This window comes from Diadema antillarum, unplaced genomic scaffold, assembly GCF_040938485.1.
Source record: "Diadema antillarum isolate AM-2024a unplaced genomic scaffold, OU_Dant_1.0 seq00000855_RagTag, whole genome shotgun sequence".
In the NCBI taxonomy this organism is placed as follows: Eukaryota; Metazoa; Echinodermata; class Echinoidea; order Diadematoida; family Diadematidae; genus Diadema; species Diadema antillarum.
In genome coordinates this window covers 12,868-84,956 of record NW_027271726.1, presented here as the reverse complement: position 1 = coordinate 84,956, position 72,089 = coordinate 12,868, and the positions used below count along the sequence as shown (strand labels likewise).

At 38.1% G+C, this 72,089-nt stretch overlaps 4 protein-coding genes across 4 annotated transcripts in view; 2 read left to right on the top strand and 2 right to left on the bottom strand.

Annotated features, from left to right (window-relative positions):
- Positions 1 to 3,799: 3,799 nt before the first annotated feature.
- On the top strand, positions 3,800 to 8,058 carry LOC139740486 (uncharacterized). The gene is made up of 3 exons (XM_071651080.1): positions 3,800 to 3,969; positions 5,696 to 5,987; positions 6,315 to 8,058. The coding sequence occupies exons 2-3, from the start codon at positions 5,732 to 5,734 to the stop codon at positions 7,322 to 7,324; spliced, it is 1,266 nt and encodes a 421-aa protein (XP_071507181.1). The 5' UTR covers positions 3,800 to 3,969; positions 5,696 to 5,731; the 3' UTR covers positions 7,325 to 8,058.
- Positions 8,059 to 25,866: 17,808 nt separating this feature from the next.
- LOC139740474 (uncharacterized) lies at positions 25,867 to 45,760 on the bottom strand. Its single transcript, XM_071651068.1, has 20 exons — positions 45,642 to 45,760; positions 44,045 to 44,238; positions 43,096 to 43,237; positions 42,230 to 42,435; positions 41,329 to 41,547; positions 40,661 to 40,824; positions 39,164 to 39,273; positions 38,378 to 38,547; positions 37,781 to 37,963; positions 36,721 to 36,883; positions 34,541 to 35,812; positions 34,086 to 34,191; positions 32,536 to 32,660; positions 31,542 to 31,763; positions 30,908 to 31,000; positions 29,277 to 29,520; positions 28,330 to 28,474; positions 27,570 to 27,733; positions 27,038 to 27,094; positions 25,867 to 26,078 (listed from the first exon to the last, which is right to left on the bottom strand). The coding sequence occupies exons 2-20, from the start codon at positions 44,159 to 44,161 to the stop codon at positions 25,895 to 25,897; spliced, it is 4,086 nt and encodes a 1,361-aa protein (XP_071507169.1). The 5' UTR covers positions 44,162 to 44,238; positions 45,642 to 45,760; the 3' UTR covers positions 25,867 to 25,894.
- Positions 45,761 to 49,269: 3,509 nt separating this feature from the next.
- LOC139740472 (uncharacterized) lies at positions 49,270 to 62,216 on the top strand. Its single transcript, XM_071651067.1, has 13 exons — positions 49,270 to 49,433; positions 51,301 to 51,461; positions 53,430 to 53,554; positions 53,938 to 54,067; positions 55,054 to 55,277; positions 55,927 to 56,018; positions 56,716 to 56,954; positions 57,181 to 57,244; positions 57,692 to 57,822; positions 58,744 to 58,862; positions 59,672 to 59,804; positions 61,223 to 61,319; positions 61,899 to 62,216. The coding sequence occupies exons 1-13, from the start codon at positions 49,295 to 49,297 to the stop codon at positions 61,946 to 61,948; spliced, it is 1,704 nt and encodes a 567-aa protein (XP_071507168.1). The 5' UTR covers positions 49,270 to 49,294; the 3' UTR covers positions 61,949 to 62,216.
- An 8,559-nt stretch (positions 62,217 to 70,775) lies between these two features.
- The window catches only part of LOC139740503 (uncharacterized), a 10,453-nt gene continuing 9,139 nt past the window's right edge, over positions 70,776 to 72,089 (bottom strand). The window contains exon 6 of the mRNA XM_071651096.1: positions 70,776 to 71,604. Within this exon, the coding sequence (XP_071507197.1) occupies positions 71,526 to 71,604 (79 nt within the window). The 3' untranslated portion in view covers positions 70,776 to 71,525. The remainder of the gene's footprint in view (positions 71,605 to 72,089) is intronic.

The window sequence follows — 72,089 nt, the reverse complement described above, 5'->3', positions numbered from 1 at the left end:
AGGTCATTGACCTCTTGTGCTTTGTCCAAGGTGATGGGCCTGTCTATGGAACGTGCCTTTGCCTGTCGAATCATACCAAATGAAGGAAAAAGAGGACAAAAAGAAGACGATAATGATGAAGACGATGAAGAAGAAGAGTAGAAGAGGGACGGGGAGGAGGAGGAGAAGAAGGGGAAGATAAAGAAGAAGGAGGAGATTAAGAAAGAGGAGGAGGGGCAAGAAGAAGAAGGAGAAGGAGAAGGAAGGGAGCTGAGGAAGAGGGAAAAGGAGAAGCAGGGGAAGAAGAGGGTAGAGACAAATAACTGCGAAATTTATTATTCATCAAGAAAGCAATAGACTGAATTAATTAAGTTCGCTGTTTTCATACATTTCAGTTCGTAGATATCAGTTGAATAATTTTGTAAGAACGATAAACAACTTGCGTTTTGAAAAGGATTGTGCGTCCTTCTTTTTGTAGGGAGATATGCTTCCAAAAGTCGTAATTTGTTAATGTTTATACTGTGAATGACAGTCAATTAGATGTTCGTCAATTTGGTCGTGTTTAACCTTTAACTTTTAACTCCTTAGTAATATTTGTGGCATCTAAAGACCTACATTATCATTCCCCCTTCGTAATTACTATCGAAAGTAAAGCTCTCTTATGTTTTCATATCCATATGTCCGTTTCATATTCTGTCAAAATCATGTCAATATTCTAGATTGTTGCTTTGTACAAATCCAGAGGTAGTGATGGTCAATTGCAATTGCACGTTATATATAGGGTTTTTGTTTTCCAGCTTGTATAACGCGTGTTAGTCTGTATAGGCCTACAGTTGTCTGGGGTGAGAATATTCTCAATCTGTCATAGTTACTTAGTGTATATCTGTATCTGTCGGCGTGTAGCTTACTTGCTGTGAGGACCATCACGTTTTAGATTGGAGCTTTTTGAAACCAAAACCCATGAGGTGTCATACTTGTAGCAACCACAACAACAATAAAACTACCACAACTACTACCGCAACAACAACGACAATAACAATGCAAACATGAACATATCACTCTACCGTGTACATACTACATTTGGAAGGTGTTCATTCAAGATTTGGTGTTACAAGCTTGATAGAACCGATTAGTCATGGAATGTAAGAGAAATTTTACTAAATACTGACAATGTCATCATTGTATTTGATTGGTAAAAATTTTCTATGCCTTCGAGAACTATTGAAGAGAGTTAAGCTGGAAACATTTTGTGGAGCCCAAAAAGATCGACATGAATTGAGTTGGGGTAATGCATATTATGACACATGGGACACGCTAAATTTTTTCGAAAAATTTGCATTTTTTTTGTTCTATGTTATTTTTGCATCTCTGTCTCTGTATATAAAGGAAGTTCTTGACAGAACATGAGAATGATAACCACGCCAGTCAAAGTTTATGTGAGGCATCACAGAAAAACAAGGTCACTTCCACAGTGGGTATTCCTGCTGACAAGTATAGGGTTTAGTCACCAATTGCGAGTTCATTATTACGACTGAATCCGGGAGTACATTGTATACTTTGAGCTGAAAATGGACACCTGCTCTTTTTTTGGTTGTTGTTTTGTTTTGTTTTGTTTTGTTTTGTTTTGTTTTTTTAATGAGTGTCACAGTGGAACATGGCGAGGAATATGACAACTTGCAGTATAACGCCTTTGGAGATTTTTTTTTCTTTTTTTGCGGACATGATCGCCATCCTTAATGTGTACGAGATGGAAAAATCATAAGAAGCCCAACACATCTAAAGACAAGGAGTGCAATGAACTGATATTTACGTCAAATTGTAAAAATAAGATCTAAATTTTATTGCAAATTGTTTTGACTGCCGGCAAACATTAGCCCTTTTTTTGTTTTAGAAAATTGGAAATGTACACATGTAGGTCTAATTGAGAGGGACGAAAATAATGTAAGTGACCATGAACAATCTTGAATTGCGTAGGAACAACATAAGTAGCCGACAACTCTTGTGTTCATACATAATAAGTCATATCATGAAGGCAGTATTCGTTTTCATTCTAGTAGGAAATTAATCCAATAATAGCTCTGGTGCACAAATAGTAGAGAGCATAAAGACTGTTGTTTTACATTGTATCAGAAAATCATTGTTAATTACTGTCTATCAATAGTACAAATAAAGCCAATCAGCTCAGTTCTCCACTCATATTAAGTAGGAAATCATTCTGATAATACTGGTACAATGGGCTAACTTTTGTTAATTTTGAAAATTATTGTGAAAATATATCTCATTTCACGTTAGCTTATCATTGATTAAGAATGTTGTAAGTCTTGAAGATATACAAAATTCTTGTACAGTAAAAATATTCCTTGCTCTAATCTACTGATGTTTAGGAAATCCAATTCAGTTCAATTCAATTTCATTTCCATCAAACAAAGAGTGAAACAAAATACAAAGCTTTCATTGAACAACTCATATTGTTTGATCATAATGAATATTATTGAAAAAAAATATCGCAATATGAAGCGTAGAGTATATAAGAAGATGATTGTGGTGTGCACATTTAAGTAGAATAGCTACCAACACCAATTAATGCATGTTTTGAAAGTTAACTGAAAAGTAAGTATAGAAAAGAATGGTCCGGTAAAAAGCAAGGCTATAGTATTATGTGAGATACCATTATTTTCTGTCTCCTGTCACTCTCCCACTCTCTCATTTCTCTATTTTGTCGTCACTAAACAAAAACAAATAGCATGAAATAATGAGTTCGTATTGCAAATTCAGAGCAATATAGCCTTTTTATGCCTACTATCATAACCGCAATATGTTTTTTTAATTTCAGCATTAAACTTTCGCTTCCGTATAATTATTTCTGTGTTGCTTCCCATCCTTTAATGTCCCCATTCACTTGTATAATATGCAAGTTAGACCGGTTGCCCTGTGTGATTAACGAGATGCCCATGCTGGAGAGAAACTTCTATTTTTCATCCAAATCTCAGTGATTGTGCAAGAATTGGTAATTTGTCCCTAAAAACAAATTTATCAAAAGAAAACCATGTCCTTTTCCCTTTGCCGTCCTAAGAGTAAAAAATAGAAAAAAAAAGTCACTTACTGATTCTTACTGATCTGGCCGGACGAAGATTTTAGACCCCGATTCTCATCTCAAATGCGATTATGCTCTCAGAACTATTTTTCACGTGATGAACAAGTTTGACATCCCTAGCAACAACTCTTGTCATTACAATGTAGGCTTATGATGTTGCAACATCTCTTCCACATTTCATTTTCCTACAACTTGTATAAATGGGCTGACCTTCATCCCTCAATATTTTACCATAAGACCATAAGTCAAGATTCATAGCGAATATACATCAAGTCCTTAAAATTCTCATAACAAAATAAATGTATAACCTTGGCACGGGTGGACAAGTGGGAGAGTGCATTACTTCTTCCCGGAGGTTTTACCACCCTGATCTAAAAACTAAAGAATGATAAAGTAGATGCGAGAGTGCTATGTTAAGTATCACACACACACACACACACACACACACACACACACACACACACACACACACAAACGGTCTGCCAATTGCTCACAGCATCTCTGCAGCGATACGATCGACACTCAAGACAGGACTACATTCACGGGTATTCCCCGCAAAATCATGATGTTGATTTCCTGTCATGTCTTCGCTCTCAGAAATGATGCAAGAAGATGGAGTGTGGGACTTTTCCTGAGAGCATGATGGGATGCTGTCTGCATGATCACTTGCATTATTAGTTGCTATTATTCCGTAGGTCGTTCTTTATGAGGAGTGGGATGCTGGTAGGATAGTCACTGTGGTTACTCGCAAGTGATCGGGACATAAAGCACGCGGCACTTATTCCTTTGTCTTGCAATCACCTATCAGAGACGACTCTATCTCGACACTTTAAAGAGCAAGACTGAACTATTGATCCGAGTGCTCTAGGAAACACGCTTCAAACTTCCTATCCTAGGTAAGTACTACTCATAAGCTTTAATAACTGTCATTGGTGTAGAGTTACTGTACTATACCTGCCTTAATTACGACAGTGATTGGGCACTGGTTGAAAGGTTCACGGTAAAGGTAAATAGATTAATATGATACATAGACATTAGTATCTGAGTGAGGTATATGAATGTGACAAAAATATCTGACGTGGTCTAATATAGCAGGAGTTGCAAGGTATATAATGCACCTTGTTTTGATTTCTTCATGGAATTTGACATTGACTATTGAATTTGGAGGAATGGCATTTAAAATGTGTGTTTGTGTGTGTGTGTGTGTGGTTATTTGTTTCACCATTTCATTTTTGGGGGTGCACTCTACTGTGCACTGTACGGTATAAAGGGTGACTAGGCATATAATGTGAGTTGAAAAAGAGGTGAGAAATAGAAATAATATCCAGGGGTAGAGAGAGAGAGAGAGAGAGAAAGTTCCTGGGAATTTTGGAGGGGACATAAAAAGACACCACATTACAATCTCCAATGTAATTTCACACGTAGAATTTATACACGCTCAACACACAAACTTCCCTTGAAAATATATCTTTCTAGTTGTCTTAGGTTTCCATGATAGGATAGAAAAAAAAATGGGGGCCCACGTAATGCGTATACCGGCTACACATGTAGATTATCACACACGATTTCACAGGATTGTGAATAAAACTATACAGGGTGTGTACACATATGATGTAAAGAAGAACTGTAGGCCTAATCGTAATTACAAAAAGTATAAAATTTCTATTTTGAGTAGATTCAGTAATTCACGTACATGTACTAGTACCTTAAGTCGCAGAGCTAAGTATGTAACTGTTTCTTCTTCACACGTTAATTCTTTGTCCATTGGAGTTATTACGCATGATACACTTACTGATAAAGAAAGTACTTCTTACAATCAATGCATACGAAGATCACAGCGCTGCTCTTCTTTGTTATTTGCCATAGTTTCACAAATATTCTTATTATGATTCAGGTTTCAGTAAAACAATTGACTCTTTGAATAAACCTAGAAACATGTCTTCAGACATATCAAAAGTTAAATACTAGTATAAATCAAATCAAAGGGTTATCAGAATCTTTAAAGAAAACATCCTTTCTTGTTTTAAAGATAATCGCAAGCATGGCAATTTCAATACGTGACTGTGATGAGCGTCTTAAGCGATGAATGAATCTATGATGATGATGATAATAATAATGATAATGATAATAATAATAATAATAATAATAATGATATTAATAATAATTGATGTTTTGACAGCGCTTAATGCAAAGTTTTAAAGCGCCTTACATTTATCATAATTAAACCAAAGCAAAATCTATAATTTACATATTTTAAAGAATGTCAAAGCAAAACGTATTTTGAATAGTTGATATAGATGTTAATACCGTCATAGCTAAGTCGTGCAAAAAGTAATGTAAACCAAATGTTATTGACATTATGTGAGCGAATTCAGTTACATTATATGTAAAACATGATAATACTTTATTTCAGTTGGGAGTAGAACAACTTGGAAAAGAGTCTAAGTGTGAATGATCATTTTCATTTCTATTTCCATCTAAGAATATTTGGCATCCTTACATTTTGATTTTTGTTTTAAAGTATGCTTTAATGTGATGGAACAAATTTTAATTCCATTTCAAAGTCCTGTCAGGCCAAATTATAAATACATGCGCAAAATCTTGATCTTGATTTCCTCGCAGTTGTCAAGTTGCCGAAAAAACAAAACAGATGAAATCATGCCGACAATAGGAGTATGTACATCAGCGCGGGAATCTAGCATCAAAGGTCTCCTTTCAGAGCTGGAAAGAATCCCTGATGTGAAAGTGAAGTTTACCCCGCTGCCTTACAATGATTTGAAGAACTACCGACTACCAGCTGATGAGATCGATGGGGTAATTCTCTGTCACTCCATCTACAATCGCCGCTTTGCCATCACAGATGTTATGGATGCCCTCTACAATGAATTCTTACGTCATGCAGCTGCAACATTTGGTAGGGTTTTCCTTTTTTTCACATTTAGATTCTGCACTTTACGTAATGATGACATAATTTTTAATCTTACAATTCAAGAGACTAAGATTAAAAGTAGCCAAGTCTCTGATGTTAATGTATGTTCTACAATTGCAATCTTTTGGGCAAATATTCACATAATGTTTACATACTTTCTGAAACTACTTTGTACTTTGTACTCTTCGTTAGCTTCGATCATTATCATAAAAGCAATACCATCATCTTTTGCACTTCAGTTGCTACATCATAATTATTTTGGAGAATTCTGCTTTGCCACTTTTTCCCTTTGTTTCTGCATAATCTTTGCAGGGAAATCCAACATTGTAGTGATTGCCCATGATTTCCAGTGGCCATTCAAATCACATGCAGAGCATTCTAAACACTCTCAACTCAAGGAGGAGAAGATGGCCCAGTTTCGCATCCAGCAGCCGACGGCTTTCAAGAGCTCCTCCCTCGCCATGATCTGTGGCCGACTGGATGAGGAACTTGAGATGGATGAAGAGGACTGGATACAACTTGAAACTTTTGCCACTCGTGTTCACAAAGTGAAACCGATATCCAGCGCCTCTGGAGGTGATAAAATTAGGTGGATGCAAGACCTAGACATAACTCCCCAGCTGATGATAGTCGTATTCCTTTTCTTACTTGCAATGTACTTTCTGTACAAGCTCGTTAAACGAACTATGATACTGGTTCTCAGCATAATAACTGTAGTTCTTGTCTGCTTGTTTTCGGAACAAATCTTTTCCTTTCTGTGGGAGAAATTTGCAAATGTACTTCAAAAGGTAAGATCCTTCCTGCATGCCTTCCTGGCCAACCTCTCTCATGGACTGAAGATCGTGTTAGCCATTTTAGCCATCTTAATTCTTCTGCTTGCAATATACTCACTGAAAGGTCTTCTAATAGGAATTGCATCATTTGTTATTGGCAGCATAATATTACCTTTAGTTCTTGTTTACTTGTTTTGGAGAAAACTTCTGCCCTTTCTGAGGCAGAAACTTCTCGATGTGCTTCATAAGTTAAGATCATTTCTAGCCAACGCCTCTACTGGTGTCAAAATTGTGGTAGCCATCATATTATTTCTGCTTGCAATGTGCTTACTGAATAGCTTCATTAAGCGAATTGTGTTTTTGATTTACAACGTGACAAAAACTGTAATTTCTGTTTGCTTGATTCTATTACCAATCGTGTACTTTCTGTGGCAGAAATTGAATATGAGCTTCAAAACTCAGTGTCATTACTGGCAGAAGAATGTGAGTCGCTCGTCGATACAACAGTGGATGAACTATGCTAAGGGTTTCCTGAAAAGCTATAATTAGTGGCAACTTGCATATAAATCCTTAAAGATTCCCTGAAATACAAATGCATGTTGATTTGTGTTGATTTATGATACCCACAACATCACTTTTGCGGTGAACGAACATCTAGAAACATTCCATATATCTTAAACTAATTTTTCTTCGTTTTTTCTTCAGATTACTTGGACACACCCACAAAAATCCCTCCAATCCAATATTGCTGTTGTGACCTCATCTGTCAATCATTGTTTAAGTACTGATATGTTTAACAAAAGACATGGGAATGCACCTTCCCCTCGACTCAGTATAATTTGCATGTTTCTGTGATATTGATGTGACTGAAAAAAAACCAAAGACATGGCTAAGAATGAAATCAGTGAAATAAATCTATGTGCATTTTCTCTTTTGACATGGCCTTATGACCTTACAATAATCAGTCATTATAATGTATGCACATTTCAGGCGTCTTAGCCATCACAATTTAATCCTTTGTGATAAGCCTTGCTGGTCCGTTCTGTGGAATCCTATTCAACCTCCCAATGTCTTGGGATACAAAGCATTTTTCAAATAAATATACTAAAACTTTTCAATTCTTTGATACATATTATGTATTGAATGAAGAATTATTTTATGAACAGTGTAATTATACCATGATTCTGGTATTGGTGACCCCCCCCCCCCCTTAACACCCACACACTAAGGTGGTCATCTGTGCCGCATGCGCGTTCCCGATTCTTCGCGAAAGGGGTACATCAGGGGCCCAAGTCGGGGGGGGGGGGGGGGAATCGTTGAAATAGGGGGTGTTTTACTATTTTCCCCTGAAATATTTTTAATCAGGGGTAATTTTCAAATCTTCCCGAATAATCCTGAAATAGGGTTTCCGAACAGGATTAGCTTCAAACCCCCGAAATATTCATACTACTAATTTGTACACTATATTAATGAAATTGCAGAAAATTGATGTAATTAAGAAAAAGGCATACAGAGAATAAATCAAATCAAATCAATCAAATCAGAAATAGGGGTATAGTGGAGCTTCTTGGTGTTTGCCCGATCTCCCGAATGTGCTTATACATTTGTACTGACAACATGTTTTGATACAAAGCATACCGGGCAGGCTTTTCCTTCGCAGGACATTTCGGCCACATGCGCAGCTTATACGTCATGCAGCTTTGCTAGATTCCTGGCCTTCGAAAAACTTCGAAAGGGGGTTATTTTGCTGGCTTCCCTTCCAAAAGCTAGTGATAGAGGGACAAAATCCTAACCCCTTCCCTATCTAGAATATGGAACAAGCATATGTGTATGGCTGACCGCCTGAGTAGGTGGGGGGAGGGAGTTTGTGGTGGTCAGTTTGGTGGTCAGATCACAGAAGCAATCAGGGTTATGACCTTCTATACATGCACTCTGGGTTTTTTGTTTTTTGTTGAACTTTCATGAATCAATTTTTAATGTTTGATGTTGAAGGGATTGCCAAGCAATGTTTTTTTTCATGGTGCTAGAATAGTGAGCAGTTGCTGAAATGTGTTTCCTGAAACAATATAAGGGTGTAGATCGAGATGATTATGATTTGAGAAAGGAAACATGAAATTTCAGTTAAAAACAACAACAAATGAGATGTGTAACATGAACAGGGGTGGGACTGATAATTACATTTTTCCATTGTTTTTTCAATTATTTTATGCTCATTTTCATTTACTTCGCACTACTGACATAATTGATAAGGTCATGCTCAGTGCATTCATAATATAATACACAAAAAAGGAGCAACTATAGGACCTAGTGTTAAACTGGCTAGCTCTTTATTGCTGTATACAAATAGATAAGTAAATTGATGCATTCCCTTTTCTTGTTTTGGATGAAAACTGGCAGGTTTGTCGATACAAGTGTTACAAAGACAAAATTATCTTCTATCTAAGTGCATTTAGAAATATAAGTACATGTACTTCGTATTACAGTGAACTACTTATGATGGTGAATTAAATCATGCGGGGTTTTTTTCCTGATGAATTGATTTTATCTGTGATCAGGAACAATCCTGTGATGGACTGTCTTCCCAATATTTATTATAGAAATCCGAGAAGCAATGTTTACTGAAAAAAACAACAACACTGATCTGTACAACCATATTATGTTACCTTGCTCTTAAAAAAAAAAAGAAATAGAAATGTAAGTGTAACAACATAACTGTTTTATGATTGTTTAGTCGGAGTTGAGGCTATGTAATACATCTGTATAATAAATGTAATTGAATTAGCATGTATCTGTATCATATATAGAATCATTGGTAAAATGAGTTTCGTTCTAATAACGAGTAATTAATGTTTATTCATGTAAATTTTGGAAGGGAATTGCTTGTATATTGCGTTGTTTGAAAATTACAGACTACATGCATGCACTTATATGGATTTATTTGAGCTCTATTCAAGTGTTTATCAGTGGATATTCTGTTGACAATGTCATTTTCTTTTGATATATGGTATGTGATGTTGATGGTATAGGCCTACTGATACATGATAATGCAAAACAAGTTCGTGGTAGTCCTTTCCTTATAAGATCAGGGTGTGCCATTCGTCAAAGGGGAATGCAATCTAAACATTCTTATCAAAATTTAAATGGATTGATCTGAATCAGTATTATAAGAGTATGTTGAACGAAGCCCATGTTTTTCATGCAAATGCCCACGTTTGTCCAAGAAAGATTTGTTTCAGTCAATCAAAAGAAATATGTAAAACGAAAATTATACAGTCATGAAATTCTTTCGTCCAGTTGTTTTTATTGCAACTGGTTAACGTCGATGTGAAGGGCAATATGTTAATCAGTTGCAAATGAAATTATGTTTTCTCCCTTTTAATGTCTTTGGAGTGAAGGAAAGTCACTCGTCATGCTCGTTCTCACCGACATGGCCGCACGATCCAGATCCTCATTTCTCGTTTTTTGTCGAAATGTAATTATGCTCTCAAAACTAATTTCCACGTGATGAATAAGTCTGACACCACCAACAACAATTCTTGTCATTTACATGTTCTATGATATGTCAATTATCTATATTTCATTTTCTAAAGCTTAGAATGTAGTGACATTCACCCCTCAATTTTGGCCACTGGTATATATAAAATAAGTCAACATTCATCGCAAATTATCGATTCGACCTCAACAAGATATAACTTTGGCACGGCTAGACAAGTGGGAGAGTTTATTTTGATTCCCTGCAGAGGGGTCTACAATCCTGATTTAACAATAAAATGCTAAAAAGTCAGTCATCCGAATAATGTTGTGTAGCATCATCGCAGAAAATATTCTGTCCCTGGCTCACAACATCTTAACAACGACACAATTTCATTGACATCAGAGATAAGACTACACGTTCACGGGTATTCCTAATGATTTCTTGCCGCCATGACTTCTCGCTCGTCAAGTGATATACAGTGGATGGAAGCTGGGATTTTTTATTATTGTAGAGCATTATGGGATATGCCTCCTGAACATGTGCAGTATTCTGAATAATATGTCCTGCATTATGAGGAGTGTAGTCAGTGTGCTTAATCGCAATTAAATGACAGGAAAGCAAAATCATCCCTGTGTCTTATATACACCTCGAGAGGATTGCATCTTGTAACATTTCAAAGAGCAAGATTGGATTGTTGATCTGTGCTCTTCGGGTTATCGAAATTCCTAGCTTTGGTGAGTACTACTGGCGTGCTTTAGTAACTGTCACTGGTAGAGCTATTGTTACTGTACTATGCCTGCTTTCGCAACGACAGTCGTTAGTCATTGGTTGAAAGGTTCACCGTGGAAGTAAATATGATACTGTACATTTAGTGTTTAATCAAGGCTCAATGAATCTGACATTAATATCTGACATAGTCTAATAAAGCATAATTCACTATAAGGTTTATACTTGTTTTAAGTTGATCATAACGGTGATATCAATGAATACGGTTGAAAGTGTGACTAGGCATATCATGTGATTTGAAAAAGAGGAGAGAAACAAAGATTATCTAGAGAGATAGACGAAATAAGAGAGAGACAGAGAGAGATCTATAGGTAGACAGGGAGAGATGGGATATATATGATACATTATATATATATATTGGAGAGGAATGTTATGCATAAACAAAGTACAAAACAATTCTCCAGTGTAAATTTCATAGGATAACTGCTCAGTACACACTTATCAACTTGTCTTGAAAAGTGTTTTTCCAGTTGTCTTAGGTTTCCATAATGGTAGCCTATATAACACAACTGATGAGAGATTGATAGAAATAGGAAGAGAATAAAGAGAGGGAAAGACAGAGAGAAGGAGAGTATATCACAAGATTATGTGAGTAATAGGGGAAGAGTCTCTACCCCGATTTCTTAACTTTGTCACATGAATCTTCATGCACCCTATAAAACATTTTAAAAGCATTTTATCAAAAAGTCATTATAATATACACAGGTTTGAACTTTACTCTTAATTTAACTGTGACCAGCAACAACTTCATAATGAAGTTGTTGCTGGTCACAGTTTCGTTTCATACCGATTATATTACAACTAGCAACTGTACATAATCGGGGTCATCCCACTAGACCGACACCCACGAGTCATACAGCCCACGAGTTCGACATTAAAGACAGGTCCATGAGTCATACAGCTCACGAGTCATACAGCCCATGAGTTCGACACTAGGCAAATAAAGCCCATGAGACCGACACTAACTAAAAACACCCCACGAGTTCGACAGCTATAACACGACGCTTAATGTGTCGGTCTCGTGGGCCTTGTTAGCTTAGTGTCGAACTCATTGGCTGTATGACTCGTGAGCTGTATAACTCATGGGCTGTATGACTTGTGGGCCGTATGACTCGTGGGCTTTATGACTCGTGGGTGTTGGTCTCGTGACGTGCACCCATATAACCAACGTCAAGTAGATTGATTTTTATGTATCTATTCAGAGGTTACCAAGGACTTTGTAGTTGGACGTTACCCGATCTGCCCACAAAATTGAACCTTTAATCATCTTGTAGCAATTAGTCGCACCAACTTGAAACGATTTCAGAAAAATTATTTTTGAGACACGTATAAGAGAAATATTAAACCTTGGAGTTAAAATGTAGTCTTTTGACCTTGTATTTCTCATTTCATAACTTGAATTTGATCCAAGTTCACCTGCATGTGTTCACGAATACACAATTAGAGTTTCTTAAGATGCATCTAGTCGTTTCGAGTCGTTAATGCTCATGGTAACATACATCCCGGGCACGGACGGAGGTTTGAGAGAATATTAATTACTGATGGAGAGCTTAACAACATATATAAAAGAACAGTGTAAGCCTGTACTCAGAATAGAGTTTTGAGGCAAAATGCGAAAAAAAAAAAATCCTGCTGTTGGCTTAGTGCAGCCGTATAATAATGAGACAAACACCTGAAAAACAAGACTAATTTCACGGGGAATCCCCGAGTGCAGGTTTTTTACACACACGTACACCAGAGATTTGTAACTTGACTCCTGCCGCCATGATGACTTGCGCGCCCCTCACGAATGAGATCATAGCTGAAAGTCACAACTTGCATGTAGCCATACCAAGTACCTGCTATGATACATTTGTACCTTTTAATCATGCGCATTACATACAGGTACATCCTTCACTGGGTATTGTCATGACTGGGCGGCTAGCCCGTGCGTAGGAGCAAAGGAAGCATCACGTCATCATTCATGCCCGCGTCTGAACTGACTTCGAGAGAGAGAGAACTACATCATTCTCCATTCTTCATAGAGACTGCGTGTACTGTTGGTCTGGGCTTGGGAAAAACAACAAGTTCCAAAATTTGTATAATCCTATTCCTAGCCTTGGCCCTGGTGAGTACCACGGCACATGTTGCTCTTTTTTGGTAACTGTCCGGGTTAGTGTCCCAAACAAAATATAAAATTTATTTGGAGTTAAGATGACAGAGAAAACCATTGTTTGGAATGGGAGTAAAAATTCCTTAACCTTTCTTCTTCTTCTTCTTCTTCTTTTTTTAACCCGTGCCACGGGCCTCTGCGGGTAAGGTTTGACATTTTTTTTTTATTCTGATTGACGTTGTGGTACAACTGGTGCATCCATCTGTCTCAATTTGCCAGGTAATATTGCTTTTGCAATATGAACCAGTCATTGGTTGAATGGTTCAATACAAAGGTAAATCCATCATCAATAGTTGTAGTAGCCCGACCAGATGCCAGTAACAATGTGAAGCATTCTTGTGAATCTGCAAGAAATAATTATATAATTTATGACCTAAATCTAGTCTGATGATGCATAGTTTACCATGCACATGTACACGTACATTCTTTGTCCTGTTCATGTGATGTGTTTGAAAGTGTGGCAGGCCATATCAAGTGAACTGAAGAGGGATATGAGCTATTGAGAAGATACAGACAGATGGATGAAGAGTAAGAGAGGGAGAGAGGGTGAGTGGGACGGGGCACTAAACAAATGCCACATCACAATTTCTACAGGGTAAATTTCACAGGATTTGTGCAACTTGTAAATTTGTCTTGAAGAGGTCGTTTCTCTTCAGTTTTCAGGTTTTTGTTTGTGTTGTTTTGTTTTGTTTGTATGTTTGTTTTTGTTTTTGTGTTTTTTGTTTGTTTGTTTGTTGTTTGTTTTTCTTTTGTTTTTCTTTTTTTTTTGGGGGGTATAATGCTCATGGTTGGTTGAAGGGTCAATGCTTACCCCCCCCCCCCCCACCCATTCTGATTATCAATAGCTGAGTTACACAAAAGAAGTTGAAGCCATCAAGAAACTGAAAGAAAATTTCAGTAGATTTTTCTGGAAAACATGATTGCAATGATTTTTTATTTCATTCTGTGTAGTTACTGTAGGAGGAATGAGAGTCTTTGTGTGTGTAATAAGTCTCTCCATTTTTTCCTTTCTTTTTTTTTTAACCAAGCTAACTGAAAATTTTGTGCATCCCTGATCATATATTTTTTTTATGTGAGAAACTGTTTTGTCATTTCCATGTCCTAGCTATCAGACCAAACTATAAGTGTGTATAATTTTAAAATCTATTTTATGATTTCTTTACAGTGATCAAGCTGCCACAAAGCAGATGAAATCATGCCGACAATAGGAGTATGTACATCAGCACGGGAATCTAACATCAAAGGTCTCCTTTCAGAGCTGGAAAGAATCCCTGATGTGAAAGTGAAGTTCATCCTGCTGCCTTACAATGACTTGAAGAACTACCGACTACCAGCTGATGAGATCGATGGGGTAATTCTCTGTCACTCCATCCACAATCGCCGCTTTGCCATTACAGATGTTATGGATGCCCTCTACAATGACTTCTTACCTCATGCAGCTGCAACATTAGGTAAAATTGTCATTTTTCTATCTTGTTTCAGTGTAAAGTTTCAGCATGTTAACAAAGTATTTCACTCAAGAACGTAGAGAAGTTTGGATACATGTTTGTGCAATTTATCACACAGTTATTTGTATGAAGTATGCATAGATTGTGAGATATAGACTGTTTTTATTATTTGTCTCAATCATTAACTTCAATGATATTTAATATTAAGTAAAAAATGCTATACAATATCCCTTTATACATCATTTTGTTTGTTTATCTTTGTTTTTTGCATGCCTGTGTAGGGAAGTGCAACATTGCAGTGATTGGCCATGATTTTCAGTGGCCGTTCAAATCAGCTGATTCTCGTTCCAGTCACTCTCAGCTGAAGGAGGAGAAGATGGCCAGCTTTCGCATCCAGCAGCCGACGGCTTTCCAGCGCTCCTCCCTCGCTATGATCTGCGGCCGACTGGATAAGAAGCTGGAAATGGATGAAGAGGACTGGAAACAACTTGAAACTTTTGCTATCAATGTTCACAAAGTGAAACCCATGCCCAACTCCTTTGGTGGTGACCAAGCTGGCACCATACTAAAGATTGTGGCAGCTGTAGCGGTCATTGTGATTTTGATGTGTGCAAAGCACTTCCTGAGTATTTTCGTTGAGCTGATAGTGTCAATGATTCGCAAAGGAATAATCACAGTTCTTGTTGCTCTTGTTGTGATACCAGTCCTCTGCTTTTTTTGGCAGAAATTTGTTGTTGAGGGTCGAGTGTCAGGACCATTACCTGCAAGGAGTGTGAGTCATCCTTTGACACATCAGTGGTATGCCTACCCTTGGTGGCAAGTGCCCTTTCGTTTCTGGCAGTTCTATACTCCACAGGGGATCAGCTATGTACAGGGCCTCCCCCAAGAAGATTATGTTTTGGCCTGCGCTGGCTCATTTGTTTGTTTGTTGGGTGGTTACAAAGTATTAATTGTAGTAGTTGTTGCTTTTGCTGTGATACCAGTCCCCTGCTTTCTTTGGCAGAAATATGTCAATGAGCATCGAAAGTCAGGACCATTACCTGCGAGGAATTTGAGTCGCCTGTCAATACATCAGTGGTATGCCTACCCTTTGTTGGAAGTGCACATTCGTTTCTGGCAGTTCTATACTCCAAAGTTAATCAGACATGCTGAGAGTCAAGTGAAAAAGCTTACTGATTACCTCCACCAAGGAGATTATGTCTCTGCTGGCATTGTTTTGTTTGTCTATTTGTTCGTTTGTTTGTTAGTTTACAAAATAACTTAGAAAATTTTAAACATATTTCTTGTGAAATTTACAGCTTGGAAAACTTGATAATGATGCAAGGAACAGATGATTAAATTCAAGTACTAATACGGATCATCACCTGGATCCAGGATTTAGTACCGGTATTTTGTTTTTAATGATTCTGTATCATTGGCATAGAGGGCCAACAAACGAGGAAAGTCCAGCTGTGCATATTGGCGGTGCACATTCACATACTGAGCACACAGGAAGCTAAGGTAGAGACACTAACAAGGATTCTTTATCATTTGGAAATGGGACCCTTTTTAGCATATGGGTATATGGGTGGAAATGAGCTGCTTAGCGGAGGTCTGCACTCTTTGAGTGCTTTTCTATGTTGTATATACAGTATGTGTGTAAATCCCTTTAGCAACATGTATCTGCTTGCTGTCAGTAGTTGACATATTCAGTTTGCTGGACATTTCATTCAGTGTTTCTCTTTTTGATTACAATACGTGTACTCATGTTTATTGCATGTAAAAAGCTAAAAATCTGTAATGGACAGTGAAGTGCTGTTCTCATGGATCAGATTCTTAAAGTTTAACATACCAGGTAATGGTATTTTTTGTGATGAGTTACAAATATCATTATGAAATGATAACTGTCAATAACACACATGACAAGAAAATTGTTTCAGTAGTAAAAATTTGTGGTAGTAGCAATTAGAGTATTGACCTGTCGAGGACGAGTCCCGAACATTCTCGGGTACCAGGTAGGTGTCTATGGGAAATGCGTGTTGTAGCAAAATCAAACCATTAACGGGTTGATAACAATGTTCTCAAGAGATAGAGGATTTCCATACCTTTACTGTGACTGATGAATACATCTGGGCATACATAGAATACATGTTGAACTAAATGAGCGCATCATATGTATGTTACTAGACGAGAAGTGAAGCAGTATGATTCATCTCTACTTAATTTCGTAAGAGCTGTCGTGCAGTGATTTTTTAAAAATTATAAAAGTGTACCCCATAGATTAGTTATAACTATTTAGAACCTTTACAGAGATGACAAAGAAAAAAGTACAGCTGCATGCTAAAATCTTGTCTTTCTTGAAGTCTTTGCCGAAATCTGGTCTTATCACATCAATACAATCATCTGTTAATCAATTAATCATATACATACAGGTATATGTAGTATATACTGTATATATCATGTGTGTGTTGTGTGTGTGTATATATGTATACATATATACATATATCAGGGCTCCACAGTAACTTCTTTCTCTATTGGCCTGTTCAGTCCACTAAAATCTATGAATTTGAAATTTTGGTGGCCCAGAAAAGAAATGTAGTGGTTGGCTTAAAATAAAAGGAAATGCAGGTTTAAAGATTCATTTTTAACATGAATAAAGGATGCTATAAAACTGGCTAGCTTTTAGCAGTTATGTAAAAGAGATGTAAATTGATGTCATTTTCTTTTTATGGCAAAAAAAAAAATGGAAGTTTTATCAATGAAGAGCTGTACACACATTGATACTAATTCAGACCAGCTGATTTACATGCAGCTGTTGTACATATGAATATACATGTTATACACTCTATGTGTAGTGTAATTATCATTGACATTTCACAGTTGTCCCATACAGTGTTAAAGTGCGTTTTTAAATTCAAGTATATTAGGAATACTCCTGTGGTAGACCGTCACGGCAAGAAATATTCTAGAAATTATGGAAAAGATATTTACTGATGGAGATGCATAGTAATGATTTGTACAAACATGTTACCATGCTGTGGAAAACAACAACAACAACAACAACTGTATCACTGGTTCATGAGGATTTTTAGGACTTGGCAGAACAGTGCAAATATGCAATAGTGCATTAGCATATCTTCATATAAAATGTAGAAAACGGGAGGATGTATTTCCTTTATCAGGAGGGACCTTAAATAGACAGATTGATGTTTGCTCTGCGCCTTTTGCCTTTGCTTGTATATTGCATGGTTGAGAATTCAAATTGTACATTTAGAGATTTGATTTGAGCGTTTCATAAGCATTTCTTATTGTGGATTGTGTAATACTGCCATATTTCTTTTATGTAATTCTGATAGTACATTGCACATAATACATGTGCAACTCGAAACATGCATGCTTAAACAGTTAAAGATACCTGGTAGGTTGTATCATACAAACAATGATTTTTTATAATGCAAATTTGCCAAAGCGTAGTAGAGTAAAATGAGTGGGAAATTGGCAGCCAGTTCAAATTTCTAAAAAGCAGTATTCAACTGGCCAATAAATGGGAGAGTTTACAAGCATACTATTATGTCCAAGGCACGGGATTAACCCCTCGCTTGTCAGTGCATGCACTGATATGTAAATTGTTGATTTTTATTTGATGAACCAAAAAGATATTGACTATACTGTACAAAGGTTGGACAACCCACTCAGGTGTAGATGGTCACAACCTCCTGGAAAGCCTGAAGTAAAACAGTAGGCAATAGGTAGATTAATTAATTTTAATCCCTATTCATCTTTTCATGTTTGTGCTGATCAGCAGAGAACGTCAGGTAGTTGTGCTGATGCATGGATAAAATAGAGAAAGACTTAATAGAGTTTGACCAAAGTTTTAGCTGTGGCCTTGAGACCATTTGCCCACATTTTCTTCATTTGTTTGATGTGTGCTGTATTATTGATACTTTGAAATAAGCATGATGATGTAATAGCTGTAGAAATGAACTGATCAAAAGTGTACACAAAGTCTGGTTTAAGGTACATTAAGTTAAGCTAAAGACACTGTATTATAACTACACTGCAAACCCTGTGCGTGTGTGTGTTTTGTCATGCATTATGACATTCATCGTCTAGGTCCTGCGGTTTTCTAACATAACATACATGTACATTAATCTTGATTGGATGTGATCAACAAGCTAGGAAATGTACAATAAGGCTGGTCTGAGGTGTATACAACAGAGCTGAATTCAATGTAAAAAGCTACGTACATACATGTGTGCATGTGTTTTCACTTGGTGTCCATATCACTACATGTGTCTGTACCTACAAAATAATGTGAAGTGCAACGCAATGTATCAACCATCTCAAAGTGTATATGCAAGGGAAAGCTATGTGCGACATTTAGGCAATTTCAACTTCACATGAATTTGGCAGTGTCTACAATGGTTCCATGGCATTTGCTCCTGCAATAATTGTTCCCATGAAATATCTGCATACTAAGCCAAACATAAAACCTATCCACAAACATTGGTAACCCTAATCCGTATAATCCTCACATTCAACTGAACCTAAACTGAACCTGCCCTTAACCCTAAGTCCGAGGAGAAAATAAGATGTGTTTAGAACCCTTATACTAAAAAAGATACGGATTCTGTGGCACCAATTATCCCCCTTAGAGGGATGATCTAGTTTTGGTTGAGGTGGGCATTCAGATTTTGACTTTTGCAAGATAATTAGAAATCATTATATGACAATTACAGGACATACAATTCTAGGAGAAATTTAAAGTTTATTTGATTAAAATCGGTTCTGAAAAGGCCGAGATATCCAAAAACAAAGTTAAACAAAGTGGACCCCACCCATCCACCTTTTAATAGAACCTCTTTGTTTTTGGATATCTCGGCCATTTCAAAACCAATTTTCATTCAATAGACTTTGAATTCCCCCTAGAATTGTATGCTCTTTCATATTTCATAAAAGGTTTCACACTATCTCACAAAAATGTTGAAAATCTGAAGCCTAATCTCAACCAAAACTAGAGCCTTTACCATCCCCTTTAACTTACCCAGTTCCAACTGTATGCATCATTTCATTCAGTATCAAAGATTAGGTACGTGTAGTAACACAGATGACACATTCAGATTCAGCAGCAATTCCCCTATCCTAAAACAAACTGCACTGAAATGTCCTATCATTTGAATGACTTTGAAGAGAGAACAAATTTGACAAATGAAATATGCACAGAACATGTTTTTTCGCAGATGCCCTATTTTTTTTTTTCCTGAGGCAGAGAAATATTCTCAAAATTTTGCAGCATGTGATCTCAAATATCAACTGATAAGCATTGTGTTTTGAATTACTGTGTATTACTAATGTCATCTATTACATTCTTACTTTCAAACTAATGTTTCAGTTTTTATTTCTTTAACTAAGTGCACAGCCTTGCAAAACTTGTTATCAGAAGCATGCACCTTGCATGTAAGATAAAGGATGTACATGTAGTCCTAATAAGAAGCCATTACGCTTCACTAAATTCCAACCTTTGTTAAATCATAATGGAACAAATACTGACGCTCGACTCCAAGCTCGAAAAGACCTATTCACTCTTTGTCTAAATCCTCTTTTTTCCCCAAGCAGAGAAAACCAGGAAGTTAAGATTTGTGTAAGAGAGGGTGCCATCATATGTGTGTTTGTACAGTACAACAGAAAACAGTCATAATGCATTGCACTGGGGTTTGTGCTACAAGTTCAATTCCAGTGAGCAAAACATTTGTGTGCAATAGTATCGCATCGCAAAATTTACCCCTAAACAATGAATACGCAAGACTGACACTAAACTTTCTCAACTTGTAAGAAAAAACATACTGTATTTATTTACAGCACCATTTTTTGCTTCGTGTAAGAACAAGAACAAAAGTAATAATTTACCCCCTAACAATGAAAGCACAAGACTGACACTGAACATTCTAAACTTGTAAGAAAAAACATATTTATTTAAAGCACCATTTTTTGCTTTTTGGCTCATGTAAGAACAAGAACAAAAGTAATAATGACATGATATGACATACATGTACAAGAGAAAGATACAAACATTTTCTTCTTCCTTGACATTCAGACCTCTTTCTGAAAGCATGAAAATATGGCAAGGCAGTCATATAACTCTGGTTATATTTGCAGCTTACACAATGGCAGTAGCTGCACATAACATCTTGTGGACTCAATCATGAAGTGGATGTATTAAAGACCAAAGAATAAGAAATCAAATTTATCAAAACTTTGTTTCTACAATATTTGCATACTTCTTCTGTTTTTTGGTATTTGCTTTTTTTTCAGAGGGGAAGCCAGTGGTGGGGTTTACAACAATAAAGTAAAGTAAAATGAATTAAATGAAATACACCCAAGAAAAAAAAAATTATGACACAAGTGAGAGCATCTACTTTCCACTTTCCATGGCTTTAAAATGGTCAGAAGTTCTGTGACAATATCACAAATCCAAATGAATGTTCACATTACAAGTTTTGGAATACTACAGGGGAAGCTGACGAGAATTTTTGCCACTCCTCAAGATTGCAGGTGGTGCATAAATTCAGAATATGACAGGGCGTCGTATTTGATATATCCCGATTCGTGACAATAAAACTTACAGAGAAAAGGGAGGAGCTAGTAACTGGTTCTATCAGTAAGCAGAATGAACATGCCATAGCAAGGAACAAAGTTTGATTGCGAGTGCCGAGACGTCATTCAGTCACAGCATCAAAACATTTTTTTGACACCTTTCTCAAATGACTTCTACCCCTACTTACACAGCTCACTCTCTGTATAGGGGCTACCATTTTACTTGCATCATCATCATCTTAGTTTGCAGCATGCTTGAAACATTTTCTTACATTCATTCTCTGACAATCTTGTTTAGAAAACATTCAAAATAGGAGGGGAAAACAGGAAAAGTTGTCTTACAATCTTTACTAAATTATCTGCTAAACTGAACTCTTTTCAACACATTGTGATTTTACTAACACTGTGCGACTTTCTTGGTGTAAAAAAAGAACAATCATTCAAACAATCCCCAGTGATATACAATCAGAGGACATGAAAAGACTTCACTTTCCCCATGAAAAGATACTAGAGACAAACATACCTGTCCCAGGTATGACTGTTGGAATGAGTTTACAAGAATGTGCGCATTAAAAAAAAATTGCAAAGAAATAATACTGAAAACAAATGCCACACCTATATTTTGGCAGTTGGTTAATATTTGGCATCAACTTAAATACACATGTTTGCACATAAGACTAATACCATAATACTGTACATGAAGTCTCCATCATACTTATTACACTTATCCTATCCTGGTGACAAACGATTGTTCTGCATAACCTTCCAGAAATCACCATTAGTCCATTATTTTAGTTATAAGGAAAGACGAATCTTACTACATGTATAACTTTAAAATGTGCCACCACAGTCTTTCCTGATCCTCTGGTAATAGGTGTGCCATGTACACACTGTACCGTTGATACAGTTGATAATGTTGATATTTTTGCGCGAATAATTTCTCGCGCTGAGCGGCTCAAAAACATATTTGCGAGTTCTTGAATATGCACAGTGTAATTGTCAACCCAAACAGAATGTGCAGATGAAATTGTGAAGAGATTTTCACCGGTTTTAGGATTCGCGCTAGCCAAAAGTAGCCCGAAATATGCGAAAACTAATGTACTACAAAAATTTCTGCATTTACAGTATGTGCAACTCAGCTCATGAATCCTACAAGGCAAAACTGAATGCTCCTCAGCAAGGCACTTTTTAAGGTTGATCGTTTTACTCACTTTCTACTGCAATTTTGCGCATCATAGAGCAAAGCATTAAATGCAAACATGTACATGTAAGTACTGTCCATTTCTTTTTGCTAACAAGTGAATCTCAGTACATGGTACTGGTATGAAAATATATTCATACTTGCTCATTTTTATGAGGGACATCCACACTGAAACTCGAACTATGCATAGACTTGGAATCCATTTCTGACATTCACCTTTAACCTTCAGATGACAAATTAGACCTTTGACCTACTAATGTTCACACAATAACCTACAGTTTTACTCACCTCATACTAACTACCAACTCTTACCCCATTCCCCACAATATCCCCGATATCTCCCAAGATATTCTACAGGACCAGTCAGCTTTATGTGTGCAATGGGTTAAACACTATTATTAAAGCCACTAATGTATCAGCTGCACATTAACAGTCTCTCGTACTACTGATCAGTTTGGATAAACAGCAAACTATTAAGGTCAATGAAAGAACACACGTCACTGGCCTCAAGGTTAAGATTGAGTGCAATGCCCCTTGGAAAGGAAGTTGACTTTCATGCTTCAAGTTAAATCATGCAAGCAGAATAATAGCTTTCATCACAATTGTACGTAAAACCAAAACAGTTAAGGAATTTTAACGGTTTCAAATGTTTTGATAAAACAGTGATAATGGTTGCAAGCACATTAGCAAATGATTAAGGTGGCAATGTCATATGCTCACAACTCTTGCACCAGTTTTATGCTTTTGGTCCATAATTTACCAATCAGTACCAATAATAATTGTTGGGTGTAATACAATACATATACTACGATAATATGATGCCATGGAGTTAATGTCGTTTCTCACATCAATGAAAGTACTTTGACGATCATGTGCATAGGTCCATAGAAAATCATCAAGGTGATGAGGTCACCGCATACCCGACTCATAGATGTGGTAGTGGCCAATTTTACTGTTACACTATTAAAAGAACATAAAATCATGAAATTCCATTATTTTCTCATATGTCCAATTCTACTGCACTTCTATTCATTTTTGCTGCATTTTTTTTTCCGTATTTATCAAAAACCACTTGAGCATGTGTGGCTTTGCATTTTTCTCTCTCGGCTGTCCACATTAGGATACATAATCCAAGTGTTATAACAGGTGGGGGGGGGGGGGGGGGCAACATTCACCTCAGCTCCAAGACAAATTAAACCTTGATGGGACTTTCCTGTGGAGCTGATTGATGATAATAAATTGCCATGTACCCAGGACCTCACACGCAATTATAATGTATTCTTCTTTATGTACTAGGGTGTCTTCATAAAACACCATGTACCTTTTATACTGGAGAGGCAGATCATGATGGATATAAACGGTGTTCTGAGCAATTTAAACAACTTTGTATCCCCTACTGTTCAGTGACTCCTGCAAAATTTGGTTTGAATTGCACCATGGGTTTTAGAGAGGAGGAAAACAAATATCAACAAGTTTAGGAATGAAAGACTTCCTTACTTTAGTCCTCAGCTCGGGTGAGCAGAAAATACACAGATGTTGGAAAACAATCCACAAACACCCAGCACTCGCGGCCTCATCACTATGAAACTCAAATAGTTTCAGGGTTTACCTCACACCATGATTCCTTTTTCTTGCTTGTACGTTTTTTTCAGTCTTCCGAGCATAAAAATGATTACATTGTACTTTGCACTGTCCAATCATTCATGGAAGACATATTGGAAGAAAATCAGTAATGATATCCAGTTAGTGGTGGGTATGTCCTGCTTAATTAACGCTATTCTGACAGCAACATCAACAACAGCAACAACAAATAAAATCATAGACAAATTATATGTGGAATGTGCTCTGACCAAAAACAATGAAACATGTGAGTTGTATTCTCTTTAAAGTGTACCTAACCTTTTTAAACTGTCAACAAACAAGAGACCCAGTGTCTAGTGCTCACCTGAGTACCGCAGGTTTATCTTCTATGCATTCTTGCAGACTAGACTACCTTAGAAGAAGATTGCAATTTTGGGGGGCTGTTGGGGCCTCCGAGTGGCATGATTTCCATCATTCTATTGCACTGGCAACAATACTTGATAAGTTTGTAAGAAGTTTCACCATGTGTTTTCATAAAAAAGATCAAATGTGAAAACTGGCCCCTAATTTAGTCCCAGACTCAAAGGGGCCACCCCTGGATCTGCCTTGAACAAAATTGAAAGTCCACCATCTAATGTATTCACTCAGAGCATTTCTGGCATGATAAAATACAATTTTTAAAACTTTCTCTAATTTGGGGTTTTCTGCCCCCTGTGAACCCCCATTTATACACATAAATATTCTATGTTTATACCTGCCAACTTTAAAAAAAAAAAAATAATGATAGTAAGGATCACGTGTTTTCAAGAAGATAAATTGTGACAATTTTAAAAAATTTGGTCCACCCCTGACCCTCATCCCCCCCCCCAAAGGGGGGCCTCCTGGATCCATCCTGAACAAACTTAGGGTAATGCAGATACCAAGCAATGCACTCAGTGATAACACTAACTTAGCTCTCTCACTTCTGGTTCTAGAAAAGGTTATTTTCAAAGATTCCTTTACATCGGGACTAGGCGCATTATGCCCATTTGATTAGAATACAAACGAACAAACTAAATAGATTCTATCATCACAGAGATACTGCCTGCCTAGTTCGGAGAAAATCGATCGTGGGGTTTTCAAGAAGCTGAAAGTGAAAAGTTTATGCATGACACACAGTGGACGAGTGATGACAGCTGATGAATAATCGCAACAGCTCACATGAACTTTTACCAAAGTGAGCTGAAAACCACTTGGGCAAGGACTCAGATATGTCTCCGACTAACAACATGATATCACAGAAGGTGAATGCAGAAGATTCATAGATGTTTTATGAGCTCTACTCTGTGATTTTCTCAATCAAACCTGCGACCAAACATGCCTCCCAGTACCAGTATACAAAGGGTCTCTCTGATCATGATTATGTAAGATGACAATATTTTCACAAGTCAGCTGAAGTAACTTCTTTTTACCTCCAAGTCACGATGATTGCAGTCTTTGGTATCAGAGTGATATAGAGTGTTAAGTGAATTCTCTTGGCAGGTACGACACATATAAAGTGCTCTATGTACTTTGGTGGTAATACCGCTCATCACACAAAGGGCTGATAGGTAATTTGCTACACATTTGATGCCAAGGTCCAGGGGGGTGTTTCATCAATTTAGTCAGCGCTGACAAGTTGTCAGTCTCCGACAATCACCATAGTAACAGTCACTGACCAGAGCTTCTTAGCCAATCAAAACCAAGGATTTTACTGAAATTATTAGTGACAGACAACTTGTCAGCGCTGACTAAATTGATGAAACACCCCCTGGGTCACAATGAAATACTTCCTTGCAGAGGTTCTCCCTCCGTGTGAGCAAGCCTCAAATGTGCAGAGGGGTGGGTGTCTACAGGATGGACACTGAAGGGTCCTCATGTCTCTCTATCTCCCTGGAGGACTGACGGGAGCTACTGGTGGGGCCTTCCCAGGTGCTTTGCCGCATTTCTGCTGCTGGTCATGGCATGATGAAAGGCAGACATATCCAGCATCGGCCAGGCTCTCGGCGATACAGACCTGCCTCGGGGTTGTGGTGTCGTACAGCTCGACATAGAGGGCGTCTTCGTTGCTTTGGTTTGAATCGAAAGGAAACACATTTCAAGATATTTTTCAATTCATCTGTGCTAGAGAGGGAGCAAGAAATAGTCATACACTTTGCACCAATCATTTTTACAGTTTGAAGTGCACTTACATTGTATATCAACCAGATTTGCAAATATGATTCAGGTCTTGCCATAAATAAGACAGTAAGCTTATTCCTCAAAATGAAAATAACTCACAGAGTTAATGGAAATGATGTCTGTGGTCCCTGGGTAACCAAATACATCACAAATATCATGGATACTGCACTTTAACCTGTTGAGGACGGGCTGATTTTGCAACAACACACATTTCCCATAGGCACTTGCCCGAGTATATTGGGACTTGTCCTCAATGGGTTAAAGGCAAAGGCAAAAGAGCTCAAAATTAATCTTCCACCATTTGGAGTAAACTTGTAATATAGTGAAAGGGTCTATCAAGAAATATGTATGTTGATTCAACTTGCCAGAATGAGTTGTTTTACAGTATTTTGAGATCAAAAGAGCAAAATAATTGTCATCATACACCATGTGTATGACTTTAACACCTGAAGCAACCTCCCTGTTCAGCAATGGTTAGGTGGAATGTTAGGACATAATTCAATGACCCTAGCAGTAGTACTTGCAAACAAGCTGCATGCACTTTACTCTCTCATTGAAGATCAATAGATACTGCTAAATCCTGATTTGTAATCGATGATAGAAAATAATGTAACACCAACGATTGGGTGTATTCTGAAATTGCAATACTGTCAGTGTACTTTCTTGGCTAACATTTCCCATTTTCATAGTCACCCAACTGAAACCGAGTTATAACAGCATTATTACACTATTTCTTATGCAAACGAGTCCATTTGAGATAAAAAACTGACAGTTTCTGCAGGCATTAGAAAACTATGTTTCACCTTTAACTCCTATTTCAAAAGACTAGAAGAGAAATTGAACCTACCTGCTCACAATGTAAGCAACCAGTGGCTTGTCAGTGGTCAGCTCTTCAAACAATTTTCTGTAAGACAAAGACAAGAGGAAGCATGCAAACTGATACACATGACATGCAGCTCAGGCCCTACACAGCACCATAACAGATCTAATTATCACAACCTGATTACAAAGAATACCTGCTTGCATGTCACTCACTCTGACTACAAGCAGGGATGTAAACAGCATTCCAGTATTCTGAGGGCTGAAAAGGCATATTTTTGGTAGAAAACAGTACTTTTACCTTTCAGATAATAGAAATGTGTAATAACACAGTTTGAGGAAAAGCAGTACTTTACATGCAACCTGCAGTAAAGATAAAAGAATATTTCAAAATACTCCAAAAAAAGTATTACACATCAGGCATTAGACATCTCTGTGCAAAGTGACACATTTACAAGCTTCTTTGCCATTACATATTCTCAGCATGAAAGGCCTCATATGCAAAGGGTCAAAAACATTGTACCCAGCTGATGGAGCCTTTCAAAACTTAACAAGATCACCTGGCCTCACTGCCTTCTCTCTGCTGGTCGTCCGGGGCAACAAGCTCCACCCCTGCCAGGAAGCACTCCACGGCCTGAAATGGTAGGTGTAGGAACTGGGGCATAGCAGGACGCACACGGGACCGACTCAACCACTCACTGTTCCCATAGTCCACAAAGAACACCTGAAGGCATACAGACAGTTTGATATCGGCCATTCAACATTCCTTGTTGATCATAATTGAATGATTGCTTAGGATGAAATGAAGCTTATGAAATAAAAGGGAATCTTATTATGCCTGTGACCACTAAAATTTCATAGTTTTACCATACATATCATTATATCAGGATAAACCAAAAGACAATATTGCAAAGGAATGGGACCTGCAAAATTACCTCGTCTTATATCTCAAGTATCTTGATATATCGGACCACATTATAGCAAGGTTTCACTATATCTTTTGATATGAGGAAGAAATTTGAATCTAAAGAAGCAGCAAGTGCATTCTCTCTTCTTAAGATTCTGTGTGTCATGTGATACGGATGTTAATATCTAGAGCACAGGAACAGGTAATATGACAGCATAAGATCAATGTATTTGTGAAAAGAACAGAGTAGCAGTCATAGATAAAACAATGAGTACTGTCAATGCCTCATCATATACAAAATGAAGCAAATGGCCATTTGTATACCACCTCCCACCAATACCCCCTCCCCCCCCCCAAAAAAAAAAAAAGACAATGAAGAAGATTGGTAAAATCTTGACAAGAGGGGGAGCTACCTTGACTTTGTTGTTCTCTGCATCGACATCAGTGACTCTTGCCCTATACCAAAGAGAATCCTTGGTGAACTGGGCACAAACGGTCTCTCCGAGGGCCAGCAGACTCAGGTCCTCCGTGCGACGGTAGGGTTTGCTGTATATCTCACTGTGATAGAAGTCAAGTAGTAAGCATCTAGTCCTCTAAACACCTTCAATAATTGCTTTAAAAGCAAAGATCTTTTACTGTACCTTGTGGAGACAAAGTAATCTGAAGTGTTTTGTAGCATCTTGTCAAAGACAAAAGAGGGCCTATCAAATCTTCAATTGTTTTACAGTCAATTTTGGAAAATGAGCACATCTCTACTTTAAAGGTGTAAGGAATAAATGACTAAACCCGTTGAGGACGGTTTAATTTTTCTACAACATGCATTTCCCATAGACCCCAGCCAAAGTATACTTGGGACTTGTCCTCAATGGGTTAATCTATTCCTGGCTTGGTTCCAGACCACTTTTTCATACAAATATGCAGGTAATAGGGTACACCATCCACATAGCTCTAAATGTCTTTAATAACAGCTGTAACAGAACAGTGGCAGTGCCTTCAGTGGTCAAGGCTAGTATATGGCACAGAACTTTAGTAAATATTTACTTAATCTGCATTACAGTAAATGCCAACTTTACTATGAGACTATTCCCTCCCCTTTACTATCAAGGAAAAGAAAGAGAAAGAGCACACAAATTTGTATGTGACTTTACCAATTTAAAATAAAAAAGGTAAAATATAACAATGTACTATCAATATGAAAAAGCAATGTTATCCACAGCTATCATTATACATGCAGAATATTCGATACAAATAAAAAATGAGTTTAAACTCATGACAGAATTACACTGCACTTTCTCCTGTTGACCACAAAAGTACTTTATGGCAGCTCAAAGGAAGAAAAGCATATATGCAGCAGGCTCACTTGATAGAATCCAGCAGTGCAGTCAGTGTCTCTCCGTCCTCTTTTCTCTCATCCGAGGACTGGTCCATGGATGACCACTCCCTCTGGACCAGGTCTAGGGGCTTGGAGCCAAAGGGGAGCTGGACCCAAAAGTGGACCGGGCTCTGGATGGCGGTCACCTCTACGGCCACCCAGCTCTTTGGCTCGGGCAGCACGACAGTCTCATTGCACCAAAATGCATGGGTGTAATCCACATATCGCTGACCTATGGGATGAAAGAGGACAAACAGCTGGTTAACACATTCTCAGATTATAAAGATACCTTGGGTTTCTCACTTCCAACAAGTTATAACCTCTTGCTCCACACTCCCAATGACACTGAAAAAGCAAAACATGGGAAATTTTAGGAAATTTTAGTTATTTGCCTTAAAAGGATGGACTAGAAAAATCTACTGTCAGGCAATGTAAATTTATCCCCTTGACAGCCCCTTGGCCAATATGAAATCTCTTTAATAGTGCATTATGTTTTATGAAGGGGATGAAAGATCAAGAGCATTTATTTGTCATAGGTTCAGAAGACAAAACACTGAATGTACTGTCACCTAAAATGGCGAGACCAGTCAATACAAACTGGCAGAACTCAAAGAAATGGTGGAGAAATTTGGCAAAGATTGATGGGTGAAATGGTACACAGAAGGATTAGCAAATGAGGGAAGTGTAGTATTTGTAAAGATGGACGTAATATTAAAGAGCTACCTGTCACAAAATGAACATGGCAATATACTCTAGTGAATACCTCAAGCTACAAACAAACAGCAACATAGCATTCAAATAGTCAGAATAATACAAACAAAGTGAATCAACAAATTGGAGAGAAATACTGGGCATAGCTCACCATAAGATTTAATAAATCATTACAAAACATACATTATGTAGCCAATACAACTTGGAGCAATGGTTGTGGACAAGTCAAAGGAAACATCCTAGAACAATGCCATAAAAATCTTGCTAAATTGACAGCACAATAATATCTACTCTTAGCTGTCGAGTCTCATGTCAATGGAACATTGAATAGATAGATGTATCAAAACTTAATATTTGGTGACGGCTACAGATCCTACGGTCAATTTGATACAGAGTCTGAACAAAAGCTGCAAGAAAAGAAAACTGTGGCTCGGTTCACTGGTCATTCAAAACCCAGCTTGTTTCCAGAGTGGTATCTGAACCAGATTCTTTAAAATTAAGGTAAAAGGTTACAGTTTACACTGAGCTGGTGGACTGTGAAAAATTTCAGCAAATGGTAGCTTTATCTCCTCTTAGCAACATGTGAAGTAAAAATGCATTTTAAATTACACTCAAGAGTGGGGAACGGAAGACCACATACGTTGTATGACATAGAAGAGGAATCAATGGTTCCATGACATTTGCTCCTGCGACAATTTCTCCGATGAAATATCTGCATACTATTAAAGCCAAACATAAATTCTACCAACCCACAAACATACCCTAACTCTAATCCTCACATTACACTAAACCTAAAACCACATCCCAACCCTAACCCTGACCCGACTAAAGTCCTTGGGGAAAATAACACTGGAACAATAGTCGCAGGAGCAAATGCCATGTCACTGGTATCAGTATCAACATCTTACCTGGTCTTGGATGTTCGAAAGGACAACTCTGACCTTTGTAGCAGAATTTACCCACTGCAGCATATTTGCACACTCTTTCACTGTAGTTCGATTCTGGGCACACACAAAAGAGTGAAAAGTGAAAATCGACAACAATGAATCATCCTTCACCATTAACACTGTTACACTGAATGAAAAAAATAAACAAAAATTATCTCCACCTCTGAAGCATGCCAACAGTATCTTTGAGCACTTCTCACTTGTAAATCATGAAATAGTTTTGAATGAATGGAATGCGCCTTGGTTCAACCAATAAGTTCCACAGCATTTTACAAAAAGAAAGGACAGGAAAATTAATTGAATAAATAAGTCTTCCAGTATTTCTTGCACTAGAGGTGTAGTATGGATGTTTGATGGGAGCTGATTCCAAAGCAAGGCCTCCGAGATTTGGAGGCATAGTCACCTGTTACCATGAAGTTCAAGACTTTCACCATACATTATCCTGTACTATGATTGGGTAAAATATTATATGACTTGGGTAAGTTTCATTCTCATGTTTTAAGTTCATCACAATGAAGTAAAAAAAACAGACTGGTGCAGTGTACATGTAGAACAATGGCACGGCACGAATCAGAGGAAATATGTGTTCACTCACTGACGCCAGTTGTAGCAACACCGAGATCATCCATATCTACCCCATAGCTGTTGACCTCTGACCTGAAGTGTTGCATCATGGGATTCCACTCATCAAGAATTTCCTCCTTAGCAGCCAGGGGTGGCTTGCCATCCACTGAACCTCCCTTGTGCCCACTGTGTGAAGACCCTTCCTCTACCTCAAGCCCAGCCTGCAGATGTAGGGGCTTTCCAGAATTCTCCTCTGCTGAGACCAATAGAGAATTGTTCCAAATTAAGAGACAAAGACCAAAGACACAATGAGCATGAGAAAGTGTAAAATGTATTGCATGAAATAAAAGTCATACCGCTAACAGTCTACTCTTTGTGCAGGGAAAACTGCTTGTGTCGTGTAGTCACAAGACAATCTTGATTATTTTTCTCCTTTGATCTTATTAATTTTTCATTTGTATATTTCTGCATAATTAAAATCTAGCTAAACATCACTCAAGAGTCAATAGCTGTCAAAGAATATGTAGAGAAGGAGAAAACATAACATGAAAAAACAAAAAACGAAATTGTGAAAATATAATGGAGTCAGCCACAAAATGAGAAATGGCCTGATCTAATGCACATCCTTTTAAGTGAAAAAGGGCAACTTTAGCAAAAAATAAAAAATAAAAAATAAAAAATGACAATTTATAAATAAATAAATAAATAGAATAATAATAATAAATGAAAACATAAATAATAATAATAATGAATGAATAAATGCAAAAAATAATTACAATAAATAAATGAATAAAATGGTAATAATGAATAACTAAATAAATGAAATAATGAATAAATAGATAAATAATAATAATAAATGAATACAAAAAATAATCACAATAAACATATAAATGAATAAATTAAAAATATCAAAAATGAGTGGGATATCATGATCCTTTCTTTTCAAGATTCTAAAGTCTCCAAAGACTTTGTCCCACCATGTTCCCACTAGAAATGACTTATCAGTTTCTTACAAAGCCACATACCATTATCTTCAACGACTGTCTTGTGGTAAAATGATGATGTCGCCAATCCCAAGTCTACCATCTTCTGGTTGATGCATACATCCCCTCCATCACTGCTGTCTGTTACAACCAACTCAGTCACACCACTGGCAAAGAAAACAAGACAGATTTTATCAATGCACATCACATGGGTCATTTCACCTGAAGCTAACCCAGTATGATGTCCACGGAAGACTGACAAAAAAATAAAAGGTCCATCTCTTGAAATATCAAACGTTACTGCAATTCCAATGATAGTTGTTGACTTTCACCTCCGTCAAGTGGCAGTGCTCAGTGAGTTACACATTATTTCTCTGCTATTCCACAGGACTCAAACCTGCAGCCAAAGTGCACTAACCACCCCTCCCCCTCCAACCCCCCCCCCAAAAAAAAAAACAAACAAAAACAAAAACAACAACAACAAACGGGCATTCCAGCTAGGTTGCCACTTCACAGTGGACATAATTATGTTGAATACAACTACAATAGTGTTCAGCTTCATAATCATACCAGGTACCCATTCACACTCATGGGTAGACATGAGCACTGCAGATAAATTGTCCCATTTCGGGACTTACAAGTTATGGCAGGGCTTGAACCTTCAACATTCTTTTTGAAAGCGCAAACCACTACACCATAACCCCTTTCCTCCACCTCCACTGTAATCACACCACTGTCAGTCACTGTTCTTTTAGTGGGTACTCAATGCCCACATGCAGAAAAGAAGATGACAATTTTCACCCTATCTTCATTTTAACAGAAAGAATAGACAAAGCAGTGATAATTGGCACTTTCTGCATCACCGACAGAATTAATGAATTGTGCAGAATGATTGAAACTGATAATGATACGCAATGTACATTACTACTGATGTGACATTTCTCTCTTGGTATTCAAGATCATCTTAAACCACACATGATCCATGGTTAGCATTTCCTTGTTTCAACATTCACTAAAATGCACTCAACAAGTAACTTCAACAAAGAATACAAATAAAAAATACACATTATTGAGCTAAGAAAAAATATGTTTCAATACCAACGAGATAAAACAAATAAAACAGTACAACCTTAGTCACTCAGGACAAAAGTATGGAATTTCTAGGCTCTTGAAAGTTGGGGCAACATGGAACTCAGATAACAGAGACCCATGATGTGTGTAGAGACTCTGTACTAACAAGTCCTATCATTTTACAGCTTAGAGCTGAGAAAAAAGAGAAAAAAAGGAAAATTCATTTTGGTCTATTTTTTACGGGTTTTGAGCCAACCAGTCGCTAATCATAAGATACCTATCTGTGATCAGTGGTAGACAAAGTGTGCATGAAAGGGTTGGGGTCATTAAAGAGTACTGATAACACTGCAATACTATGCACTACATTGTATATAATATCTGGGCCCCGTTTTATCAAAAGATGAAATCGATTTTAAATTTCCATACCAGGCAGGCTACCATAGACTTACAGTTGAAATCAACTACATACAACCCATCAATTTTAACTCTTCATAAAACAGGGCCCTGGTACTATGACTCACTCTGATGTTGGACTTTCTACCACCTGCCCTGTTAGTAGCTTCTGGAAACCACACATCTCAACCAGACCCTTTGTTGATTCCACAGACCAACCAGGGCTTTCTACACCTTGAAATGATAAGGATAGATATGAGTGTGAATAAATATTTTAAAGTTTGCAGGGCGGGAAGAAGGCAATGTAGGTATTGTCCATGCAGGTTCAAGCAACAACAATTAGAATATTCAAATAAACAAATTCTGTGCTGACTCGCTTTCTTTGCTATTGACTCACAAACTGCCCTACAATGAGGTAAATACGCATAGATTATTTCATGTTTTTAACACAACACTGAATAATTGGTGCTTATTTACGTTGATGTAGAGCAGTTCTGTCAATCAGTTGCAACGATGAAAATATTCCATAAGCAGTAAGAACCATCCATGACTATTACATGAACTTTACCAGCACACGTTTTACCTGCTTTGTCATTATCGCCTTGCTCCATGGTGGGCTGAATTCTTGCCATCCTGCAGGTGAAAACTAGTGGGGGAAGAGTGGTAAAGCTTTTGTCCAGTGGGAGGACTAACTCCTGTGCGAGCCATTCCTCCTCTCCAAAGTCCACATACCACACACAAATTCCCTTCTTGTCCTGAATGTCAGTGATAGTCCCACGGTACCAACAGTTATCCACAGAAAATTTGGCGCAGCAGATGTCACCAACTACAGGCCATCTGAGTGGACGCTCTTGCCGACCACTGCTCTTGATGCCACTGTAGAAGTTGTTGAGGTCTTCCGTCAAAGTGTCCATGAGCTTCAGCTCGCTTCCTATCGCATGGATGTAGAATTTTCCCGGTGAAACCACATGTGAAATGGCAAACTGAATTTGATCTCCAGCACAGAGGGATCGCTGCTCCGGGTATTTCTTCCCAATTTCTCGAATGACGGGTGTCTTTTGCACGGGACGAGGGGGGCTTGGTTGCGATGGTTCGGGAGAATGGGGTTTGGTGATGACAGGACCAACACTCTCTGCTTCACTTCCATCCTCTGCACAGGTGAAGAACTGCTCTGTAGGGTCAGCTGAGCAGCTGTCCTCTGTAGTTAGTTTGCAGCTTTCTCTGGCAGGATGTTTCCTTTGTTCAAACTTCCTCCTAGCATCACCCGGAGAAAACTCGCCTTGATGTGCACTCCTACCTGAGGTTATGGCATGTTTGGCATCCAATGGCTGCTTTTGAGGAAAATATGTAGAGCTCATGGCAGAGGACACACCGCTGGTTGAGGTTGGACTGCAGCTCCTAGGGCTCTCTGAGCCACAGCTTGCCTGGTGGTTCCCACCAGTGGAGGCAGCATCATCTTTCCCGGGCATCTGCCTACTGTCAGCTGCAACCTGCGTCACAGTTTCTTTCGAAAGTGCTGGCAATTTCAGCTTCTTATTCTTCACACCTGCTTCGGAGCAGCTGGTCTCTGTTGTCCTGGGGTGTGGCTCACACTCCTGCCCCGATGGTTCACTCTCGTAGATCTGGTTGGCGAGTGTTCCTGGTGATGTGCTCGGGGGAACATCGGTACCTTCGGACGAAGCTTCCAGCTCTTGGCTTCTCCTGGACTTCTTGGTCTTCTTCTTCTTCTTTTTCTTTTTCCCTGAAGAGGAAGACACTCCTGACTTGTCCACCTTGTCATCAGGGTCCTTCCCCTCTGTCTCAGTGGCATTTTGTGGCTCTGAGGTCTCTGGAACAGGTGTCGAAGTCTCAGACTCTGCTGAAAGATTGAAACCAATTCAATTTACTGAACTGCAGCTTGAGTAAGAAGTAAAAATGGTCATAAAATATTCTCGTTCGACTGCAAAGCAAATTAGCAAAGTCTCCCGTTTCTCTTTAAGCTCTATTTGTTACATGCAACCAAGTGAAAAGAGAAGCTGTGAGAACATTTCATGGTCAACACAACAGTTTTGTGCTAGAAATCATAAAGAACAGCTTTCTCAAATTTTCTAAGAACCTTATATCAATATGCTTGCTGCTGGGAATGCTGCAGCTGTGATGGTTACATAGTGCACATGTGACATGAATGTAATCTATCAAGAGATCCCTACGCATGATACTTTTGAATACTGCTGTCAACTTGTCATTCACTGAATCGGGTCTAAAGATGCTGGTACAACACAAGGATGCCTGCGCTCAGTGTCCATGTGCATAAGAGCATTTTCCACTCACTCACAAGGATGCAAGTTGGCGGTAATATTGTAAATTTGCAAAAACATGCAGTGACCTGCAAAACTTTGAAATCAAATCCTTGCAAACAAAATAAATAGATTATTGAAAAAAAAAATGATGCAGTATCTTCCAGATTCAGCAGGCATAAGATAATAGTCAACCCACTGTAGACCTTCAGTATATCACAGGATCAGCATAAACCACTGTGTGACTGCAAACGGACAGACCCATTGCTCTGGGCTTTGGGTTTCCATTCTGCTATTTAAACTTGTGAACAAAGCAAGCCATGCTACTCATCACTTGGCAAAAAAAATAGAACACATGAATGGATTATCAATGCAAATCTGAAGTGATTATACATGATTTATAGTTTCGAGTTGGTAAGGACTTCATTCACTCATGAATGTTCTTTAGACCATGTAAAAACAACAAAAGGGGGAATGTGGCATGAACCTGGAGGTGCAGTTTGAGGAGCATTTTGTGATTGGCAAGCTTCCTTCTCGATGGCTTCAGGTTTCTGGGCGTGGTCTGTGACAGGTGTGGCATGGGTGTGGTCGATAGGTTGACTTTCAGAGATAGCTTGGTGGTGGGCTATCATAAACTTGGCCAAGTCCACCTTATACAAGGCAAGACAATAACATAGTGCCATACCAATTAGTCATACACACCAACATTTTCGGAGCATGGTAAAGTGTTCGATTACTGTACAACCAGAAATATTCATGACATGAAACTTTCACAAATTGGACCAACAGCCTTAGTTTTTTTTTTCAGCAGGAAACCTTCATGATGTGGTGACTGGCATTCAATGCATTGTGTGGACAAAAACTTCCATGTGCATTTTACTTTTGCAAATCTTGGCTCCTTGCAAAATTCGCCAAAGTTTCATGCATGAGAAAATGTCTGGTTTTACAGTGTTGTTCGTTCAAAGAGAGACACTGAATGATGGATTGGAAGATCTTCATTCCTAATGCTACTTGATTTCTTCATCATTTTTACACATCATCAGTAAAATCATTTGAAGTAGCAATCATATCTTATATGCAGTGGCAAACATGAAATACTGAGATACAATTATGAAGTATCACTTTCCTTAATACAGCATCATCAATTTTTATTTCTCTGACATTATGATAGAATTTATGTAAGGTATGTGAAATCAAGGACAGAAAGTCTTTGGAATGAACTGGACTGAAACTAACACTAAGGTTGGGGGAAAAGTACACAAACATCAAAAGCTCTCAACACATTTTTTTTTTTTTTTTAAACCTGCAACCCTCCTGATTCAATGACATAATTATGTCAACAGAAAATGCCCTGTAAGAGCAAACATGCTTGAGCACTTACTTTTTCCTGACACAAGGAAGCATGTCTACATATTGAAAATTACTGATGCATAAACTTCACAGTGAACCAATGTTGCATGACTTTCATTCTTCACCCATTTTTGTCCCCCACCCCCCCCCCCCCCCCCCCACCAAAAAAAAAAAAGTTACTGAATGGAACTTCTCACTTCTCTGAATTCACTCTCATTGATTTGCTGGATGTAGGCGAGGTCAATGGATGCTAGACTTTGGCCCCCTTCAGCTGGATGGACCACTGTTGCCATAAGAGGACTGCATCTCTGGACCAGTTGCCTGAAGAACTTGGTCTCCTCTGCCGACCAGTGGGGACCCTTTGTATCTTTAGGCTTTACCTTTACACAAACCATGGAAGGGGTAAAATAAATCAAACCAAAACTGAAAAGGTTATGCTGGATATTAGAATCCATGACATCAATGCTGAATATTGCTGGAGAGGACTTAGGTATACATGAAGGTTTTCAGGGTAACATTTCTGCAGTCATTTTTTTTTTTCACCAGTCAGTCTTAGGGAACATTTTGAGTGAGAGTGAATACTACAAAAGCTATGAGCACATGATGTCAGTGAATTACCTTACTATACATACTGTCCAATGGTCAAATTAGACAATTTAATGCACATAATTTACACTACTCTGAGGGTGGTTTACCCAAATTTTACTACGGTTTACTGTAATACACAGTGTGTAATCGTAAAGGCTGAAAATGCTCTTATATCATTCACAAGAAAAAAAAAAAAGGTCAACAACCTTGCTAAGTCTACAGCAGACAGCCTTAGCTGGGATCTTCATGAAGCGAGGGTGAAGTGGGCGGAGACGCGAATTAGGGATGCGCTCCCGGTTGCCATAGTCCATGTAGATGATATCTACCATGCACGTTTCCTCTGCCTTACCATCTGATGATGGGTGTAAGTGGATGGCTAACCAGGAAATGATAAAACGATCACATTTATTTTTAATGTACATTTTTGTATCCATGCAAAAACTGGACAATGACTGTACTTTCATCAAGGCAACACTGATTCAAGTTAATGCTGTTAACACTGGATTAAGTCAACTCAGTGAATGTACAAACATTCCAAAAACATACTGAGTTTTGTTTTTATTTCGTATTTGACTATGATGAGGCAAATCACACCATTCTGTCTCTTCATCTTGACGGCATTTGATGATTCCAAAAATAGGTCAATATGACCACTGGGGCATACACATGCAGAGATAAGTGTACACTAAAAACAATCACTAATCCTGGCAATCAAATAAGTGTACATACATATAAAGGTAATAAATAGATCAATAGACAGATATTATATATATATATATATATATATATATATATATATATATATATATATATACATACATATACATATATATATCTTGACGGCATTTGATGATTCCAAAAATAGGTAAATATGACCACTGGGGTATCTATATTATATATAATATACATATAGATAGATAGATAGATAGATAGACAGACAGATAGACAGCAAAAGAGATAGAGGAGAGTGAGATTTGTATGATGCCACATACCTATGACGCGAGCTCGATACCAATTGTCATCTTCTGTAAAGCAGGCGCAGCAGTACATGCCTACTTTGGGGATCAGGGCTGGAAGTCTAGAGGCATTGCTGTAGTAATGACTGAAATCAACACAAGAGCATCAAAATTTACTTCTCTTTCTGTAGGGAGTAGAAATATATTATGACATCATTGAAAAAGAAAAGAAGATCATAATTGTGACTTTACTCCTGCCATCAAAGCACGTGAAATAATAGGTGTACCCCGCCAACAATAAAAGGTGCATTTCCTGTTTCCAGTAGGTTTCATACGCAGTTAAAGTGAAAATCCCCTCCACAGTTACATTAACAAAATAAACAGAGTAAATTTTAAGGATCACAACAGTCAATGATTAAAAATCATGTACATGTATGTGTCATAAATATATCATTTGTACATGTACATTATTACTAATGAATTTTCAAAGTTCCACATGCATTATCTGATTAGCAATACTAGTCATCATTACATCAGGGCTCCACACTAACTTTTATTTTTGGTGGCCCAAAGGCAAACATCCGACCTTTTTCGGTGGCCCGATCAGGCCACCAAATTCTTCATTTCTGAAATTTTGGTGGTCCGACGTGCATTTTTGGTGGCCCTGGGCCACCGTTAGTGTCGAGCCCTGATTACATGCACATACACATATAAGAGACAGATATCATTGCCCCAACAAGTGTTCCCTCGACCCACATATTTGTCTTTCCTTACTTCTTTGATTATCGAATTGAAAGAGAGTAAATAATTTTTTTCACATTTAATTATCGCAGAAGCATACATGTAATAACTATGATATCTGTACAAGCAGAAACCGTAAAACCAGATATTTTTGTGTGCACAAAACTTTTGTGAATTTCATAAGGCACAACTCCCAAAAGTATTAGGCACTCGAAAGTTTTGTATACAGAGTGCATTGAATGCAAGTGCCAATTGGCAAAAGTTTCAAGCATTAAGAGGGGAAAGGTTTGTAGTTGCCAAATAACCAATGAAAACATGATTCAAAATGATTTTAAGGTGCACAAATCAATGGGAGCGTGATGAGTTGACGACATCACCATTCCAGCTAATAGACCGTTTCTGTAATGTATTACAATTCACGGCTGTCTCTTTTCCTACAGCCTGGAAAAGAAGCTTTCATCTGTTCCCTCCCATTAAAGTTCCCTAGGTAGGAATGCACTTAGTTGTTGCTACATACTGTTGTAGGTAGTCAAGCTCCAGCAAGCTTTGTGGTTGTTAGGGCATATCAAGCAATAAATTTTGATATGCTATCGAACCGGTCTACTGGCAGATTTGGTCACCTCTGTAAGTGAAAATGTATGCAACTTAAAATCACTTCACCTTTTTTGATCTATGTCCAATTTTGATGAAACTTCTCCCACTGCTTGTCTGATCTATGCTCTTTACTATTTAAAAAGGTCAGCACAAACACTGTGTAGAATTGCACTGTTACACTATGATGGAAACACATACCCAATCTCCCACATGAGTTTGTCGATGGATGAATGCACACGCTGTATCCAGAAGATGTATGGTGACACCACCTCGCTAACCACAACCTCAAACTTCAAACCTTCCTGGAGGACTAGGGGCAAAATCTCACGAGGTGTCTTGGATAAAGGGGGCTGACCTGCACCCTGTGGTGAAAATGAAGATCACAAAATTTCTTGTTACCTATACATATTTTGTACAAGTATTGTCATACATACGTAAACACAGGTAAAGAAATGCCTCAAACTAAGTCAAGACTCCACGTTCCAAGATGCTTGATTATCAAATTCAACTTTTCATGTGACAATGTGCATAACATTACTAACACTTTACTAGTAAACTTGGTGAGGAATTGGTACTAAGGAAATTGGGGGTACGAGTCAGTGTATGAAGGCAAGTTTGATAAGTGTGAATAAACCCAGTAATGAAAAAAAGGTGTAGAGGTGCATGATATAGATATCCAAAGGTGTTGACGGAATGATCAAATCTGGATGACTTGAAGAAGTGACTGACGCATGCTAGATAAGCAGGTTTACAAATATTGATGATTATGATAGGAAACATACATGAGATCAATTTATCGATTACTCCTCATGTAGGAGATGTAAACAAGAGCACTGTGTATTTAATCTTTGCTCTGCAATGCATACCTTAGAAGGCACGTCCTGCTGTGTAGTCAACTTATTACCAGAGGACGTGGCATTTGCACTTTCAGGGGTTGGCACTGCATGCTGAGAGCCAAGTCCTGGAGCTGGACCCACACTCTCCACACTGCCTTGGGATGAAGATAGAAGTTTGGTGGAACCAGATTGCTTAGGCTGAGGAGGAAATGATGAAGGTGTGGAAGATTCTCTCACCTTGGCAGTGACCTTGACAAAGGTGAGAAGACAGCGAGAAAAATAATGACATTGGACTGAAAGATCCTTCTCAATCTGCCGTTGATCTTGACATGCTGGCATCAAGAATATAATTTCGGGTGAAAACTGTTTCCATGGAAACTTACTATGAAACTGGGGTGATCTGCCACATACTGGTACTCTTAGTCGCACATAACTTCTTTGTGAGGTAATTGATTTTACTGTGTTACAAGATTGTTCAATGTGGGGTGCTACATTCTCTCTGCACGCAAAGCTGAATTTCATTCTACCAACGGTGTACATTGTTTTGAAACACTAAATCAATATACGTGCTATGTCCTGTATTGAAGCACTTAAGTACACATTTTCTTCTGAGAGAAAACACAAATTATGTAAGAGGGCAAAAAGGGACCAAAGCAGAAAAAAAAAGACTAAGAAAGAGGAATAGCAGACAGGCAGAGGCAGCAAAGAAAATCAGATCAGGAAAAGTCAATTTGGATATGTTGGGCATGTGCAAAGAAAAACATGGGGGGGGGGGGGTATGAGCTCCAATAAGGAGCAAATCAGAATTTCAGTTGAAAAGAATCCAAGATTCTGTCTTTGTTTAGCACCCTAACTATCGGGTTTTACATGGATAAATGCAACTATTGCCTGACCTGAGCAAAAGAAACAAGGGCATTGATGTAATACTAACCATTGAAGTTTTTGGTTCTGGGCTGGTGCATTGGGTGCCACAAACTGAGCCTGCCACACTTCCAGCGCTGGTCACACTGCCGTCATGGACTGACCATCCACTGTTCTCCGCTGCAGACTCATCCGTCCTGTCTCCAATTGTTGGTGCACCACACGTACGTGATCCAACTGTCTGTCCATCAGTTTCTGTGTCAGACGAGCTCTCCTCTGTGTTTCAAATAAAAGGATTAAAGGACTGCTTGCATTTCAAACTTTGTGTAAATACCATGCATCAACAGAATTTTCGAGGGCAAAATGTGGCACCAAGCTCAAACCCATACTGTACTTACTTTCACTTAGACATAGACACAGACAAATACACACACACACACACACACACACACACAAACCAAACAACATATGACAGGCAGACGAATACACAGACACTGCTCTGTAGCAAGCAGCCTCCATTTCATTGTCTTGGGAGGAAATCATCTTAAAAAATGTTTGTTTAGTTTGTTTGTTGGTTTGTTTTTCCATGGGAGGGAGAGGTAACATGCAGATACCCTTGGTAATAGCCAGATGATGCAAGATGTGTTTAAAAGTACATTATTTCATGATCTGACAATTAAAGGTTCGAGAGTAAAACTGATAACTGACAGGTATAATGCAACTGTTTTCATTTTCAATTTCGAATGGCCAAGATATAATAGTGATGCTTCTCTAATCTCGAATAATGAAAACATACATCCAAGAAGCTCTGTTGGATGTGTTGCAAAGATCATAAGTTGTTTTATCAGCTTCAACATTTAGCAATTACAGAGAAAATGAATAGAGTGAAAGGATGTGCACAGAGCATCTCAATGAACATGCTGATGGGCCACCGACCTGAATCTAAGCTAGGAAGATTAGCTCTAAGAAGCATGAGTCTGGTGAGGCTCCTGTCAAGCCTGGAACTGACAGCGGGATAGTTCTTCAGGAATTTCTTCTTGTCTGGTTCCTGCAGTAAACTCCTCACATCTACCATGATCTGCGAATTATAAATGTAACTGGCATTAATGTAATGAGCAATGCTGCTGGCAGAAGGACATTTATACACACTTTCTATCATGTTTTCCAGCAATGCCCTTCTACAACTGCGACTGTTTATTTAGGCTATGAAAATTCACAACCTATAATAGGACAACATGAACCGATGTATTGGAACTTTCACTCAACCTTCTCAGATATAATACGAGTCATAAATGTCATCTTGCTCTGATTTTCTATAGGCCTGTATCATCTTTCTCCCATCGAACACTGAACAGTCATTTGAGTGTAAATTTGTTTCATTCATTCTTCCATCCCGGAAGCACTAATAAGAGTTTATCCTTTCTGTTTCACTCTTGTAATTACTGTGCTTATGTGATACTAAAACTAAGAAATCAACTACTATCCTTTGATATGAACAATATTCATTTAGTGTCACTTTAAAAATGAAACTCACTTGCTTTGACTACATAATGTGGATACAGACTACAGAGAAGCCAAAAGAACTTGTAACTGACAGAAATGGATTTCTCAGGTTGCCTTTTAAAACACTTATACGACGTATAATGAAGTTACCACCAATACTAGTAGTCCACTTTCAAAAATTCTAGTCAACATTGAATCAATATTTAAAGTAGATTTTTGCCTCCAATTCTTCAATTCTTCTTTATCTCCTTCATTGATATTGTTTGCTGACTATTGCTATAGTCGCCCGAGGCAAACAACAGTCAGCAAACGGTATCAACCAGGCACAACTTAACAATGATGCTCTCCTTTAAACTCTGTTAGTTCACATTGATGCACTCACCTCCTTGGATATATTCTTGATATGTTGCACAACCTCTGTTTCCCTCGCCTGCAGCTCTGCCACCCTGGTCTCCAGAGTTTTCTGCATTTCTACAATGTGCTTTTTGCGGGATGACATTGTGCCGTCTCTTTCAAGTCTACACGTAGAGCATTGGTTTGTAGATATAGTCACGTCCTCTTCAGAAAGACTAGCATCTTGAAGTGAACAGAGAACAAACAACATAAAATAGATGTAAGGATGACTTTTCTTTGATAAATGTGTTGCCTTTACACACTGCACAAGACGTTGAATTCATATAGGTATTACAAAGACTAAAGATCCTACCACTACCAGAGCTGGCAGCTGCGTTGTAAATTTCACCATCTCATGTACATGTTATCATATCCTGTAAGATCTACTGTATTAATCGTGTATACACAATGGTCTCCTACCACTACACTAGTACCGGTACTACCGTGGTACTGTAAAACGAGAAATGTTCACGTGCATTTTAATTTCGCGAATTTCGCGAGCGCCAAGATTCGCGAAATTAAAATGCAAGTGAAATTTCTTTTCTACACTGTATGCAGTGAACGCAAGAGGCAATTCGCGAAAATTTCTTGCCACGAAAAAGGCCGTCGGCTCCAATTCGCGAAAATTTCGTGCCGCGAATATATCATGTTTTACAGTATTATGGATCTCCAAAATACAATTTCATTGTTACTTTGAATTGGACAATAATCACTTCAACCATTTAAAATCATACCATAAACTTCAAATTGTTTACACATAGAATCTAAGTGCAAAAATCCCTACACAATAAATAACACCCATTCGCAGAGATATCAACTGACACTGTCCGAGCGTCAAGACTGTTAAACCATGGAGCTACTATACGTAGTATCAGTACTACTACTACGCTCCATGGTTTAACCAAGTTTCTAAGCTGGCTGGGGTGGGTTTCTTTTTTTTTTTTTCTCTCTCTCTTTTTTTTTTACATGCCTAACATGGACACAAGTTCTGTCCTGAAGGTACTACTACTCGACACACACACACACACACACACACACACACGTTATCATCAAAAGATTTTATTCTTCAGTCAGTACAGTAGATGCAGTTCAACTTGTCGACCCACTTTATACTTTTTTTTTTTGTAATTGAACTTGAAATCTATAACGCGCTAGAGTAAGGTTCGACAATTTCTATATTATGGTATGGTTTCCTGGTACCCTGCCCTACATGTTTTCGACGAGGGACGAGTTACAATCAAATAAGAATAGGCCTACTAATATTTACTGTTTATATGAAGTTGCCAATAAATACGTAACTGCTTACATCCCGATCCCTAGCCCGACCAGACGCTGCGCTTCGCTATGACTGGGCTGTGTAGTTACCCGATCCCAGGCCCAGGTACAGGTAGGGCCATAGGGTCGTCTACACACTTTGGGGGTTCGGCACTACTGTGTACTGAGCTGCGTGACACTTGAATAAGATGTGATTTTCAGTATGATTCCGGTCCAGCAAACACTGACAGGTCGAAGAGTCACTTAGTAAAATCATTTATTACCAACTAACGTTAGTTCACTGTGTAAATAGCTGGCAACACATCACCTACATCAAGTTCGAGTTTTCTGCTCGTCGCACAGGGCAACCTTGGATTGCACAATGTATCCAGAATTTTGTCGCATTCTCTTGCATATTGCGATATGACAGCTAACCGCAACGTGTTTTCCCTCGTCGTCTAGTGTACGTGGGTGTACCTCTAAAACTGGGCCGGGCAACCTCAGACGTCTCCGAGCCCGAGCGAGCACCCTCTGTGTTGACAAGTGCGCAGAACCTGTGTAACAGTGCACGTGCTGCAGTGAGCTCGTGTTTACACCAGAGTGCCGAGCACGTTGCATTATTTTGCAATCATCTTCAGCCAAACGCACGCTATGGTATCTCCAAAGAGCAACTGTTTTCATCGCAAGTTACCAAATGGACAATGGGCCAAGCATTAAACAAAGAGCAGCAGCAACAAGCACAACATTAATAAACAACAACAACAGCAACAACAACAACAACAACAACAACAACAACAACAACAACAACAACAACAACAACCACCACCACCACAATAACAACAACAACAACATCATCATCAACAACAAACACATACTGTATTCAAATTCAGTTTATAGTGACCATTGAGTGCATTGACAATCAGACTGACATATACATTGACAGATGTATGATTTCGAGACCGATGCAGACCTACGTAACTACAATAGCTGATACATTGCAATATTCGAGGATTCTTCCTAGCTAATCAAGTACAGTGATCAGCTGTAATACAGCCCAAGCCATCTTGAATCGATTCACAAAGGTCATTTGTTTATTAAGGTTAATTGTCCATGAAGAAAGACTCAATGCGCTGAGTCAGCAAAATCCAGTGAAGAAAACAGTTATCATATAAAACAAAGAAATTTTCAATTTTATGTTTAAGACTTTGGTCTAGTATAGGCCTAATGATCCGATGAGGTGAAAGGTCATCAAACTGACAAATTCTAACTAAAAAAATATTTATAATTAAGAATCCATTTTGGATATTGCAAAATTGCAAAATCTTCTCTTTGTTGGGGCGATATTTACATTGTTAGTTTTGGCTTTCAGTCTAAGTTGAATTGAAGACAAGCAGTGAATTCCAGATTAACGATAGTAGGCGCCTATATCCCTCTATGTAAAAAAGAAATAAAAAAATAGAGAAAAATTAGGGAAATAAGAAAGAATGGAGTATCGAAGCACAGTCGCTTGATGGGATAGATTATGCCTAGACCTAAATTATGACTTTGTTCATGCCGCAGACGTGTATATACAAACTTATCGTGATCTCGGAGAGGAAGGACCCGGGGGTGGGCAAATGGTTATAAGCAGCAAGCATGACAAAAAGGACAAGGGTTTTTCTTAAATGTGTGTACAGAATCATATAGGCCAAGGTCTGTCTAAAATTGATATGTTTTATTTGCACATTCCATTTGAATTAGTGCATATTTTGAAGCACATGTCAACATTTTTCTCGCCTTTGCTCTTGATTGCATGATGGTTAAATTATGGGAACAATGGGGAACAATAAACATGATCATGTTGTCGTCACCTGTTTTTTTTTTTTTGCGCTGAATGAGTTTCAAATCGTGAAAATTAAAATGAAAGAATGAATCGATGGACTGACTGATCGCAAAAGGAATCCGAAACGTGGGTGAGCGTAGTTTGGTTGGAATTACTTTTGAGAGATATATTAGATTGCAAACGACATAATTATCCTTTATATCACGCCACAGACTCGTTTACAGGCTAGTCAGACTACAGAAATAACGTCAATGGATAAAATTCCTTTAGTATTCCCGGGGGGGGGGGGGGGCATATAAACCGATCTTTATTATCTCATGACCTCATGATATTAAAATTATTGGCATCGTGTATGCAATTTCGGTTAATTTGGCTTATAGTGTTTAAAGAAAGTCTCAGTTCGACTTTAATAATTATGCAGCAGCCAAAATGTTATCAAAAAGTAGGCCTATAAATGTAAAAAAATCCCCGTGAAGGTAATTAATACAACTGCTGTTTCATTGAGCAAGATATATATATATTTTAAATCTACTAATAACACTTCCTTTTTTGCTTGCATCTGCATCATGATCGTTTAGGACATGCATCAGCCAGAGGAGTAATCAATATCTTGGGACCCGATAGCTCACGTTATACCGGGTATTTGTCAATAATAGTGAGGTTCCTTAAAGGACAAGTTCACCTTCATAAACATAAGGATTGAGAGAATGCAACAATGTTAGTAGAACACATCAGTGAAAGTTTGAGGAAAATTGGACAATCGATGCAAAAGTTATGAATTTTTAAAATTTTTGTGTTGGAACCGCTGGATGAGGAGACTACTACAGCTTGTGAGTCATATGCGTACAACAGTATAAAGAAAATATAAAGAAAATTCAACATATTTTCACTTTTTTCACATAATAAAAGAGCACTTGATTTGGCTCTTTCTAAAGGCAGGGGGAATAATATTACCCATAACATTTGTCGGTAACGAGTCGGGGGAATGTGAACTTTTTTCATAAGATGAAATTTTGTGAAATTCTCTTTATATTATCCTTATATTGTTGTACGCATGTGACATCTAAGTTATTCACACACTGCAGTAGTCTTCTCATCCAGCGGTTACTGCACAAAAACTTCAAAAATTCATAACTTTTGAACGGATTGTCCGATTTTCCTCAAACTTTCAATGATGTGTTCTACTAATATTGCTACATTCTCTCAATCCTTATGTCTATGAAGGTGAACTTGTCCTTTAAAAATCACATTTAAATCATATTCAAAGATTTGCACGCACGTGTAACGCTGAAGGATAAGTTCACTATGAGTTTGGTTAGAAAGTAAGACCGGTGTTTCCATGGAGGCCAGGCCCATCAGCTTTCAGGAGCCGCGAACCGGGGGTGGGGGTGGGGTGGGGGCTGCACCCCCTCCCCCCCCCCCCCCCCACACAAAAGAAATAAAAACAAAAATAAAAAAACCGGAAAGAATCACAGCACCCATGAATTTCAATTCCCAATTCCACCTGTATTCCGCCCTGAAATTCTTCCCGTCTAACGGGGGGGGGGGGGGGGGGGGGGGGGGGGGGGGCACTATTGACCTTGACACCCCCACTTGTCCTGTCAGTCCCCTCACACTGAAAAAAAAAAACACAAATACAAAAACCTTCGGCGCCTCTGTCTTTAATTTCAATGGTCGGCATAAAGAATCAAATTGATTTTGCCTATCATCATATACGAAATAACAATTTTCCTTTTTTATACCTTCTATTGTACCAATTGGATCATTGATAGTAAATGTAAAAATCTGTATTTATATATTTGCTTATTCATATTCTTATTTCATTTATTTATTTTTATTTTACATTTATTTATTTTTATTTATTTCTTTATTATTTCCTCTCTTTTTTTACGAGGGCGGTGGAGCCCTACTTTCTGCTCAGAGTAGCGGCCCGTCGAGAGATGAAAACAAAAACAAACACGTGGGGTCACTGGGTACCGTGCGTTGTACACTGATTACGCAACAGTCCTCCTTCCTGCTGAACGTTTGTGCACGGCGCACCACCACTGCTGGCGGATGGATGGGGCTGCGTGTGTGGACAATCGCACTCTATCAACAGCACCGATGACACTACACAGTAGAACAGTGGGTGTGTACTTCGCATGAACATGGGGATCTGCCGACATGACCACAGCCAGAGACATTATAGTTAGCAGCCATCAGCAAGCCATCGAGACTGTAAGATCCTTCCAAGACGAAACGTCAACGAAATATGTATCTGTAACTACTCAAAAACATTACGGCAAAGTCGAGTTTGATTACAGTGAGTATACGGCCCGGGTCTCGGCTCCGGGCGCGCTAACCAGGCAGTAGTATTACATGTTGGGGTATAATTTATTGGGGTGGGCACGAGAACAGAAAACGTAATTTTGATTTATTCACCTGTATTTACCTGTCTTGTTGGGCTTCTGGAAAAGCAGTAGTTTTGTAATGCCCTCCCACTTTCAGCAGGTTTCCACTGTATATCAAACTTAAATCCTCGTCTTTTATTGCAGTAATGATTACTACTCTTTGAGATGATACTCTCTGCGGAATTGTTAACTTGTTGTAGGCCTACTTCTTTGACAGGAATGCATGTATGCTACTTCTGACTTGAATCTGTTAATAGTTGCTTCCACAGCTGACTTTCGTAGCATGTTCCAGTGTACAGTGAGATATACTACCCTGTGAGTGAAGTTGTTTTTCCTGATATTCAGACATGAATGCTGTTTCTGGATCTTGAATTTACCTGAAAACCTATGCACCAAGGTTTGACCACCTGTCCCACAATTCAGCTGCATAAAAAGCACAGGTTTCTATGATATGCACAATGTAGCCGACAGTCAAATCTAGACAGCATTATGGTTGAATTTTGATTTTATGGGCGGCTTGCTTTTAATACAGTTCGACCTTGATTATTTACCAGCCACATCAGGACCAGCAGACATCGGGATTTATATGCGATTTGGACGGATAAAAGAGATATGCTCAAATGCCATTCATTCAGATAAAGTGACCTGCTTTAACCTGTTGAGGACGGACTGATTTTCCTACAAAACGCATATCCCACAGACACCTGCCTGAGTGTACTCGGGACTCGTCCTCGGCGGGTTGAACATGGTGCCATCCTAACTGCGAAACACAGCGCGAACGCGGAACGCGAAGGGAGCACTCCAGAGTTCGTGCCATCCCTGCTTGAAACAAGTGTTATCTCCAAATAGGGCTGTATATGCAGCCTGTGAAGATGAAGCAACATTGCAACAATGGTACACTCCGCTTGTAGTATTGTGGGTAGAATGTATGTTTGGCTCAGCGTGCAGACATTCCATGGGAGCAATTGTCACAGGAGCATATGTCATGGAACTGTAGTATGCAGACCAAGATAAGATGTAAAACAAAAAAGAGTGCGTAATACTATAAGCGACCAGAATATGAGTTAATATCATCATCATCATCATCATCATCATCATCATCATCAGGTGCCATACTCTGCCAGTACTCTGGTGACCCCTCTCTCCTGTAGTGATGTGTCACTTCGGAACTTATGTAACAGGGTAGTTTTTTTTGAGCATTCATCATTTCAAAGACTTTTATTTGTCAAGTTGCTGTTGTTGTTCTTTTTTATATTGTTCATCCGAGTGATTTCTTGCCTAACTGGTGCTGGAATTGCCTCTGGGAATATCAAATGTTCCGAGGAGTAAGATGAGATTTGTATGACAGCACGAGATATTATATGGAAGACAAATTTGAGCAGTATGTGTAATTTCTAGTTCCTTGAGAACATCTAAATTGGATTTTGGTTTAGACTGTTGTATATCAAAAGCTGATTTTCCATGTCAAATTATCAATTCATTCAGGAACCAAGTACCAAAGAAGGAAATATTAACTACACTTTCCATGTGTGGGTACATGAGAACCTTTCAAAGATCTTTTGAGTGTATTTGTTGCATAGTTATTGCATTAATACGAAATACCGGTATGTATTTGCAAGTGTGCATTGCAGTCCAATAATGTGAAAGTATAATGCAGTGACCATGATCTTGAAGTTGAGCATGATTTTCATGTGTTTTTTTTTTTATTCATGTTGTGTACTTGCTCATTATGTGAAATTACTACAAAAAGCCCAAACTTTGATAACATTTCGTCTGTAGATTTGGACCACAAAAAGATACGATGGCAACTAGAATGCAGTCATCCTATTCCGTTTGATGGTATTCCATTCATCTTTATTGGAAAGCGCATCCTGCAGTGTCATATGGGACCGGACAGGCAGGCAAAGTTAAAAGAAGCAAGACGCTTGGAAAAGGAGCAGGTACAACATTTTCACCACAGTACATAAAATTACAATATATCACATTCAGTTGTAGATTTTGGTCCAGGCAACAGCTCTATAAATTATTGCTTTTGAAATGAATTCATCGTGTGAATTCATGTGTGACTTCGGATGGTTACAGTAGTGATGTATGTAAGAATGCTTTAAGATATGTCCTTTTGCTCTTTACAAGCTTGGAGGTATTTGAAACGAGGTATGATGATAGTGAGGACTTCACTGTGGTTTGCAAACTACCCCGGTATCTTTAAATCACAGTCAAGCCATTTTGCTTGTCTTCAGTAACAGAAGAGATCAAGTCCGGATCACTGTAGATGGAAGTTCCACCTGTTTTTGTCTACGGTTATAATACTCTAAAATTTGCATAATGTCACACATAGTTATATTCTTCTTGTATGCATTTTAATACATTCACACTTCATTTTCCTGAAAACTATTTGACATGAGATGTGTTCCTCCCTTTTCCTGCATGTCATGTGCTTGTATGATTATTGATGACAGTTTATATGCCACCTTTACTCTTATCTTTATTTGAATGTAGTTTTTATGCCTCCGCCACGAAGTGGTGCCGGAGGCATTATGTTTTCGGGTTGTCCGTCCGTCTGTCCGTCCTTTCGTCCGTCCGTAATGAATTTTGTGGACAGCGTAACTGTCAAAGCCTTTTGAGGTATCCTAATGAAACTTGGCATGTTTGTGTATTAGGGGGTGAAGTTGTGCCTATCAACTTTTGGGTGCACCTGCTCAAGGTCAAATGTCAAAAGGTCAAGGTCAAATACATAAAATTTCACTATTTCCACCATATCTATGCAATGCCTGAAGATATTCTCTTGAAACTTAGTGTATACATGTATTACCCAATCAAAATTCTGTGGTGAAAGTTTGGGTCATGAGGTCAAAGGTCAAAAGGTCAAGTAAAAATATTAAAACTTCACTTTTTTTCTCCGTACCTTGGAAATTGTTCAAGGTATCTTCATGGAACAAAGTATATATACATGTACTGACTGGCAGTGATTATCTAGAGAATTTAGGGTTCATGGGGTCAAAGGTCAGGGGTCAAAGGTCAAGGGCAACACTTCAAAATTTTACCATTTCGCTCATGTTTATGCAATGCCAGCAGGATTATTTTTTTTTTTACACTTGGTGTATGGATGTATAACCTAATAAAGTAGAGATTCTCTTGAAAGTTTTTTTTAGTTTTTTATTTTTTTTTGCCTCAAAGGTCAAAAGGTCACAGATCAAATGAAAGTGCTGAACTAACTTTTTCCTCCATATCTTGGAAGTGCTTCAAGTTATCTTGAAACTTACTACATATTTATGCATGTTCTGCCTGACAGTGATTATCTTATGAATTTTAGGGTCAAAGGCCAGATGAAAATGGTAACAATTTGCTAGACTATTCAATACAGAAATTGCACCTTGAAAATTGCTCAATGCATTTTTATAAACGTATGAATGGGTCAAAGTCAAGTTAAAGTCCGTAAATCCCCAAATACATGCTCTCCTATTCATCCAATTAAACCTAGGTCAAGGAAGGTGAACATTCAACACATTTGTGTCAAACTTGTCAGTTTAATATTTTGCCAATTTTGTGAAAATGTATCACACATTGTCTACATGCACTAGAACTATTAGGAGAATCATGCATTATGGCGGAGGCATACCAATAGCGACATTTCTAGTTTAACATGCTTTGTTTTTGCTGTTGGTAGTGCTTACCCCATCTTCTGCTTTAAATAAATATGTCCCATGTAATACATTCATTCTAAATTTATGTCAGTAAGGCTAATCATGTGATCATGCATTAGAAGTTGTAATGTGTGTAGGGTTTGTGCAATGTATGTGGAAAGGTTGATATATCTTCCAGATACAGTCACTTCAACTATCTTTCTACAGACATTGTTTTAGCTTATAATACAATCTTGTGTGTATTTTTCATTTGCTTTTTTTCAGAGAGATTTATCAAAGAAGCCTCATGCTAGAGCTAATACAACAAAGAAAGTGGATTGCCCAGCTGAAGTCAGTATCAAGTGCATCGCAAAGTTTCCAGAGTATAAAGTGAGTTCATGGGACTACAGGTAAGTCTGTCTACAGGTAGGGGTGTGCCAAAAGTCACTTCTACTCCTTACAGTGCATATTGATATGCAGACTATGTGATTATTGCATGCCTTGCATGACTTATGTTATTTATTTGACAAAGAATAGCTGGCATATTTGTAAGATGAAGAAGGAATATGGTCTAGTACATGAAAGATTGCATTATCAATGTGTTGCACCAGTAGGAACATCAGAGTAGTCGAGACTTGATCTACAAGACAAAAAAAAATAGATGAGAAAGTGGCAGACAAGATATATCTCTTTATTGACAATTCATGAAGGAAAACTTCATAGACGTAATTTATTGTACTGTATATCTTGTCTGTATTTTGTTTGATGGATAGCTTTCAAAGGACACCGGTAGATTGCGCAAGTCGGTAGCAGCCGCACTGCGGAGGGACCTGGCAAAGAAGGGGAGTGACGTTCCGGCCACACTCTTCTATCACGTCCATCTTCCAGGACTGAGTGACCACAAGCATCACGAGATCAGTCCGGTATGATTTAGCAAAGCAAACTCCAGTATTATGATTCAACTGTATAAGTTGTACTGAATATTACGATAAATTTCTGAATCACTAATTTTGCAACTTGTCACTCCATTTATTGGTTTAACAGTCACTGCTTTCCAGGTGGCTGTCCTGCCTGTCATTAGAGTGTGGGGACCTCCTGGAGATGATTTTAACTTAAAGATCATGGTTTTTACTGGCACAACACTGATTTTATGATTATGAAAATAGAAAATGGTTATTGTGCAGCATCACCTTGCTGTCACAGCCCATTCCATCCCAGGTTGGCTTGAAAAAGAAACTGCTTCAGGTTTGACCTCATCTTGATTGTTCCGAGATATGCTTCAAAGTAGTGTTTGGATAATTCCATGCACACATGTGATGATGTCAGTGCTTTGTGAACAATTATAATAATGTGCCAATTACTTTGGATTTTGGATTTTTTATGTTGAGGTTTATATTTTGTATCCGTTGCAGACATGTCAGTTACTTTATACACACTTGGCGACATGAATTTGAATGTGATGTATTTGTACTTACATGTTGTATATTTCTCTGTTTGTTTGTATGGTTTTTATGAAGTATTGAATAAATGAATCCAATTATAATAATGTGTTAATTACTTAACGTTAACTTGCCAAGCTTTCTCACCAGCATTCATGAATCCGTGTAAACTAGACCTGGTTGTAAAGTTAAGCCCAGTCAGGTGCAGCAATAAGCCGCAGACCAGCACGAAGGTTATGGTGACACAATAGGGACTGGGGGATTAGGTAATACAATATCTATTTGCTGACATTTAGTTCCTGGACATCTGTGCCAGTCAACAAAGCAGGCACCCCAGCATACATGCTAACCTGCAAACAAAGCACAGATCAAGGGTTAAAGCTCTGGGTCTAGTAATTATAGTTATTTCCTTAAAGACAATAAAAGCCATAGTTTGCCCATCATTTATGTGCCCTTTGCCATTTTGCTAGATTACTGGAGCCAAGGAGCAGCTGGATCCAGAGATTGTCGGGAAGATTCAAGAGCTTGTTTCAGGGGGAGTGGATAACATCAAAGAGTTGGAACAACGTCTAGGCTCTTTTGTCAGAAACGAGGTCCTCCCGACTGACTCCAACCTAGCCGCTGGTCGGCACAGATACAACCCAACAGCAGCTGAGACCAGGTCCCATTTGAGAAGGGCCAGGAACTCCAACGGGTGAGCCCACAAAAATCATCTATTAAAGGGATCGTATAGTGTTGGTTGAGACCAAACTTCAGGTTTCTAGCACTTTTTTGGTGAGATAATGAGAACCTCTTATGAAATATGAAAGAGCATGTAATTCCAATCCAACTTTGATTTGATGAAAATTGGTTTTGAAATGGCTGAGATATCCAAAACAGGGCAATCCTAATAAAAGGTGGTACCCACCTTTTATTACGATCACTTTGTTTTACTTTTTTTTTTTTGGATGTCTCGGCCATTCCAAAACCAATTTTCATCAAATAAACTTTGAATTCCTGGTAGAATGGTATGCTCTGTACTATTTCATAAGTGGTTTCTTGGTATCTCGCAAAAAGTTAAAAGCCCAATCCTCATCTCCACCAATACTATACCATCCCAAGTGTGTCACCATTCTCTGAATAAACACACATTAGTGACATTTTGAGGAAAATAGTACCATCGATTCAAAATTTGTGAATCCTGAAAGATAAGGTGCCGTCATTGCTGGGTACGGAAACTACCAGAGCTCATGATGTCATTTTGAACAATAATATGAAGAAAATACAAGAAGAATTCCACAAAATCTCATTCTTCAGTGGTATCACTTAATTTTGTCTTCATGTGTTCTGTTTTTGCCAAGCAGTGGAACTATGACTACCGGCGAGTCCGTTATTGAGTCATGGTCAAATCGGATGTGGAGCAATGTACAACATGTCTCCTCCTTTCAGTGGGAAGGTAATTGTGTGGTTTTTGACATTGAAAAAACAAAACAAGAATGTGGTTAATACAAATCAGGTGCTCACAGAAAATTTATTTTGTTGATGTCCTCTAGCCACTATCTTGCAAAAAATTAACAATCTGTGTCTTGCAATAATGCGGTTTGTTAGTTATGATCGTTGTTACAGACTATGTCAATGTTTGCTTTGAATAAGTGGCATTTCAGATCTCACAGTCATTCTTACTGCCCATTCTCTTCCTTTTTCTTGGAAAACAAGGAGTGCTGCGAGTTATAACTTAGCAAAAATTGTAAATGAGGTCGTGGATTTGTCTTTATTTCAAACTGATGATTAGGATATCTGTTGGGTCAGCCTATGTAGTAGGTACTGTTGAAAGGTGAACAGAGAAATATTAACCCGTTGAGGACGGTTTGATTTTGCTACAACAGGCATTTTCCATAGATGCTTGCCCGAGTATACTCAGGATTCGTCCTCAATGGGTAAAGGATCCACTTTTTAATAGTTTTGTAGAGTCTACAGGTATGATAAAGGTCCATATAGATTTAACTTGCTCTGTGGGTGAAAAGAGGGTCTGCTATAAATTAGCTTTTGCATGCAGGTAAAAAGAGACTCCCATACTTCAAACTCTGTTTTCAGATGAAAAGCAATTACTGTAGTTAACTGTCCACTGGTGATAACAATGACTAATTCTGCAGGTGAAAAGAGGATCCAGTACAGACCCTTCATTGTGAATGGGACCCAGGTTGGGGTCATCCCACCCTTGACCCTTAACGCCCTTGGGTCTGATCCCAACCTCTTCCAGTGGGCCAACGATGGCATCCACCTGTCGCCAGCCCTCGCCACGTATGCAGAGAGGACAGCAAAGGTTGCCGACTTCCTGCAGCGATGCAGAGAGACCGATGCCTTCGTTGCTCTTCGGGGATGGAGAAATGAGGTACATGTACAGTGTGCATTTAATTTTGATGGCAGTTTGTGATTCATTCCTGCACTTCACTTGTAGACATCCTCCCCCCACCCCACCCTCTTTCCTGAGAATGGAAGTCTTGTTCCAACAAGCTTTGTGGTCACTGAATAATTCTCACAGACTCTCATTTGTTTTTTCATTTGTAAAATGCAAATTTGAATTTATTTGAATATTTTTTTTTCTTTTTTTAATACAGAATTATGCAGTGAGTAAATCATTCAGTGACACACCTTTGCTGGAAATGGAACGATCTGCCACAAGTGAGTTCTTCCATTTTTCTATAATTTGATAAATCTTTTTTTCTCTTTTGAAAGGTCTTATATTTGATTATTGCCATATGTTTCTCTTCTGAATACATAGGGCATTGTATTTCAGCTGCAGTGTGAAAGATTTTAATTTACCACATCACGGATGTCAGGGATGTATGATTAGATTGAGATCTCTGAGATTGATATAACTGGTTTATTGATTGAACTAATTTATTGGAAACTGCTTGAATCCAGTGACTAGTTTTCTAACCATTTCTATGGTAGATGTATTTTGTTGTACAGGTGCAAATTACATATAGTTTAAAATTGTAAAGACAGACCAACAGGAAATGTGCTACAGTCAGAAAATCAGTGTTCAATGATTTTTGTAAGCGTTTGTGACAGCTTAAGTCCGAATCATGTGATACTAACTGTGACTTTTATGTTCGTGCAATCTAGGTCTCTTTGGCATCAAGCAGTATGGTGTACATGTGAATGGTTACTGTAGACATCCAACAAAGGGGCTGTGTCTGTGGATCGGGAGACGATCTCCAACCAAGCAGACCTACCCTAACAAGCTGGACAACATAGTGAGTCACATACGACTTCAAACGGGACATGCAATTTGTATGACCTTTGCACTGTCTTTCCATGCCCATCCAAACAACAGACATAGCAAAACAAAACAGAACAGAGTATGGTAGTTCAGTTGGTGGAGGAAAATCATCCATTGTAGAAATATCAACTGAAGGAGAACAAGAAAACCCAAACAAACCAAACAAAAATTGGCCAACATCTGCATATGTAGAGTCATATTCACCAGTTTCATCTGCATGTTATAGATATGTGATAGCATCAAATGCACACACACACTTGCATGCAGCCATTTACCTCTTACAAATCACTCCATATAATATGCATTTTGTGGTGTTAAATTGGAATGAAATTACCCATGTGTGGAGTTTGTGGCAGTCATGTGAAGGGGCAACACATATTGAAGAAGAATATTGATTCTGCTAAGATAGAAATGTTTCTGTGTCATTACATATTCTTTGGAATTATATGAGTTTATGCATTATATTTTGATGATATCAGTTTGTGTAATACCTTCTCTGGTTTTTAACAAAAAAAGGAGTACAGTATCTTCATTCATGCATAAAATTGCAGAGAAAAGCGAATGTAAAATGTAGATGAGATATTGCTGCAAAGTACACATTTCATAATGTGAGTTTAGACTGGTCAAGCTCAAAGCTGCATCATACATTACTGTAAACGCTGAAATTCTCATGCTACATTAATTTCCGCGTATTATTTCGCGCTACTTCTGGCTAGCGTGAATTCTAAAAACCGCAAAAATATCTTCACAGTTTTTTCTGTACGTTCTGAATGGGTTGACAATTGTGTAGCGCGAATTCAAGAACCCGAGAATGTGTTTTTGAGTCGCACAGCGTGAAAAATTAATCACGCAAAAATATCAACGCTTACAGTAACTGGTTTGTGTTTCCTTGCAGGCTGCAGGGGGTCTGGCAGCAGGCCTGGGGGTGAAAGAGTGTATGATGAAAGAGTGTGAAGAGGAGGCTAGCATACCCAGGGAGGTCAGTGAAAAGGCTGTCTCTGTGGGAACCATCAGGTCAGTGACAGAGCAACTAGAAAATTTACATTTCTAATTCATACTTTTGGCATCATCTTAGAGAAAAATAATAGGAGCAGGAAATATATGTAAACAAAGCACATTGTTCACACTTGCATAGTATGAGAATGTGTATGGTGTTTGCATATAGTTAATATCTTGTGCATAATTATGTATGCTTTTATGTATGTTCCCAAGATACATATATCTCAGAAGATCAAAAGGCTATATAGTCAGGTTACTTTGATATGTTGCAAATAGTGCTGTTCTGTGCTTAAGATCATATATATTTTATATACATATTTGTTGTCCCTGTTTGGCACTGTTCATTGTCTTTGAACAGATAATGCTTTCTTATTTCTTATCAACTCTACCTATATTTGCTGAGCTGTACAAGAATGAATCCTAATCCAGCCTTTCAGTCAGGCCAGTTTTCAGTTTTCTTTATACCTTAGAACAAAAGATGCAATATAGAGTGAGCTTTGATGTAAGTGATACGAAAAATCCAATAACTTCAAAACAATACCTTGGTATGATATATCTATATTCACTGTAGAAAATCATGACATTTGATAGTAGGCAGCCTTTGCTGGGACTGTCAAGATATCAGCAGACACTTGTGTCCGAAGCTTACTGATTGTGTCATTCCTTCCGAATCTCAAAGGTAAAATCCTCTGTGTTTATATAATTTGCCTCCTCTGTGGAATGTAGTGACAACTTTCTTTGGCTTTCCATAATCCATCATTGCATGACCCAGTGAGTACCCCTCATCTCAAATTAAACCCACATTCCCCATCATAAAATTTCAGCTACTTCTTTGAAGATGAAAGGGGACTCTTCCCTGAGACACAGTTCATCTTTGACCTGGAGCTCTCCCCAGAGTTCGAACCCAAAGTGTGTGATGGAGAGGTCAGTGAGTTCTATCTCTGGCCAGTAGAGAAGGTGAGTTATAGTACATAAGGGAAATTGAGTGAGTTCTGATTTATCCAGGTAACGTTCAATAAATTTACAAAATTAAATCATTGCATCTTGACCCACTGTTTTTAATTCCAAGAATGGTTTCACATCTGATCCTGGATGCTTCATCAGCTCATCTGATTTGGTGGTAGGAGAATGTCTTTGCCGATCGGCGCAGTAATGCACTGTCAACGTTATTGTTCGGAGTCAGCCATCAAGGAATTCTGCGGATTACAGAGTTGTAAACCCGGGAGAGGTGAGGTTAGACAGGGGTCTGGAAAGCCATCTGTCAACTCCAAGAACTCAACCTGTAATAAGGGGGGAGGACTGTGACACAACCTCTTCCGAGTGTACAACTCTGTAATTTGCAGAATTCCTCGACGACCGACCACGAACAATAAAGTCAGCAGTGAGTCTGCGCCGATTGGCAAAGACATTTTCCCACTAAATCAGACAAGCTGATGAAGCGTCCAGGATGGGACGTGAAACCAATCCCGGAATTAACAGTAAGTCTAGATGCAATGATTTAATTTTGTACTCTTACTATATGTAGGAAGTGAAGCATGTTACACCACAGCAAGTTAGTGTTGTATTCATAGAATTGGCAGAGAAACTTTGTATACCTTTGGCATGTAAGCATACATACTCATGCTGATAACCTTTATTTGTGGGCAATGTGCAATTTGTTGTACATGTGTATGTCCCATGGGGTTTAAATTCTAGATTCTGTCAAAAAGTTTAATCTCTATCAGCATAGTATCTAATGAGCTGTTTGAAAAGTCCAATGAATGGGCTATGCCTTTATGACAAACTTGAATTCACAAAAATTATGTACCTTAAAGGGGGAATGTACTTTATAAAACAGTCATTTTTATTGAAATGTAAAAAGCAAAACATCAGATTAATAGTGAAAAGGTGAGTCATGGACCAGTTGAAAAAAAAAAAGAAATTTGTTCAGGTACCAGGTAGTCATCTGATACAGTGTCCTACAGGAACCATGGAATAGCTGTGATGGTTACAAAACAGGCATTGTCCAATGGTAACCTCAAATAGTTGAGGTGGTTACAAATGTAATGAGGTCCTTGAGAACCACAAATAGTTTTGATGGTTATGAAATTTGCATTGTCGTATGGTAACTGCAAATTGTTGTGATGGTTGCTATACTGATTAATCCTTTTGAGAACCACAAAGTAGTTGTGATGGCCACAGAACTAAAAACGAAAAGTTGATATTGCAAAATGCAGACTGGGGAGGGGGAATTTTAATAGTAAACTACCCTACACACGTATGAAGCAACCTTCACAGGTAAGGGCTCTAACAAGGACACATCAAATACAATTAATGACAACTTTGCACATTTCCTCTGACAGCGTTTTAACCTGCTCTATGTATTACTGTCATAGGTGAAGCAGGAAATCGCATCAGATCAGTTCAAGCCAAACTGTGGTCTCGTTAACCTTGACTTTCTACTGAGACATGGCTACATAACTCCAGATACAGGTAATCAGTGCTTCCCGTGTACTATAGACTGTGATTGGTTCAAACCTTAGAATTTGGCATGAAAAACTTGATTGAACATGACTTAAAGTGGAAGCCTATTCCATGTTTAAAGTTTCTCAAATGAATGAATTCAATTCAGACAATAATATCATTCCCCAAACTGATTGCATCTGTGACTGCATTCAGATTACTGTCTTGTGAAACACAGCTTTTTAATAGTTCTGTAAAATCCTTACATTATGTGTCTACAAATGTAATTTCAAAAATGAACTTTCAGGTAGTTTTGTTTTAGTTTATTTCTTGTATGAGATTCTACTTGAACTGGGAGTGCAGGTGTGAATATTATTACTCCTCAAATTGCATCCTGTAGGCATTGCTTGTGATAATAGCATGTAAAATAATTATGAACTTTTATTGACGTAATAGCCCATGCTACATTGAAAGATATAACAATACATCGTACTAATTTGAATTTTTTTACAAAAGTCCACAATTCACTAAACTGTTTTTACTGTCATTGATTATTGATTAGCCTATCACTGATTATTGATTAACCTGCCATTTTAATTGCTTTCACAGAGCCACACTACATCGACTTCACAACCAAAATGCATCAGATTCAGTTTTGAAGTCAACAACTGAGGGAGAAGTGTCACACACGGATGCACCTGCCTCAGGGATATGGATACAGAAGAGCACCGAGTTGAAAACATTAACATGAAAACTATGATTCTCCATGGAAACTGCCAATCTCGCCCACACTTTCATTCCGTGTACTATCTTTAGCTGTTGCATATCATGATTAGGATCAGGATATGAGATACATTATTTCTCAGTGACCTATGCAAAAAATAGAATCGATGTTCGTGTGTGAATTACTGACCCTCTTGTGTTGAGCTTGCCTTCATCTGGTGAGAAACATTCATCCCAGAGATTATATTAATAATAGTAATAGTAATAGTAATAATAATAATAATAATAATAATGAGGTCTTATTTATCCAGGTTAGCCTCTTCAGTGTTGCCACTGCTCTACCAGAGGGCCCTGCCATTATTATTACCCTGGTGTTGCCAGGTACTCATTTATTCACCTGGGTCGAGCAGGACATAGTCGGTAAAACATCTTGTCCAAGGACGTAAGCACTGGGCGGGATTCGAACTCGGGTCCTCCGATCGGGAGTCGGGAGTCATATCCACTGTGCCACAGTGCCCCCATTTTATCTTGGTGAACATTGTCGCTGCTATGGAAGAATCCTATGATTCTGAAGTCTTGCCGTCTGCACTGTTGAGAATTGGAATACATTTATAGACTGCTACATGCAGCATGCCGTAACTTTTTTATGCCTTTGCCACGAAGTGTTGCCGGAGGCATTATTTTTCATAATTTTGCTGTGGTGGTCTGAAGAATGAGCCACATACATTTGTACTTCAAATCTGAAAACCACAATGTCAGTTTGTTCATGAGCCCATTTTATATGCTGCAGTGTTCAGTGAAATAATGTGTAAGGATTGTATAAAGATGTTTTCACATGCCTGCAGAAACTGTCAATAATTTTCTTTAAAATGGATACATACGCATAGGAAACATGTGAAATAGTGCTGTGATAACACAATTTCAGTTGAGTAATGGTAAAAATATGAAATACTAGCCAAAAGTTAGACTGACAGTATGTATTGCAATCTGAGGACATTATTATGTGGTCATGGTTGATACATGTACATAATGTTCTACTGTATAATAAATTATATACTGTATAATTGACAAGTGAAGCCCAGGTACAAAATTCATTGATCTTCCATTTTAAGAGTAAATGGCATGCAGCTTGTTGGAAATGTACTGCTTGGGCTCAATCAATCATCACATAACATTCTACTTACTCAATACTGAACGGCAAGGTGCCTCAAGAATAAAAGTCAGGTAATCAGCCAGATATGTTTCTTGGTAGATGTTTTCCTTGTAATTAGGCTTTAATTATTGGAAACAAATTCCATATACTGTATAACGAGGAATGTTCGCATGCATTTTAATTTCGTGAATTTCGCGAGCGCCAAGATTCGCGAAATTAAAATGCACGCGAAATTTCTTGTCTAGACTATATGCATTGAACGCCAGTGGCAATTCGCGAAAAATTAATGCCACGAAAAAGGCTGTCGGCTCCAATTCGCAAAAATTTCGTGCCGCGAATATATCATGTTTTACAGTATGGTGGAAGATGAATTTTGAGCCCTATTGAAAACTAGTCAACCTTGCCTAAGTCGAATCTATTTGGACTGAAGAAATAGCTTCGACTTAAGAGTATTTTATATATGAGGGATTAAAATCAATAGAAAACAAGAGGACTTGAAAAGACCTTTGACTTAGGCGATTATTTGACTTATGCGAGGTAGACGTAGCAAGGTTGACTGTATGTCTGACTGTATGTCTTACCTTTAAGCTGTTTAAGTTTGTAATATTGTAAATGTTGATTTGTTATACCCCCGCCAAACGAAGTTTGAAGGGGGTATATAGGAATCAGCGGACGGTCGGGCGGTCGGGCGGTCGGGCGGTCGGGCGGTCGGTCCGTTGCAAATCTTGCGTCGCGAACTACTTCCTCAGTTTTCAACCGATTCCCATAAAACTTGGCACAGATGTGTGCCTTGGGTTGTAGATGTGCAAGACATATTTTTTGACAGTACCCAAAAGTACGTTGCCATGGTAACGGCATATTATGGGCAAAAATGGGTACAAATCTTGCGTCGCGAACTCCTCCCACAGTTTTTGATCAATTTTTATGAAATTAAGTTCAGATGTTCATCTGAATATGTTGATGTGCAAGACACATATTTCCGCAGTGGCAAAAAGTGCGTTGCCATGGTAACGGCATGTTATTGGTAAAATATAGGGCAAAATGCTTCATGGCAAAACTACTTCATCAGTGTTCTTCCAATTCTCATGGAATTCATATTGAATGTTTGTCTTAGGATATAGGTCAGCATGACACATTTCTTGACAGTGACAAAAAGTATGTTGCCATGGTAACAGCTCACATATTATGAGCCAAAATGATGGAAAATTTTGTGTTGCAAACTACTTCCTCAGTTTTTGCCCAATTTCCATGAAACTTAGTACAGATGTGTGCCTTTGGTTGTAGATGTGCAAGACGCATTTTTTGACAGTACCCGAAAGTACGTTGCCATGGTAACGGCATAGTAATGGCAGAAGATCAAGGAAAGATCTTGCGGATTTAACTACTTCCTCAGTTTTTTGACCAAAGCTTATGAAATGTGGCACACACCTTGATCTTGGTGGGAAGCTGTGGAAGACATATTTTTCGGACGTGTCGGAAGCTGCGTTGCCATGGTAACGGCATATAAATGGCAGAAGATCAAGGAAAGATATTGCGGATTGAACTACTTCCTCTGTATTCGACTGAAGCTCATGAAATGTGGCACACACATTGGTCTTGGTGGGAAGATGTGCAAGACATATTTTTTGGACATGTCGGAAGCTGCGTTGCCATGGTAATGGCATATTAATGGTGGAAGATCAAGGAAAGATCTTGTGTATTGAACTACTTCCTCAGTTTTTGACAAAAGCTTATGAAATGTGGCACACACAATAGTCTTGGTGGGAAGATGTGCAAGACATATTTTTCGGACGTGTCGGAAGCTGCGTTGCCATGGTAATGGCATTTAAATGGCAGAAGATCAAGGAAAGATCATTCCTTGGGTAAGACTGTCGTCACGGGGCGGGGGTATTAATCACCTGAAGTGATATTTCTAGTTTTCCATGGAAGGACCTATTTTTATGTGGGATGTGCTATTAATATTTCAACTGATTACACCAGAATAAAACATGACACTGCTGTTGTTGGCACTCAGCTTTTCTTGATGAGCGTGTGAATAACAGTATCTCATAATTGATGAAGTTGGTACACAATGCTGTAAATGCTCTGACTGTATTATTGTTTGATCAATACAATGTAAAGATACAACTGTACCTTTCCTTCATCACACAGTTTTGAAACGAACACTGAATGAGAAACCCATATCATATAATGTATCAACTATCCAGCCACATTGGCACAGATTGGTTTTATTTGGCACAAGGTCAAGTATATGACAAGAGTCATTATGTAGTCAAGTTTATGTTGTGTCTTATGTCAAAACCAACTACCTCTGCCAAGATTGCAGAGCATATAAGATAGGCAGTTGTGAAAGTATGTTATCTCATCAGTGCTTATAAATCATTAATGCTTTTATTCTTAAGGTGGCAAAAAGCTTTACATAAGGACATTACAGTGCTTCTTATGTATATCATATATTTCAAATGATTATTGTACGCACAATTCTTGTAAACTACCTAATATTTCATTATACAATAATTTTGAATAAACACCATGTCAAAGAATGCATATCAAAGTTTTATCGATGGTGCAGTCAAGCTTAATGCCAAAGTCGAATGTATGTGGACAGAAGAAATAGCTTCGACTAAGAGAAAATTTAACTTGTGCGGGATTAAATTACGTGTAAATTGAATATAAAGAGAAGGCGACTTGAAAAGACTTTATGCAAGGTCGACTTAGGCAGGGTTTACATGTATGATTGTAAATTACATATTGCAATATGCTGTGGCGGAGAAAACTGTAGTGATGCCTAATCTTTTAAGAAAATCAGGTATGCACACATATAAACAAAACATTTTTTTTTGGGGGGGGGAGGGATTAATGACATGCATTGGTTTTGTATGTAGATTTATGCCCATAAATATGTACTTAAATCCCATATTAGGCAGAATATATTAGAGAAGCGAGATGTGCACAGGATCAATACTGCATGTATAACAATATTCTCCACTGATATCGACAGATTCAGCGGAAGGAAGACCAGGGGAATCTCCCTGAATGACTATCATCATATTTGCCGTGATATTATTTTTCCGAGCAGAGGTATTTTGTACACACATAAAATGAAAGCTCTCCGATATCAATGAATGTGACAATCCCATAAGAGAGACAATTAGCCACATGGTGGGAGATAACTTCTCACACCCAGTCAAGTGGACGGCCATGGGAATGCACCGAAAGCAGAGTGTCACAATACACGTGTACAGTATGTCCCCCAAAAAAAATTACGACAGGACCCCCTGCAATGATATCTTTAAAAATGGTGAATCAATCTAAGTACAAATTCAGGGTATGAAACTATAACTCATTACCCACATCTTACAGAAAATCCCATTCGATTTGCTTCAATGGTCAAAGAGAAATGAGGAATTTTGTACAGGATGTCGGAAATCTCTTTCGTCCATGTTCTGTCTATTATTCACGCACAAGAGCATTGAATTGCTAAAATTGGAAGAATCAGACTCGTGACATGCTTTACAACGATCCACATTTCTCTTTGACCGCTTAACCAAATTGAAAGGGGTTTTCTGTAAAATAGAGCTAATAAGATGTTATATTTTAAGACCCCGAAGTAGCACTTAGACAGGTCGACCATTTTGGGTGTTATCAATTCGAAAATCTGATTGTAATTTTTTGGGGACATACTGCAGTATGTCCCACAAAAATTACAATCAGATTTTTGTATTGATAACACCCAATATGATTATTTTTTTTAAATGCTACTTCAGGGTCTTAAAATATAACATTGTAGCTCTATTTTACAGAAATCCCCATTCGATTTGATTAAGCGGTCACAGAGAAATGTAAATTGTTGTAAAGCATGTCATGAGTCTGATTCTTCCAATTATAGCAATTCAATGCTCTTGTGCGGGAATGATATACAGAACTTGGACGAAAGAGATTCCCGACATCCTCTACAAAATTCCGTATTTCTCTTTGACCACGGAAGCAAATCGAATGGGATTTTCTGTAAGATGTGGGCAAGGAGTTATGGTAGTTTCATACACTGAATTTGTATTTAGATTGATTCGCTATTTTTCAAGATATAGCGGAGGGTCCCGTTGTAATTTTTTTGGGACATACTGTATATGCAAATGACACATTATAGTTATAATATTGCCAACACATAATGATGACACCAAAGTTGCCAAAGTCTAGTTAAGACCCACAATAACAAAAATACATGTACGTGGGGGTTGTACTGTTAAAACGCAAAAACAAAACAAAACAAAATAACAACAAAACAAAGCAAAACAGTGACTTTGAAAGGGATAAGGTTCGTGCAACACATTCCCCAGACAATATCAGAAATGCACACTTTTGATACTGTATTACATCAACTTTCTATTTAACAGAGTTGTACATTGTATGTGATCTCCAAATTTGTCATTTTCCTATTCATGGAAATGTATGCGTCATCCAGTCATCTCGTTCGGTAAATTTTGATTTCAGGCAATGGTTTTATTTTTACATCGACAGTCACCATTGCATAAGTTAAAGTAGCCTACCAAATAAGTTGGATTTCATTGTATTCGAAATAAATTTTCTGATAAAAGTATGAAAATTAGGTGTTAATTATGTTATGCTAGTCAATCATTTCTAAGTCAAAGCTTTGTCTTCTTACAACAAAATTGAGGAAAATTGAGGAAAACTTAATGAGAGCCACTCTAAATCTTCACTGTGATTTTCTATGCAAACATAAATATTACTACAGTCAACCTCGCGTAAGTCGACATTATCGGGACTGAGAAAAACACGTCGACTTACGCGAAAGTCGACTTACGCGTAAGTCGACATTTTGTCGACTTATAAATGAAAACTAATTTCCCCTATACAGAGTAAGATCACGATGCGAATCGCTACCCAAATCTTACTCCTTTTGCTGCCAAAACATACCTACTGAAATTAGCAACAATTATGTTTTAGTTCATGCATAAATCTCGCGCGAATTAGTAACGGCAACGCACAATTCCCAAATCTCTAGAGACATTTTGAGAGAGCGGGATCGGAAACCTGGGCCCGTTTCTAGACACTGTATTAGTGTATACGTTTTAAATTTGATTTGAAAAATCAAACGCATATTCCCCAAATTGCATGCAACTTTGCGATTTAAATTCAAGTGCGTTGCTGCGAAGATATGCGTGTGAATTCGTATGATTCTGTCGAGACAATTTTTCAGTGCCGACTGAGTTGAAATAGGATGTGTTATTTTCCTTCCCTAATTCGCCATATTTGTTTTGCTTAAATTTCTAATGCCATACTCTGAAAATGAATTGTTCTCGCGCTCCGATTCGCAACAATTACCGCTCTGTACGGCGCGGGCCAGTCTGAAATAACAAGAAGAAGAAAAGTTTGTTAATCCGAAAACGGCATCTTTCGGATTACTAACCTTCGTAAAAACAAATCTCTTTCCATCGTCGGACTAATTTAATATCGGACTGAGATTTAAACCTTCGGCATAGCGAACTGCAACAAGTAATTTGCTACTATTTTTTCATTGAAATTTCGTGAGCAGCATGCGTTTCGGTAGTTTGAAACGTGTAAATGTTGCGATGTCTTTCCCCTGCTAGTGCAGACTAAGTTCGGTCACGGCGGAAGTTCCGTTACAAAAAAAAAAATAATAATAATGCAAGTCTTTTCAACAATAACACACTTCCGTATAGATTTTTTTTTTATGCGTCTAAACGCAGTTTCTAGTTTCGTACAAAAACCGCAAGTCTTTTCTGTAACGGTCTTGCGTTTTAAATATACAGCGTTGCTTGTGATTTGATGGACTTGCTTTGGATTTTTAGAATTGCGTTTAAACGCAACTGAGTTTAAGTTTCTTACAATTTTCTAGTTTCGGATGATTATCAAACGCAAGTCTTATCAGCGTTCCGTGTGATTTGATGGACTGGCATTTGATTTTCAAGGTTGCGTTTAATTTCTAATTTTGCGTACGAAATGAAAAATAATGCAAGTCTTTTCAACGATAACGCACTTCAGAAGATGTTTGGAGATGCGTTTAAACGCAGTTTCTTACAGTTTCGTACAAAAACTGCAAGTCTTCTCTGCAACGCTCTTGCGTTTAAATATAGCGTTGCGTGTGATTTGATGGACTTGCATTTGATTTTTAGAATCGCGCTTAAATAAACGCAATTGAGTTTTAAAAAAAGTTCCCTACAATTTTCTAGTTTCGTACAATGTATATGATTATCAAACGCAAGTCTTTTCAGCGTTCCGTGTGATATGACGGACTTGCAATTGCATTTGATTTTCGGAGTTGCGTTTAATTTCTAATTTTGCGTAAGAAATAAAAAGTAATGCAAGACTTTTCAACAAAAATGCACCTCCGTAGATGTTAAGAGATGCCTTTAAACGCAGTTTCTAGTTTCTTACGAAAACCGAAAGTCTTCTCTGCAACGCTTTTGAATACAGCGTTGCGCGTGATTTGATGGACTTCCTTTGATTTTTAGAGTTGCGTTTTAAACGCAATTGAGTTTCAGGTTCGTACAACTATTTTCTAGTTTCATATGATTATCAAACGCAAGCCTTTTCAGCAACGCACTTGCGTTTATGTGCAAAGTTGATTTGATACATCTGAATTAAATTTTTAGTTGCATTTAATTACATAAAATAGTTGCATTTTAATCAATTTAAACGGACCCAGGTTTCTATTTCCGCTTCGGAATAATTAACGTTTGATAGAATATTCGGATAAACGGAAACACCTATTTCATGTTCTGATAATGATTCTCTACTAGGACCTATAGGTGTAAAAAATGTGTGCGCGTTTAGAGAATAACGAGAAGGAGAAAAGGGGGAAAGTGAACTGCTTTGGGTACTACATGTAATTCTCCAATGTAAATGAGTGTGTGTCCTTTCTATTCTGGCGTACAAGACAATGGACGCATGGCGCGATCGCTACCGCGCAGTACACTAGCGAATTACCGAGTAGAAATGCTGCGAATCGGAGTGGAAAACAATTCTTTTTCAGAGAATGGCGATAAGATTTTGAACGAAAAAATTATGTCGACTTAGACGAGGGAATTAACACGTATTTCAGCTCAGTTGGCACTCAAAAATCAGGTCGACTTACGCGAGTTGTCGACTTATAAATGTCGACTAAGACGAAGAAATTTTCAAGGAATAACAAAGGCAAAAATCGGGACTTTTTTATCGTGTCGACTTAAGCGAGTTGTCGACTTATGCGATGTCGACTTAAGCGAGGTTTACTGTACTTCCGGTCAATTAAGATGAGCAGAAAAGTGCTAGTTTCAAAGACAACCCTGTATTTTGTTTCTGTCAAAGAAGATACCTTAATTGAAACAACAACAACAAAATGAAATAAGCATCAGTACACACAAAATGTATGGAACAGGAATTCCGTAAAGGGGAGGCGCCTTTAGAAAATTAAAGAGGGGCGTGTTTCCTCGCCCACCCCCCCCCCATTCTTTTCTTTTTATTTCTTTTGTTTTAACAAAAAAATAAAGAGGGGTGCGCGCCCGGTGCACCCCCCTCTGGATTTGCCACTGTGGAATCACTAAGAAATATAAATACACTAAAATCAAACAGTGAATGAGTGGCTTAGACTGAATATTGATTGGGCTGTTAATATTTAAGAGACAAAACATTTCACCAAATTTCTTGTCCTGTTGTACTTACACAGTCATGTACAAATACAATGCACGAAGAAAGCAAGTTCTGTTACAACTTACCAAAATTTCGACACGCTTCCATAATATTTCATTTTTAAGTCAATCATTTCATATTAGTGTGATAGTGAATATTCGCTTTACAAATAAAATAGATACTGTGTCTTATCGGAGGAATTTGGATTGTGTGAACGCGTGCCAAGTGCGAGCTATTCAGTTTGTTAAACCTGTACCAGAGTACAAAGTACCCACCGTGATAGTATGTGGTATTGAAACATGGCTTAGAAACAGCTACAAAATTATTTATCGACTACAAGTAATCCAAGACTTTAAACTTTGCTCCTTGATGACCAGAAGACGAAACTGAAGCCAAACTTGGCAAATGTTCTGTCGGAATATTCCTATATATTTATCCTGTAGGGTCTACACAGGTTTAGACAACTTATGGGTCTTCATGAGCCTGGCAGAGCATGCATGCATGTACGTACATGTATTTAAGCCTCAGACAAGAATGTGAAGTACATGTACTGCAGAATAAGTTACTTTTATGTTGCACATCTGTAACTGGCGCGGTGTTTCATTGTCCGAGTCTGTCCTTTTATGTTTCACCCCCATCTCGGTACAACAGGAACTCTCCATGAGTGAAAGTGTAAAAAGAGAGAGGTAAAATTTAGGATTCTTATGAGATCAGTAATCCTCCATTTGGCGTTGGATCGCATCTGCACACTGCACTTCGAAGACATTCTTCCAGTGAACATGGATGAGTCTGCAGAGGAAAGATCAATTATTTGAAAAATGTGAACAATAACTTTATCAAAATCGTTTCTGGAATAAAGTGTCTACAGTTATGCTTTATTATGGAAATTACTGATATCTCCTTATATTTCCGGCTTTATTGCCAAATTTTTATATAGTACCTGTAGGATATTTTGTGATGCAACTGAACTACCGGTATCCATATGCATTCCGTTTAATGTGATAACAATTACCGCTTCCAATGGTAAACAATGGCTTTAACCGCAACAATTATGATGCTTGGCATGTAAACAGCAAACGTTAATTTCCCGATTTCAATTCAGTCGTGGTCAGAAGTAGCTTACTGATTGTCTATATTATACAGTGGACTCCCGTTAAGCTGAAGTCTGCGCGACCGGCAATTTTTCTTTTGTTATATCAAAATTTTGTTGTAACCAAATAAATAATCAATAAAAAAAAAACGCATAGAGCGGATAATGTTGCTGTTTAAATTTT

Excerpts from the sequence above, each read along its gene's own strand:
- LOC139740486 (XM_071651080.1), top strand. The coding sequence starts at position 5,732 with ATGCCGACAATAGGAGTATGTACATCAGCGCGGGAATCTAGCATCAAA. Across the intron at positions 5,988-6,314 it reads TCATGCAGCTGCAACATTTG|GGAAATCCAACATTGTAGTG; the intron begins GTAGGGTTTTCC and ends TAATCTTTGCAG.
- LOC139740472 (XM_071651067.1), top strand. The coding sequence starts at position 49,295 with ATGACCACAGCCAGAGACATTATAGTTAGCAGCCATCAGCAAGCCATC. Across the intron at positions 57,823-58,743 it reads CTAACAAGCTGGACAACATA|GCTGCAGGGGGTCTGGCAGC; the intron begins GTGAGTCACATA and ends GTTTCCTTGCAG. Across the intron at positions 58,863-59,671 it reads GTCTCTGTGGGAACCATCAG|CTACTTCTTTGAAGATGAAA; the intron begins GTCAGTGACAGA and ends ATAAAATTTCAG.
- LOC139740474 (XM_071651068.1), bottom strand. The coding sequence starts at position 44,161 with ATGTCATCCCGCAAAAAGCACATTGTAGAAATGCAGAAAACTCTGGAG. Across the intron at positions 41,548-42,229 it reads CAGAACCAAAAACTTCAATG|GTCACTGCCAAGGTGAGAGA; the intron begins GTTAGTATTACA and ends ACCTTTGTCAAG. Across the intron at positions 40,825-41,328 it reads AGCAGGACGTGCCTTCTAAG|GGTGCAGGTCAGCCCCCTTT; the intron begins GTATGCATTGCA and ends TTTTCACCACAG.